The sequence below is a fragment of the Porites lutea genome, chromosome 7 (genome assembly GCF_958299795.1).
Source record: "Porites lutea chromosome 7, jaPorLute2.1, whole genome shotgun sequence".
In the NCBI taxonomy this organism is placed as follows: domain Eukaryota; kingdom Metazoa; phylum Cnidaria; class Anthozoa; order Scleractinia; family Poritidae; genus Porites; species Porites lutea.
In genome coordinates, this window is record NC_133207.1 from 30,103,513 (window position 1) to 30,175,057 (window position 71,545).

The window sequence follows — 71,545 nt, forward strand, 5'->3', positions numbered from 1 at the left end:
AGTTTTGAAACAGTATTCAACTGAGAAACAAAACAGTTGTTTATTAAGTGGTTGCTTACAGGAGGTGTTTGCTTAGGAGAAGTGTTCACTATGAAAGAGTTGACTATACTGATCACTATCGATTCTATAAACATGGTACTTTATTGTAGACCAGTTCTAATCGTTTGATTTCTACAACCTATTCCAGGCTAAACTACTTCACCTTCCCCACATGCCTTTATAGCCCCTGTATGTATATGGCTACATCCTCAGAGGCTTTACTTCTTTGAGTTTATCTCGAATAAATTGTGACCGATATGAAGACTGGTTACATCTTTCAGATCCATTTGCACCCTGATCTACATCAGTGCTAGTAATGAGCATTAAGTAGAATTTTAGCCTGTGCAGCACCCTTTCAGCACCCGCACGGCAAGCTACCAAGTTTGTTATGATTTTTGGTCTCGTTTTTGAGATCACTTACTTATTTCGCTGCCTAGCATCGGTACTTGACTGGCCTGCTGGCATGTTTAATTATATACCAGTAACACTAAAGCATACATCTGCATTATGCAAGAGACCCAGGGGCATAGTTAAGATGCAGTGGGCACACTGTGTCACTTCGTGGGGTTTTACCAGATTATCATTTTAAATAATAATGTATGTTGTTCGTGTTTTATTAAAAGTGACATTTTTCAGATGTGCAGTGAGTGTTGGGGGAGGGGGAGAGGGAAAAATCTGCAGAATAGCTGCATAGTTGAGTCACGAGGCAAGAACAACTGAATAATGTTGCCAGGGGAAGAACTCCCTTATTGTGCTGTGCCATGAGGCCTAAATGGGTATGGAGTTTTTGTGCTACTGAACAGAGATTTTTAAGGTCTAGAGTCTTAAGAGTATCTTTTTGGACCACAAGCCTTTAAACAAAGTGTAAATGTTGGTGATGAATGGTCTTTATTTGTAGCACCAGAAATATCTTTCCAGCAAATCTAATTCCATGATCTTAGTTTGAAACATTACTCAATTCTGTAGGCAAGATGAAACTAATCAGGGTCATACAATGAGGTCTTTTGCCTGGGTGGCAGGGTAGCAAAAAACAGAAGCAGGGTTTGAAGGCCTCACGGGAACATTTCTACCCCAATTTGCCTAAAGTGCCTCCTGGGGTAATGTCAATTGAAAGCAAAATTTTGCCCTGCTGACAAAAATGCTTTAATACAAAAATTTCCTAGCTGAACTTTTTGCCAGAAAGAGTTGTTCAAAAACAGCAGGTTTTAAGATTTTAACATGGACTTTGGTTTATCAATTTTCTAGCATATTAATTTTGCAGAAAAAGGAAAGGAATGCCTCTCACAAAGTGGGGTCCATGGGTACCTCAGGACCTTCCCTAGCTACAGAGGCAGTGTAAAATGCAGAATGCGGACTATTGTTTTTAGTGTTCGAAAACAATGGGACTGTTGTTGTCACATACTCATTTGCATGGTGCAAAGTTAACAATAGTCCGCAGTCTACATTTTTCGCTGACCGCCCTAGTTACCTCCCTGCCCAGCACAGAAAGTTTAAACCCTCCCCATACCCCTGTGGATTTTCCAAATATTTTTGCCAAACATAAATGAATAAAGGGCCTTCTTATTTGTGCTATGATCCAAACCAATCAATGACCGCATAATAAGTATCATTGATGAAAAATTTACCGCCACTTTTATGGGTCTTTTATGATAAAGTAAGTTACCATATCAACACTTGCTAGAGTGATTTTACTTAATCCACAGAACAGATACTAACAACTACGTCAACAAAAGAAGACAATGGAATTAGTGTATAAATTGTGTGTAATAGCCTCTACTAAAAAACGCCCAGTTAATTTAACTCAAAAATGTAAATGTATACTGTTTCAGTGCTTAAAAAGACAACACTGAATAAACAGAACAATATTTTAATACAGTAATTAAATTCTGGAAATAATTGCATTATATGAAAGGCAACATAATATTTCAAAAACCAACTTTAAATCAAGTTTGAGTATCTTTAATCTCAAAAAGTCAAGGTTAGGTTGTTTACAAGATTTGCATACACATGAAAGTTGGATATCATTAATAGTGATCATGATTTACAGACAGGACCTTAAGTAACAAAATGAATGCACTGTAAAACAGTAAAATATATTATAGTAAATAAATATTTTTTGTTAAAAAATAGATGGATGTTAATGCGGGCAACAAGTTTGGTAAAACTGTTTGTGCAACATAATACAAAAAAATTGTGTCGCTTAACAACTTTATAAAGAGCAACTCTCCAACAATTATTAATTAATGACAACAGCGACGGCTTCGAGAACGTCACCTAAAGAGTGAATTTGCTCTGTCTAAAACTTTTTTGCACCTAATATTTCATTTTGTTTAATTTGTTAAATGTTGGCAAATTTTTGTGAGTTGAATTCTAAAGGAATGAATCAAAGTTCAGGAAAAGGAAAACAAAGTTGTTGTTTTGTGTTCCCATCCTCCACAAAATGTGAAATTAGACACTTATGTGTTGAAGTCGTGCAATGACTGCTAAGAAATGTACAAAAAAGCATGATGCACATACAAAGTTGTTGTTTTGCCAATCTGACCCTATTGCCTTTTTGCCGTCGCTGTCATCGTTGCTTAACCACTCTAATGTTGCTGCTTAAGATGGTGGTAAAATAAGCAGTTGCATTGATGTACTGCCTTATTTTGACCACGCTTTAGGGTTGATCCTAGCCAAAAGATGCTATGATCTTTGTAACTTCTAAACTATAGATGACAAAATAAACAAAAATACAAACAATGATTTGTTAATTGGAAAATCAAAATACCTCTAATGTTTAAAACTTTTTTATATAACATTATAATAATTTTCTTGGTTTTCAATTTTTAAATGAGAATAAAGAACTTCTTTAGTTATTTCTCCAACCATAAATTATAAATTTTGTACTAAATATGTGACATTAATAAACACAATTCTACAATATCTAATGGTTGTATACATCTACGTGGTCAAAGATCTACAATGCAATATTGTCCACACAAACATGTATAAATATACAAATTTCTTAATAACAATAATAATAAATTACTTATTAACCATAATTAAATTACCTTGACCCAAGCTTTACACAATATCTTAACTAAAAAACCCGATCAGATGGCAATGATTTATATATATTTATATCTGCCTTTTATTTTATAAAAAGCAACATGTATACATTACATGTACATACACAATAGGACAGCAAAAATATTATCATTCACAAGATCTGAGGATGTTGATCGGCCGTAAGGAATTATATGTAGCATCATCACTGTAAGTGAAAAGTACATTGGTCCTCACAGCCTAATTTATAATCAACTTTCATCCCAGTATTAATGCTGTCGAATTATTTAGTTCACATTAGTACAAGTTTAATTTCTGTAACTAAAGCAGGCATTTCAAATTAAGCTGCTCAAAATACAACTACCTTTCAGCCAATCAAATAGTATCAAAAGCTAGTATTTTCACACAATATCGTATTTACTTGATTAAACGCGGCCCTTGAATAACCACTGCCCTCAATTAGATGCCTAAGATGGAAGTGAAATTACCAATAAATGCCACACCCAATAAGAAGAATGGGGCATTTATTTGACAAACATATGAGAAAAAACTTGGTGCAACTCACTGATGTACACCATTTCAGATGATTCTATCACAGCGAAAAAGTGAGACTTCATAGACCTTTTAATGCATTAATTTCTGTTTTACCTTATAATTATTTACAAATGATTTACTGTAATTGCTGTCAAAGCAAGAACTCTGATTTTGAAATAAATGCCACCATAGCAGTGTGCAAAGAAAGTCAGTTTTACAGCTTGCCAGAATGGCAAGCTGTATAGTTGCCATGTACTTGCCCAAGAGTCATTTTAATTGGCCTGAAAATAATATTTTGATGAACAGGATTGATAACAGTTCTTCTGTAACTTCAATTCCCCAAAAAACTTCACTTGCCCATCAGGCAAGTTAAGATGATAGCAAAATCCACCAACCCTGGGCTATCGGACACAATTTTCTTTGCACACTTGCCTTGAATACATGTTGCCCTTGAATAAATGCCACATCAGAAACGCCAAAAATTTCATAAAAAGCGTTTAATTGAGTTAATACGGTAAGTCAAGAAGCATCCAAGTGATAAAAACAAAGACACAGAAATGCTTTGGAAAAAACTCCGACCACTAAATAGCTATTTAAATGAATTCAAAACTGATTATGTCATTTGAACATGCTTTTAACAAACTGGCCCATTATGATTGAGATGTGTTACTATGACAATACAATTGACAGAAAATTAAAGACTTCATGTTCCACGAGTGAAATTTACAAAATAAAAAAAATGCTAATTTCTTAAGAGAGTTCTTTTAAATGATGACACCATAAAATTTCATCCAGAGACTTGAAAATTAGATCAGCATTTCATCTGTTTAAAATGCCTCAGAGTAGTTTAACACATTGTCTAAACCCAATATTTTTCAACTTCTGTTAAATTTTGTTTACACTCTGACTTAGGGACTGTTTATATGAGATGAGCCAGCCCAGCTTGCTTGTTTCCTGTTAAAAATGTTGTTGTGTTTATATGAGAAGGTGGGCTGGCCCACTTGCTGTGATCCCGGTCGCCTGAGCCGAGATAATTAAAAGTGGGACAGCCTGCCTCCCCATAAATTAAAAAAGGACAGACTGCAAATTGCTGTTGCTTGAAATATCTATAATATGTAACTGCTCACTAGCAGGACATCTGCAATAAAAGGAATTGCACACAAAAACAACAATTATTTTATGAGGAAACAAGGCATGAGCCGAGCCAGAGGGGTAAAATGGGCCAGGCCAGCTCAGCTAACCAGGCTATCTCACCTCATACAAACAGGCCCATAGAAAAGGTGGGGGGACACCTGGAATGATGTTTTTTAAATGCAGAGAACACCATAGAAGAGCCCCAACCCTGCATTCCTAGCCCAAGAGTAAAATCTCTTCTTCCCTGCCAGCAAAGTCTTGTTTGCTTTCCTGCACTTCCAAAACCATACATCACGGAATTGGAGTCCTTGCTAGCATGGGCGGGGGAGGGGGGGGGGCACTCCCTTATTTAAGTCACAAAGGTATGTGCCACCCCAAAGGGTAGGGGTTTCGCCGCACTTTGATCTGAAAACAGGTATAGACTTAGCTTATTTTGGTCAGGAATTGGATATGGTTTTCAAGCGAACCACCGAGAGTGTATGAACGTATGAATCATTTCAGTTCCAAATGACTAAGAACGAAAGAAAAACATGCAAATTCAAAAGGGATTTTAAGAAATCTTTTTGGTTGCTTTTCTAATCTACATAATCATGATGAAACTATTTCTTAGAGGCCAGGTCTGAAATCGAGGATGGATTTTAGAGGCCAGGTCTGAAAACAGGTGTGAATAAAGACATTCTTGGTCTGATATAGGGTCAGAATTTGGAGAACTGGGAAGTACCAACACACCCCCACCAAGAATTCCCAAGAGTATGCCCCCCCCCCCCCCCCCACCTTGGCACCTTAGCATCAGGGAACCTCTCCATTTGGAAATCACAAGAGTTTGATACAAATGAACTGCCGAAGACAGGGGCAGCCTGGGTTAAGTCAACTAGTTCATGCTGAACAAAACAGTTTAGTTACAATCCAGCGCGTTTTTCCCCTTCAAAAATAAGACGGCATTTAAAAGTCTCTCGGTACTTCACAATCAACGATTCAAACAAGTAACAACCGTGTTTAGACTGACCTGAAAAAACTACAGTGTAACTACGTTCCAATGCGCTTGTTCATTTCACTGAATTCCAAAAGGGCTTTCGTTAGGGCAATCAGTATTCAAAAGCGACAAAAATGTCGGAAGAGTTACTTTAAAAACGGACCATACGCAACTATCAAAACATTTTAATGAAGGAAAACTGCAACGGAAAATCTTCTAAAACCACAAAGTGAAGGAGCTGAAATTCAAATTTACACATATTCCTGTCTTGGCACTTAAGTGGCTACGCGTCGCAAAAAACGGACTTTGAAAGATGTTATTTTTTAGATGTTGGCACAAATTTGGCGCGTCAGTTTTACTCAACACTTATTTATTTTTATTCGGGATGAGTTGATTTTAAAAACTACTCGTGTTAATATTGACTCGCTATGGTGTGTTATTTCCTTATCTCAAAGTGTAAAAAACACAAATGATTTGCCTTTTAGAGAGATAATACCCTCGAGAACATCTACGCGTGATTATCATGCGTGATTGACACGACGATATTGCAATTTTCCACGAATAATTACTACAGCTTACAGCTACATGCGGACGAAGCAAATATGACAAGTTTGCAAGACGACTTTTCTACACAACATGCAATATAGATCGATCTTTTGCCTAATAAGTTAGTACATAAAATATCTCTTGATCTTTTTATAGGGATCAGCGCAATTTACATGAGCTGCTATGTACAAAGATGTATAAATATAAGCTTATGTTATTACCACCTCAGGAGGTATAAATTTAAATAAACTCCGTGGTGATACACAAATGTATAGTACAAACATTAGCCATTTCCAAAAGGGCATGTATAAATTTAAAACTCACGTTTCAAGGGCGCAAATATAGCTATGAAATACATTGTCGAGTTCACCAAATATTGACTCTCGGTCGGACGAAATTTCCTCCGCTGGCTCAAAGACATCGTCTTCAACCTCCTCCGTATACACATCTGAAAGCGTACATCCACTGCAGAGGTTTTCCCCTGGTGTCAAAGCCGTGCTATTATCAACGCGTTTTGTCCGAGCTTCTTCCGTGACATTGTTATCAAAACTTAACCGTATCACCTTGGGATTTGATGGGGATGCTTCCTCTCTGGTTGTACATTCGCTTGGCTGTAGTGTCGCGAGCCCACCGCAAACAAATGGGTTTTCCTCTGCGTAAATCTGCTTGTGAAGCATTTTCAACGTATTGTTTATCAAAACTGTTCGTCTCAGACAGGCTTCCGGGTCTTCTAATCGCCGTAACTTTTCAAACGTTACCTGTAATATAAAGCGACGTTGATCCACCGGCGAAACTGGAGCGGTTTCGCTTCCTACTACAACATTACTACTGGATTCCTTCCTTTTGATTCCTCTGTCTTTCACGCGATATATATCTATGAAACAGGAGATGAATAAGTAAATAGGTCAGGGCACAAATATTAAGTGCTTTTTAAATAACCCGAGACCCTTTCGAGACTAAACTTTGCAAAATTAAACAAGCGAAGACAAAGGGATCCTGCTTAACTCAAACAATCAGTCAGGCTTGATAGATGCATACGAATTAAGGATGAATATATGCACTCAGCCTTTGGCTGTACTTTTCATGCATAATAAGGTGTTGTTTTGAGATTAAAAAGAAAAGGGGAATTCAATTAGATGTATAAAAATGTACTCACCTTCCTCCCCTAGGTTATTACAAAGAAAATTAAGTTCTTCAGAAGGTGATTCCCATTCGTCCGCAAGCAACGTCTCGTCCTCATCCAAACACTGATCTTCCATCGTAAACGACCACAAACTTGTCATGGGAATTACAAGGGTCATTCCACATCGCCTGAGTAGGACCTATAAATGGTGTGAAAACGTTTTATAAGTATCAAGTAAATGAAGGCATGACTCCGTGAAACCCTACAATAAACCCGAGCGCGACTTTTCTGAAAAAGTTAAAAAATTTGGAACTCGCACTGTCTGATTGTCAAACGACGGCAAAAGGCGAAGGAAAAATATTGACACCGATCTCTCAATTTAGTTTATCGGTGCCACATCACAAACATACCTACACTAACAAATACGAGAGTAAATAGGCTAAGAGATTCCGTAGTTGAATGAACAAACTTCCCCTGTTACTATTTAAAATGATGAAGCTACATCCTTTCCACTTTGTTGTCCTCAAAACACTAATCAAAACCATCAAAATCATTAAAAATGAAAGTTGCTGTAGCGTGCCATTATTCCGGTTCATTAAGACACTCTACGCTTCGCAAATTAACCGACATCATGAGCTGGAAAAAATATCAAAGCTATGAGACCTTGAATGAAGATAAAAAGGAACTAATCTGGTTGTTTTAGCCCAGCCGCGGCAGATGTCTCACAAGGAATTCTGTGCTCCGTTTCACACCGCATCACACCACCACTCCTGTCACAAATCGTCATTTGATTGGCTTTCCATGCATTGAGCGGGCTTCTCTATTGTTCTCTGTGTCAAGAGATCGTCAACACACCTGTCGCTGTTTGTCAAAACGAGCCAATCGGAAGTGTCGGATTCCGGATACACAGTGCCTCGAATACAAATAGTCGCTTTGCGATTTTCTACCCGTTTTACGATCGCAGTTCCTTAATATTTTATACACGATTGTACGCGTGCATTATTTATTCAAGTGAAACCTAGTTGAGCATTGATCTTTTCTATACCAGTTTATTTCTTTAATAACGTGTCACATAATTAACTCATTAAAAACTTTTAGCTGCTGAAATTTGGAATTGCCAGGTATATTGTTCTGATTATTTTATTCAAATTTTGGACAGACCTCCGAGTCTTGGAAGCAGAGTGCATTTTTTTTTTCATTTTTATTTCAGTTTTGAAGGAAGCGGCCTGCATTGTTTTGTCAGAATTTTATGAGACTGAGTTTTTCTTTAATCGAAATCGCATGCAATTATATATTATAAATATTGTAAAATAATGGCACACGCTAGGTTTCTTCCGTCACTGACATTTAATAAAAGAAATTTACACTGCAAATGGTGATTTGCGCCCAAAGATTTGTTCTACAAAACTGTTTAAAATATTTACAGAGTACGCTAAAAATTGATCCTTCAAAACGTTTTGCTGCGAACAATACCGGAAATTTTGAGGTGAACCGTCAGTCTAATATAATATTTTGCCTAAGCAATAAAATGAAATACACACTCAGTGCTTGGACTGAGTGAAATGTACCGAATTATATTAAGGCAAATATTAAAAAGACAGCAAATACAAACAATTAAACGTCGACGACGTGCATAAGTGAGTCCTTTCTACTACTTGACGGTTTTTTCAGCTTTGCTCGTAACTCAGGTCTTGTCAAAGATTGGTTTTCGTTATTTTAAATTTATCGTAATCACATATGTCGGAAAAACAATCGCTAAGCGTTAGGGGTGATTACTAAGATGGCTTTTAAACGATCACTAGCTGCAGTCCTCGCTTCGAAAGAGTTCCAGTTTATTTAATGATTTTTAAAATCTTTAAATAAACTCGAAAGTTTCGAATAATTAATTCTGTTAGAACTTGGCTACAACCAATTTGTGTCGAAAGCCGCATTTTCTTTCGGTCGAGATATTGCTCGTCCTCTCAGATTTTGCACATGGCGAAAGCGAAACATCAATTGTAAAATAATTACATGTGAAGGCTACGCGAGAACTTCGTTGAATGCGCGGCAAATCACTTGATCTCGCTAGGATCAGGTTTTGTTAGAAGAGAAGTCATAATAATTTAAATTTATACAAAAACCATCTTTGTTATCTCCCACTTGTTGTAAAGAGAATATCAGTACGTAGTTTTTATGTCCTATCAATCAAAAAAGTGTTGTTACTTTTTTTTTACTAACCCACCTTATCGTTTATAGGTTTCCTTGTTTTGGTGCAAATATTTATCAGATTTTAGACGGAAAACAGTAGTTTTTTCTCAAATCCGTGTGACCGCCTTGTGCAATATTGAAGTCTGGTGTATTTCATTAGCAATTACAGGTGAAAACAATGCAAACCAATAGAATCCCACATGGCGAATAACTTTCACATATGAATACATTGGCAAACAAAAAGGAGATCTCCTTTGTTAAAAATTCATTGTTTGCTAATCTAAGATGTAGCTGTCAGTAACAAAACCATTCGCTATAAATCAACAATATAATATGGCATTAAAATTTAGCACGGAAGATGGAAAGACAGTATTTCGCAAGCGCGCCAAGAATCAACTGAAGAAGTTTCCTATTTTTTGCATTGTTAAATCATGATTTCGATTCCCTGGAATGACGGCATCAATCTCAAGCTGATCGCATAAAATCGTTAATCTACGTTAAAAGGAGAAAATCCCACAGCAGGATTATCTGTTCTTCTGCAGTTTGCAAGGTCTTCAAGCGTAAAAGTCGTAAAATATATTAACTAAAGCTCGAATGATTATAGACAATAGAACAAAACACGAGTCTGTTTAATTAAAAAACCTTATTCTGGATATCATACTAAGTTTATTTAATTGTTCTGCGCAGAACTAAAAAAGTGACAACTCGCGTGTTTGGGTCTTTTATATCCAACAGCGAATTTGCAGTATGAAAGAACTCAGTATATTATCTATTTTAAAAATTGTTGGTGGCAAACGATGCATAGTGAGTCTAATTGTTTTTCGGTAACTGAGAGGAAACTTAAGTATTTTTAAAAAAACCCATTAGTTTCTATGGTAACGTAAGGCACGAGTAATTTCTGGAGTAATCGATATCATTTTACTCAGAAACTAATTACTTATCGTCCATTTATGAGAATTTTCTCTCTTGCCAGCAATTAAAGGTCATGGTCAGTTTTCCCGGGATTAACAGTGGAGACGTTGAAAAATTACCGGCACATGTAAAATGGATTTACAACCTGTAAACTACAATTTACATGTTTTGTAAATCTATATGACAGTTTAAAAAATTAAATTTACATCAATTTTCAATTTTCCCTCACCACTTAAATTTACTGCAAAAAACATTTACAGTCAGCGTCCTTCGGCAGTAATAGACTGAAGACCATGTAAAAATGTGTAAAATGTTTTACACGAATTTACTGTATCTTCTTCGTAAAGAGCCTGTAAATCTTTCCCTTCGGAACGTGTAAATAACGCGTAAATAAGAGTTTTAGCGAAGCTGCAATATCGAGCAAATATTTGTCATCGTAGACATCATGTAAATCAAGACACTGATTCGGCTCTGTAAAAACTTTGTAAATCGAAAAAGGGAGACTGATTTGACACTGTAAAAACATTGTAATTAAAAAAGGAGACTGGTTTGATAACCTGCTCTTTTCGCGAAGAAAATTTTACGTTCCAAATTTTAGTAAAAGAATAATCATCATGCATCATCGGTTAAAAACCCATGGCTCCGGTTTATTTGTCAAACTTGCAACTGCATGCAAGACGGTAAAGTGCACGCGACCGAATAATCTAACGAGGGCCTGTGATGACACTGGATGAATTTCTCCTCCATGTCCTAGTTTTAGCAAAGCCACCATATTCAACTCTGTTAGGAACATCACTATCCGTCATTTTCTCTTTAGCCTTTCAAAAATTCGTCCGCTGCCAAGTGAAAGGAGCCTAAGTGGGTCCTGAACAGTGATATTTAAAATTTCTGCTATTATAAAAAGTTAGGTACATATTTTATAGTTTTCTACAGATCTTTAAGTGGAGGCCAAGGGGCGCGCTCTCAACTCCCTTCTCATCTCTCCACACATTGCTCTCTCAGGAATCCGCTCACAACTGACTTTGTAGGGGTAACACAATTACTGGTATACCAGTAGTTTCCATTGTGGACCACAACTGGTCGCAGGTTAGCCAGTTCCAGGCTCCGAGATAGTGGTGGAAAGTCGTTCAGAAAAAAGAAATGCGTAAAACGTGCGGGGGCTGTCCAATTTTTCCCGCCGCCACCGCCTCCTTTCTCAAGTCGTGCACGTCTTATTTTCGCTTTGCTCGTTTTAATACGTTCCCACTATACTATCTGAGAGCCTGGCACAGGCTAGTCGCAGGCAAACCAGTTGATCTCCGGACTACCGAGAACAAAACTCGCGGTCTTAAGATTACAATTCCAGCACTCTAACCGCTCGGTCACGAAATCAAGACCAGTAAAATTCTACATAACTTTGGCTCCCCTATACAAACTTCAAACTGAGTGCTTGTGTCTGCACAATACAAACGTGAACATCTGATTCATCTCAGAGGGGCGTGACTAACAACCGGAGCGGGTTTTTCGACCGGATTCAGTTAAGTGTACATGTTTCGTGTTGGTAGCTCCCAGAATTAAATGAGTCACCACCGCGGTCTAAGGGTGCTTTCACACTTAGTGCCCGGGCACGGTACAAAATGGTGCTTTGTCCACACTCTGGGTACCCAAGTTGTCTTTCGTCCACTTTGCTCCGTGAGCAGACGCCATTTTTGCAAAAGGAGCGAAGAAGTTGACTGTGGTAAAACTCCTCGGAACCGACGGAAAGCACGTTCACACAGGGATCAGGTGCCCACTTTAGTGCCCTTGTACCCTGGCACCGGAACCGTGCCTGAATTCTAGCTCGGGTCCTTTAAAAAAGGTGGGTTCACATTAGCGACCAGGGAGTATCATACTCGGGCACCAGTCCCCAGGGACCAAGCGTGAACGCAACCTAGGATGATTTTTCAGGCTGAGAGGTGTCGTCTAAACAGAAGCAAGATTTGAAAAGTTGGCTACCGGTCTGAGTTTTTACTATTCTCACGTAATCAATCCAGGGTTGCTTGCCTTTTGACAAGGAAAATCCGGTTGAGTTGGCCAGTGGCATGGGATAATGAAAAGCAAGTTAGCAGCTAAAAGCCGGAAAAGGAAAAGGGCGGAAAAGGGGTTTACTGCTCAGAGATACTCTGTCATTTCAATGGATGAACAAAAGTAGTCGCCAGTTAACAAGTTTCCTGTTTCTAAAACAAACTTTATTTTCTATTCTTTATTCAATCTGTCCTCAAAAAACATTTCAGTTGGTGGGTGAATACCACCACCAAGTTAACATTTTATTTCACAGCAATACTCTATACTAATGTTTTACTCTAATAGAACCTTCCAGGTTTTTTTTAAACTTTTGACTGAGACCAGTTAGTGAAAATCTGTCAACACGACTCAAACTTAGTAAGTTGCCTAATTTTAAGGCGCTCTTTACAGCAGTGCAGATGGATATTTGATTACTGTTATTTAACAAAACTTGAAAAACAAAAAACTGCCGTGTAAGGGTCTATTTTCCTGAGGTATACTTAAGACTTGCCGAGTACTTGCAAACTTCTCTTACGGGAAAAAGAGGAAACACTTACTGATCAGGGATCAAACAGAAAATAACTCCGCCCAGATAAAAGTATTTTTTCAGTTCTGTTACACAGTTAATACATCTCTGAAGTTCAACGGCACTAAAATATTAATAATAAACACAACTGGGGTATTAGATTTCATCAATATCGATATGTTCTTTGCAGTAACTTAAGATTTATGCCACAAATGATGCAAACAAAATTAGCGTCGGGCAGTGATTATTTAAAAATGGTATAGATTATTATCTGATATGATAAGAACTATTTCACACGAACTAGAGCCTTCTTTTAATTTCCACAGCAGAAAGGAATAATTTCTTAACATAATTCTCTTACATTTATAGCCTTCTCAAGTAGATTTAGTCTGAGCTAAGGTGAATATTTAGAAGGCTTAAGCAACCGCAACGGCGACTACAGCAGTACAAAGAGCATTAAATTTTATCCCGATAATTCCAGCTAGCTCAAACCATCGAAGTAAAGAAAGAGAGAGGAAACGTTGGTGTTCCGTGTTCACGTTCTCCATAAAAACGTTGCATTAGGACGTTTCACGCCGTAGTCATGCAGTGACGGCAAAAAAATGTACAAAAATTAACGTGAGGCAAGTGCAGAGTTGCCATTAAACCTATCGCTTCTTGGGCAGGCTTCTTGCAGTCACCGTGTAGGTTGCCTTGACTTTCAAATTCACCTTTTCGCAATCGATTTCGCCCACTTTTATATACTCTATTGTCTATTTTAAGAAAGTGTGACAAGAAAAGGCGAAAAGAAGCGCTAAAAACACTCTTCACTCTTATGGTACATATATCTCATATCTACCGCTATACTAACTATAGCGATATTGTTTAGATTTGAAATCAATATTTTCTCGAAAATAAAATCAACTTTTTCGGCAAACTATTGCTTAATTTCCTAACTACACTCTTCATTTCAGTGAACTCTATTAACTGAAGTTTGACAATTTTTTACAACGAGCTTGGCTCCAACATCATATACTCTCACTAACGAGTAGTGGGTGGCCCTCAATACTCTCACACGACTTGTTGAGGCCAAATAACCCACGTCAAATTTACATTTTTACATTCGGTTATTCAAATGAATCAGTACAGATAAATACTACAACTATTGAGAAACCAATCCCCATATAACAGAGCTAATGACGGGGAAAAAAAGAGGCCGTAGGTCCGACTAGAAACAACAAATGTTTACCAAGACTGCTCCCCATAGTGTAACACAAGGGCCTGGAGTAAAAAGTACAGTAAAACGCCCCTAAAACGGTCACCGAGGGGGCCATAGAAAGCGCCCGTGTCAACGGGGCATCCGTATTAAACAGGTTTAATTTAGAGAAAATGTAAGGGCTTTCTTTCCTCAGGGACAACCCAAACTGTCCGTAATAGAATTAGATGTCCCTAAAGAGGGGTTTTACTGTAGCAGTCATCTGGTCTCACGATGTTCAACATCTCAGTATAATCCAAGGAATTTAAATAATTTACAACTTTTTTCCAGCAGATATGTAAATGACAGCAAAACCAAAAGGGGTGCAAAGTTTCTTACTTGGCGATTCCTTAGCTGATGAAGTAAAAAGAGAGCAATTTCAAAGCCGAAAGGAGACAGTTTCTGAAAAGAAACACAAGTTTTTCGTCGCAGCATGGTAGACTTCAGGTGGAAGTTGTCTTCCTACGACGTTGAAATTGCCTTCCTTCTTCCTCTCAAAAATTACCCCTAGGCTCGATACCCGTCGCACCTTCGGGTCCGATCTTATTCTTCCCCGAGAAGAGACGAGTGCGGGCTCATTCTCTGATCAACGGCTGCTAATAAGGTCTACAATATCCCCATTATCACATCACAGACACTAAGGGTCGGTTATTTACACGAATTCTAACTTACACCGCGGTTTAGCAAGTCTTTGGACCTTCAGATCTCTTCCTTAGTGGTTCAATTTAAGAAGACAAATGTTTGTCTCGTGTAAGTCATATGCGTTCATGAAACTCTTCACAATAAATGGTGTTAAGCAAAAACGTTTGGCAAACTGAAAATCTCTTAGAACGGGCTTTTTTTAAGCACTGGCTGAATTCCGTTTATGTAACTGACCCTAAAAGTTTATAAACATTAAAGCATAAAATCAGCGTAGCTTTTAAAAGAAATCTACAATGTGTCAACAATAAAAACAACTAACAAAACATTACTTCTTTTTGTACTAAAAATAAAGTATTCAGTGACGTCAAAGAAGACCAACTGTGGAGCCTGGCACTATGGGCCACTCGGCACTCTCTAGGTCCCAGACCTTTACCTCCATCCCTTGTTTGCTAGCCGGCCCGGTTTCATTGACGTTACAAGTTATACCCTTTTGTCGGATGATAGCGTTGATGTAGCTCGCCATGAGAAGAGTGATTTCAAGAATCTGCAATGATAAGAACGTCTGCATCAAAAGAAGGCTTCAACATGTTAACGACATATTGCCATAGCTGCCGGAAGTACATCTTACAGTCCGTTTTCAGTGAGTGGAAAGGAGCAAGCTGTAACGTTGAGACGGAAGACAGCAAAATAGAAGAAGACGAACCGGGAGAGAAGCCTCTCCCTTTACGAGCAATCTTTTATTGTTCTTCACGCCTTCAAGGGGTATCACACGACACAAGAAGAGAGGGCGCCAATCAGACTTCTCCGGTAGACGCCTTCGTTTTTCTCAAAATACGGATTCGCTTGATTCGCCACAAACATTGAAGAACAGTACGAGACTGACGTGCCTTATGAGTTGATCTTTGAGCGACGACTCACAGACGGTGGGTAGCCTGCGTACAGACGTCTCCTATCAAAGGAAACACTGGGGAGACGTCTGCACGCAGGCTAATACACGGGTATAACTGACATTACTAAAAACTCAATCATTGTATAATGCAATTCTAGAGCTCTGATTGGCTTAGCCATCATGGTATATTTAACAATTATTCCACGAGGGCGCGTTGGATATGAGATGATACATAGCCAACGAGGCGCGTAGCGCCGAGTTGGCTATAATCATCTCATATCCAGCAAGCGCATGTGGAATAACTGTTTTATTAAAAACGCCCACAATATCTCGTTGAATCTCCCCGACTAAAACAAACCGGAAAAGACACGGGACTTCCGCTATTCACATGTCACACGTCTATCAAAACTGTCAACGCGCGAACGGACTCGCCTGTAATGCATAAATGAAAAATCAAAACATTGTTGCGATGAACATTAGTTTTTTAAAAAGTCATCGAGATTCTAGGATTTTACAAAGCAGAACAGCTAAAAAAACCTGGCAGATAATGTGAAGGAAAAGAATTTTTAAGTGACAGCGGTCGAAATTACTGTGAATTTGGATTTTCGGTGTAGTTATAAAAGTAAGAACAACGGGGAAAAACTATTACCTCGGTCGCTTGTTATGAAGTTGTTTGAAGCCACAAGTTGGTTTTGCTGAACGAGAAAAGAAGCTATACTGCCGCCTCGATTGCTCTAGTGAATGGCTGCATAGCCTGTATTTGTAGCTGGTTACTTGTGATTTATATTCTTGATGTCGGATAAACAAGCCGCGGTTATCTATCGGCGAGTGACTCGATCGACGAATGGCTTCGCGATCATGACGAAACAGCACTTGTCTTCTTTCGTAGCTGGTCAAGGTACTTTAGTTCCATGTGTTTTCATGTGTTTTTCGACAAACTTTCAAACAAGCTCTTGTGGCTTTTTTTGTTTGTTTTTGTCTTTTTTCTTTCGATGAAATTGCATTTCTAGTATTCTAAGAAATGAATTAAAACAATTTGCTTCGGGCGCCGTACTATCCTTCGCGAAAAAAAGTCTCAGCTAGCTTCCAATTTTAAACTGACGCGTACACCGACCATATATGGAGAGCATGGTATAATAGCTCATATACCATAACGGCTAAGCCACTCAAAATGCTAGAATTGCATTATCCAATGATTCAGTTTTTAATAAAAGCCATTATACCATGCCCTCCAACTGTGGTAACCGTACGCGTCTGCCCAAAATTAAAAACAAGCTGAAAACCGATTGTTTTTACAAATAAAGTCGGAAATAATTCTCGATATTTTGTGGCGTTTTAATAACACAATTATTCCACTCGTGCTTGTTGGATACGAGATGATTAAAGCCAACTCATATCCAACGCGCACTCGTGGAATAGTTTTAAATATCAAATTAAGTCTGACACAACCTTGCAAAGGACACTCATACGGTCCCAAGAGTGTTTATTTTAGACAGAGTTGAGCTGGCTGTATTTAATGAGCTGCAAACCGTTACCTTTTCTCTTGACATCACAAACAATAGTCTCTGTGTTCCTTGCTCTACTGTAGCGCCGCCACGCATGATGGACTGGTTCACCACTAACATGAAGTCATCTTTCCATCCTCCAAACGTCACTACTGATTTATACCGGTACCGACACATTAAGCGCTGAAAAAAAATCAACACACAAACTGAAGGCCAGTACAGTAAAATCCCGCATATGAGAACCTAGAGTTTTCGAGGTGAGGCTGAACAGGTTCTTATATTTCAGGGTAGTTTTTCACAGTTCAGGCATACAGTTTCTAAGAAGAAATCTCACGAATACAAGTGAATCTCTCCCTTCTACCCGGTTCAAAGTTGTCTTATAATTTTTGACAACGATCCGGGAATCCTTCGAGTCTTTTCGTAATTGATTGTAGCTAAGCAGGATGAAGAAAGCAAATCTATTTTTCTTTTCCTGAGTGGGTGATCGTGGTGTTCTACCACAAGATCGCCAGACGAAACACTCGTTCACTCAAAGTTCTTGTGTCCTCACACCTACCACTGTCATTTCATTATGAAGAGCGACATTTACCACCAGAAAATTAAAGCTAGTTGTATTTAAGTGAATGAACAGGACTATTTTCAGACCGTTCTTGGTAAATAACGAACTAACAACAGACTTACCAAGCTTTGCCCTTCCAGTATACTAATGCTATCCTCCTCCACTGCTAGCCAAACCGGCTGGCTACTCTCTGTTTGAGGTCCTCGCTTTTTAGCAGCTGAAACTGTATGCTTTTGCTGTAAACGAAGAGACAGTCTGTCAGTGCCGTTCATAAAAGGCGTATAACCCAATTCCCCACTCCAAAACTATAAGGGCCATGGGTACAAGCTTTCGGTGCAACGATTTCTGGGATCGCTGGGTGGACAAGCGTTAATTATGATTGGTCGATGGTATCTAAGACAACCACTAACCAATCATATGTAACGCTTATCCGCTCAAACTATCCCAGAAATGGTTACGCCGAAAGCTTGTACCCATTCTCCTTATAGTTTCTGGAGTAGGGAATGACCCAATTATTACTTGATGAAAGGCAAAGGTTAAAATTAAGTAACATAGTTGTAGTTCAATTTCTGACTGAGCGAAAAAAGGTCAAGAAAAGGTGTTTCATTTTAAAGCCAACCACAATGGCTATGCTGAGCACACTGAATTTCACAGGTTCAACGCTTTTGCGCCCGCTAGTTTTTTGGTAGCACATCCATTTGAATCGCTACGACTGCTAAAAAAAGTACAGGGATCTGTTTTATGGGTGCGATCAAATGAAAACCTTCCTTCACTTTACAACCATAAGAAGGTGGTTTTTTCTCTTATACCTGTGCCTGGAATAACTTGCAGCCAAAAAACGGCCATCTGCGTGCATTCTCCAGATACCTATCAACACACTCCCTTTGGTTCCAGCCATGCAGTGTCGACCACTTCTCGGCCATACGCAAAGTTAGCGATCTGACAAAGAAAGAAAATAAATCTTTTGTCAAAAATGCGTCACCGGGCGATAAATCCCACAGGACAGCGGAAAGGTTCGTACAAAAAGGAAAGGCAACACAAACAAGGGGAAAGGTTCAAAAAAGAGACCGGGTGAAACGGCCAGAGAGCAGAGAAAAGGAAAAATAATAGGAAACAAGCCCACAGAACCTAACTGACCAGAAACTGAAGGATAGTCCGCAAAAAAGAGGAAAATCCGGAACAAAAACAAAAAAGCCTTTAGCAACAGTGAAACACTGGTAAACAATAAAGTCCGGCTGATCTCGGTATCGAAACACGAACTATGAATCAATCACTAACGTTGAATAATTTCTTACCGCTTGCCAGTTTCTTCTTTCAACGTCTTCGCACAAAACTGAGAGATAACCATTTCAATTCTCGTGCTTGGTAGCGAATTTGTATGAGCTCTGTAGTCACCGTAAGTGATCTAAAATGAAACGTTATATCATGATCAGACATAAACTGAAGAAAACAGTCGATATACAGGTGCCTCTCTTAAAGCTCCTACAAAGCCTCCAAAGCAGCGTGAGTGCTGTAATTCGTTCGGGTTTTTTATGAACAGAATACCGTATTGAAAATCTAACGCCCACCTACGCGATCGCCCTTTATGTTCACCCTCAATCCTAAGCTTCTTTTAACAAAAAGAGAGAAAATACTAACCATTATGCACAAAGACGGTAAAAAGAAAAGTTAATTACCTGAGCCATCAGAGCAGCAAACTCCAGCGCCATCTCTTTGCTTACTTGAAATCGGCCTTTTACAACATTAGCATTTGTCTGCAAGAATTAAAACCATAAATAATTATCGCTGAAAAGAAATAGAACATTGTAGTTTCTAAAGCGACTGCTTATATACTTAAAAAGTTAACAAATACACCGAAAGCTTTCACCATTTGCAGTACAATACTTATGTAAGTTTTCAGTGGTCGCCTAGTTAGGCAAGGGTGCCAACAAAATAAAATTCGAGTTGGAACTGGCCAGTCCCTCACGCAGAACGCAGACATTATCCGCCATCATGTTATATGATCGATTTAACTATTTGCAAAAGGTTAAGGTTTAGGTTTCCTCTATAAGACAAGCTATCACCAGAACCCCAGGCTCAGCCAGCTGTAGTTTGTCACCGGGAGAGAGTGTCATGGGGCTCAATGAACAAAAATGTGATTTTTTGAATTAGTTGTTGCTAAAATGTACCTGCCAATTGATAGAGGTTTTGACCGGAAGTTCAGTTTATACTTTCGCAATAAAGTCACTGGGCGCCTCGTCGTGCAAAAGATAGGGCGGAGTCGTTTAAGCTTCATGTTATACTCCAGCTTTACTATTTTTATTATTAGCTGATTCTGTGATAAAAATTCCTTGTCCCCCGAGCTGGAGTCACTCTTAGACCTCATGAGATAAGCATATTACATGAGCACAGAAAAATAGAATTCCTCACCTGAAGAACTAGGAAAAATCTCTCCTTCTCAGTCTCTGTGCTGCTGAGGCTCTTAAAGTGTAATCTTAGGAGAAAGATAAAGTACAAAACATCAATTACAGACCCGTTTGGGTGATTGCCTGAAAACGCCGTTTGCTTTGTGACCTAATAGGGACGCAAGGTGGCGTTTTTAATATTGGATTTGTCGAACTTAAACCGTAAAGGAGGAGGTGTCTATATGGCATATGCTAGACCACTGAAAGTCTGCATTTTTATGAGCCAGTCAGGTCTATGATTAAATGTCACTGACACAGACTATCCTTTTGATAGTCATCAAAACCCATGAACGTCACCGAAAAGCCCACCTTATAGCTCTTTCTGAAAAATACCACGATAACAATCTTTAATGCGCGGGTTTAGCCTCGTCTAGGTTAGTAGATGCAGTTATTTTAGTGCCCTTCGCTGAAATAGCATACAAATTGTACAAAATCTGATACTTTGCAGGTGCAGCTCGAGCCAAGACCCTCCTGAATATGTCCAACGACGTCTCTAACCCGGCACATTAGAGAGTACTATGGTATTTTTTGGAAAAGCCTACTCTGTCAAACAAAAATTCTCTTCGAGCGAACTTCCATTATTAATCACCTGTTTTTGTACGACAGTTTGATGACCCGACTCGTATCCAGTCTCCCCTGGCTCTGACGCATGGCTTGTTCCCATTTTGATATCACATCACACAGCTGTGTAACGAAAAAATAAAGGAAAACGTATTCTGTAACTCACAGAGCGAAAAGAAACGCAATCACCAATTACGCGAACTTCAATCAATCTTGTTTACTGAGAGACTTCAAAGCCGAGCGATAAAAATATTCCCTTCACTTCCTGGGTAAACGACAAAACGTTTTATCGCCACATAAGTAAGTTTATAGATCATCATTTCGCGATTAAGTGAGCTATAAAGGGTGTCAATCTGTGCATAGAAATATTACATATATCACGCACGAATTTGATGCTGCTCAAATTTGGAGACAGACAAAGGACCTGTCTCGTCTGCTGGTAACTGATACCACTATATCTCGAATTTATGAAGGCATGCTCAGGAACGTTTCTTGCAATACCAACCTTTACACTGGCTTGTAAGCAATGTTCCACTGCGTTGACGGGGTTATCTGTGAAAAGCGCGAACCCACTCTCTGGAGGAGTACGAATACCCATCATCTGAACGAAAGTAATAAAACTTCTATAAATTTATTGGTAACAACTGGTGAGGGATTTATCAAGAAAATCCTAGAATTCACAAAAGGGTAAGACTACAAGACAAAGCCAAAAGACAGAGCTTGTGAGTCAAACCGAACGCACGACCATAGGGAAACAGTTAAGTCGTAAAAGGCACCGTAAGAAGCATAAAGAAACTTGTAGCAAACTAAATTAGAGCTGTGCTCTAGCAGCGCCCAGTGGCCCCTGGCACCTTACTTTGCGTTTGGCTCTTGGGTGACTAGGAAACTAAGGCTTAGTTTTTTCATACCCAATTTTCATGCTGAGCACCCTCGCTCTCTCAGGTTTAGAGAACTGGAGTCAATTTAATAAAACCTTTAGAAGTATGGCCAATGTTAGAGAGTCTCAAAACAATAGCTACACTTGTAAATTACACTTGTAAGAGTTATATTTAATTGACCCCTAGGCTCCCTTCGTATTTTATTAGAGCACAGCCTTGTAAATTATGACACACTCCTCCACACTGTGAAGATCAACGACAAGAAAGGTGCCTTGCCAAACCAGGTCGCAAGTATCCAGCTTAACATTGACAACCACTTCTCGAACAGCCCTTTGTTACGGCTTTAGAAATAGTTGGTTAAGTTGAAAAAAAAAACGCTCTTACATGTTTAAACGTAAATACTTTGGAGTAAGGGTGAATTTAATGTCTATTTACACCATAGATTTCCATTTCCATTGACAGAAAGCAAGAACATGCCACTACAACTTACTCTGTTGATTGTCTCGGAGAATTCTTGAACTGTGGTCGAGCCATCAAAACCAAATACCTGGAATTATAATAACAAACCGAAACATTAGCTTTTCTAATACACCATCCTCAAGTGGTTTTAAACTCCTACGACTTAAGATCTGAACGATTTCGTAAAACCCCTGATCATGTTGTGTTCTTAAGTAAGAAAGCTTAGTACAGGGTTCATACAGATTTTTGGATCCAAAATTCAAGACTTTTTGCAGACTTTTTCCCAAAACAATACTTTCTTTTTCCAGACTCAAGATTATCAAATAGGTGATCAATAGAGAACTTAAAAACAAAACACAGGAACAAAGCTTTTTTCATGATGCGCTGCAAACGTACAGTCGAAATTGAATAGGAGCTGACCAAAACGAAAAAAATTACTTATAAAGCACATGTTGTAGCTTTGCAAACAGAAAAACTCAAGACTTTTCACCACTTTTCCAGACACCATCTCCATTTTCCAGTCTTTTTCAAGAATTAAAGACTGTACGAACCCTGTCAGTACACACCATCCACGTACTCAGGTGTTTTTTAGTGGATACTTCAGGCGCCATTAGGCGAAGGGTAAACCGTTGATGAAATAAGGCCACGCTCAGTTCACACGGCACCGGACGAATTTTGGACCGGCTGAAAAAGGTGACCGGAAACTTCATTCACGCGGAACCGTTCAATATTTTCGCACTGTTCACACGGAACTGATGAAGCAGGTTAAATTTTCACTTTGTCACTGATTTCACCATCTACCTATGTGCAGAGAGCTACTTTAGCAAATCCAAAATGGCGTCTCCTCGCTGAGTTACCACGCAACCGTGCAACCACACCTTTGTCGTGGGAAAATGTAGCCGGTTATGGTGCTAACACTTTCGACCGTACCGGCTAAAAATAATATATCTATGTTGGCGCTCAATTTTTAACGACTAGGTATCTAAATTTTGGACGACTGTTGGCATATAGCGAATCGACCACAAAACCGTGCGAAAACCACTCTTTTTGTGGGCAAACCCGCTTGTTTACACTTGGCCCTTTAGTGCACTAGTGAAACAATACTTTAATAATAACAGACCAAGTCGCCCAACGTTTGACTTACTTGAGTAGTGCCGTCAATAAAGTGAACTGGAATGCTCATAGAACAAGAGTGATCATATGGCCTGTGGAGAAGAACAGACAACACCTGCAGAAAAAAGACCATAAAATGAATAAGAAACAAATGCACTGAATCATTTATGTACACTAAAACTAAAAGGAAGGGAACAAAGGAAAAAGCAGTCTTACTGAGCAATCCATGCTGCATAAAAAATATTGTAGGACGTTAAAGCCACAAAGAAGCGACTTGAAAACATGAGCATTTCTCTTTTTCTATTCAAGTTTTGTGAGGACAGTGGTCCATCCTCTATCATCTTCAGAGAAGAGCTCGCTAAAAATAGTGTAACGATCGAGAGGGCACCATCCAATAAATACGAACGCTATCAGGCTACATCTTGGCTTGCCAGATTTCGTGCGCACATGCAAGTTTAAACGGCGCCTCGATGAACGGAGAGGCCTAACGCTCAGCGAAAGGAAATCTACTAAAGCAATTGTTCAATTCATACTATCGTCTTTTGTTTCACTACATTTAACCATTATTGGTGCGGACTAGGCAAGTCTTAGTAGAGTTTTTATTACTACAAATTACCTCCATTCTTGATGGTCTTGCCTCTCTTTTCCCGTTAACCAACGTTCTTTCCAAGCTTCTAAGGCAATAGGTGGCATATTTTCCAAGCTTTGTTCTACAGAGGAAAACAAATGATTTGCAAACCGCATGTTTCATATGAGATTTCGAGCCAATACCCTTGAAGAATCCCTTTCCTAAAGAAGATCTTTAGAAAAAAACGTAAAATATCACGCACTTAGCTGCTAATTAACCCGAGATCAGGCCCAATTTTAGCGGTTCTCATACATTCTCTCTAACGGCTTCCGCTAAAAATTGGGCCTTGCCCGCCGGAATGTTATTTACAAAGCGAAACGAAAATAGAGCCTGATCTCAGGTTAACTACTAATATCCTATACAAACATTCTCATTGAGACCATATGTTTCACACGAAGATTGTAAGTAATTCTATTATGTAGGAGCCGGAGGCAGCGTGGCCGATTTGCAATCCGGAGGCCCCGAGGTCAAGTCCCGCCCAAACAGCTAACTGGATTTGTTGTCGGTAGTGCCCAGCTCAAAAACTCGGCTACCCTTGTAAGTACTAGCCAACTAGTTCAGTTGTCTTCGGCCAGTTGTGATTCTTAACCCGGCCTGCTATGTTTAATTTGAATTATTTGCCTCCTACTCTCTGAAAAGCCCTTTAAGGGAAGAGGAATATTAAGTATTACTGGTAATTTTATTCAGTGATAGTGCTCTAAACTCAGCTGGGTCTCATTTTACACCATTTATTTCCAACAACAGTAGAGACTTTTAGATTGGAGGACAAGGACGAGATTCGACTTACAGTTTATTCGCGTATTCTCAAAAATAGGCACCCCGAAAAGCATCATTTTACTTTTTTTTTTTTTACCAAAAATGTTTACTCAGTTACTTTTATTGAAGGACGTTAAGCACTTCTAACATTTGATAACTTGTTTCCGCCACTACGATTTTTCGCTTAAAACCCGTAGTACAATGACGACGGCTACCACGTTTTCCCGCCAAAATGACGCTGATTCACGCCCTTAGTATTGAGAAAATCTCGTCCTAGTAGTCGTCTAAAGGTCTCTAGTAACAGGAAATCATGAACAGCTACCTTAATGTCGAACTTCTGTTTAAATGCCCCTTGAGAAAAAGCAAAAATTTCTGTTTAGGGGCAAACAACGCAGTGCAGAGTGCAAGAAGCTGCCAGGCCTGGACATAGACATGCTCCTGAACTGGGCGCAGATCGATGGTAGCCTGTGATGCAATGTCAAACGAGTCTTCCCTCAACCACGATGACTTGCCACAATGCTCCAAGAAATGCTGCAGATAGGCAGAACAGGGATGTTAACAGATGTTGTTTTCGTTTAAGGTGTAGAAAATAACAGCGTAATTCCCCCGCGGTCTAATGTCCGAGGAGTTTTCTTTTTTCTTTTTCTCCAGCGCGTCCAAATTGTAATTTATGAGCCATAATAAAATATGAAATTCATATATTCATCATTTCATCTTCATCTCTCCCGGGTATATTACGAACCAATTTCATGACCAGCTCCCGGTTGGAAGCTCTTACTAGTTAGAGCGCTACACTGGTATTGCAGAGGTCAGGGTTCGAATGGCGGCAAGCCTCAATTTTTTCAAGCTTTGTTTTCGCATCTACATATTAAAGTTGCGCCTTAAGCTGCGCTAAGCTTCTTTGCATTTATTTTAGTGATAAATCAGGCACAAAACAATTAACTCAAGGTTTTCATAGACCAGCACCTGTATTCAATACAAGCAAGTGTTTGTTTGCAGTAGCGATTGCCCTTTTAGATTTATACGTGTTTGTGGTGATCAAGATTTTCTTTCTGTGACTCTTACAACGCCTCTGAGGAAAGAAACTGGCTCCTGAACGAGTAGCGGTAAGGGTTTGATTGAAAAAGTTTGGATTCACATGGATTAGGGAGGGGTTGAGTGGAAATGGTTCCCGAAGGAAGCAACAGTTACTTCGGGGCCGAGTTCTTCTACGCCAGATTATCTCTAATCCTCGGTTAATTGCAAAGAATCCATGTGAGTTGTCACGTTAAATGACCCGAGATTACCCATAATAGGCCTTTGAACAGTTACAAATAAAAAGAAGGGATGGGGAAGCCAAAACACTTACGCCCAAATCCTCTGGTCCCCTATGCACATGTTTTGAGGTTTGTTTAATCAGTTGGCAGTAAAACTCATTCTGAAGTTCAGGATGATCAAGGCATTTCTGCAAGGCATTCTGGGCTAGTGACACGTGGTAATCGATGGCTGCTTCTTCTGTCTGCACAGTTGTAAACAGGTGCACGGACTAGGGAAAATAGAATACACCGTCAATACAAATTAAAATATATATAAAAAAGGAGGAGAGATGGGGCTTCCGCCCTCGTTCCTGGCGGCTTCGCCGCTCGCCCCTCAGGCGTACTCTCGGTCTACTGTGACTCAGAAGGAAAATAAAAGACTGCTCGCAGTCTAAGAAACACACAAAAAATAACAAATTTTATTTTGTAAAATGCCGAATAACAAATTGAAGCAACTAGAGTAATGGTGTGCTTTCCAACCTTGAAAAGTTTGAGGGCTTCATCCTCAAGTTCCTTAGATGGAAGAGTAGTGAGCGGTTCGGTGATTAATTCTTTTACGTGATTCAAAACATAGCTATTCCACGTTTCACTCTCTGGAAAATAAAATAAAATACAGATGCTAAAAAAGATTATACCTGTTTAGTGAAAGTAAATTAGGAATTGTTTCACTTTCAGTACCACACATTTTATGAATTAGCCTGCGAACCGCAGACGTATTTCCGGTCGTCGCTTCTCTCCCTCCGAATTTTTCGAATGGAGAGAAGCGACGACTGGAAATATGTCTGCGGTTCGCTGGCTATTTATGAATTGGACTCTGAGGAAAAATCGTTTTAAGACTAAGCTCTGACAAAACTGTCTAGGGTGTTGAGCATACTAGTTTTTAGCAGGTAACTGGTCAAGTTGCCCGAAAGTCATCTCGCCCGAAGTTAGCTAGCAATAAAAACTTCCAATCAAGAAATGATACGTTTTATGGAAAAGTTATTTGAGAAAAGTAAATATGTATTACCAGGATCACAGTCTTGAGAGATGAGTTCAAAGATGTGCTTCTCAAACTCTGTACCCATGTCATCAATCCCGCTGCCTGATGCGACTTTAAGATGGAACAACCAAGAGTCCTGCCAGGATTTAAACATATCAAGCCAGTATTAAAAAAAACAACGTTTAAAGGGTGCATAACAAACCCGTTAAATTTGGCCAACTCTTACATCTTAACATTGTTTTTTTGTTTAAAGCGGCAAGAACGAGGATTACAGCGCACACAAGAATACCATACTTGAAACTAATAATAACCAAAGGTTAAGGAGTGCGGGCGAGTTTCAGGTTCTCAAATGAAGGTCAAAACGCTTTTTTGCAACGTAGCGTCCAACACAGACGTTTTTAGGGGGCGCGACTGCCCTTAAAAGGCGTCTGCTTGGGCGAATAGCTCCAACGCTGGTACACTGCGTAAGTTTCACGTGATACTGTAGAAGATCAAACACGCGTGATCAGATTGCGTTCGCAATTCATTCATTCTTAGTGCAAGTCCAAACGAGTGCTTGCTAGATACGCACCAAGCATGCGTTATAGTAACCTGGAGATTAGGATTGCGGGCGACAATTAACACACTAGAAACTGAATTGGACGCCCAGTTCGTTTAGTTAACTGCAATCTCTCAGTACCTTCAGATGGCACTATTTATTTTAGTATGTAGTTCCAGCTTGTGAGTGTGTGTGGTGCGACAATTCAGATGAATCCTCTTCTGCAATACTTGAACATGGTGCTATTTGTTTATCAGCATTAAAAAAATAGGATGTTTAATTCTGTAGTGCCACTTCTGAAACACTTCTGAGAGCAAAATGTCTGACAAATTCAACGACTACTCACATGCCTCAACTTCTAATAACCCTTAAGATAACTGTGATACCCACGAGTTAGTGGAAACAATGGTTAGGCAGAATTTTGGAGAACAGATAAAGTGTATTATGGGCAATGTGAAAATAGTGAATGGATATTTTGTGTAGATTACCTTCTCCTCTTTTGAGTCGATCAACAAGTAGGTGCTAGCAGGTTGTTTGAGTGACTTCATCACCAGTGTATAGTGCCGGTAAGGTATTGGTTCAGAATCCAAACCATCTTCAGAATCTGGTGACTCCATCTCCTCTACTATCACGTCTATCATGAGTGTCATGCTAAAGGGCATCTGTGTTTAACAACAACCAGTTAACACAAATAGTTAAACAGGGGCACCCAACGAGAAGATAAATCAAAACCACTTAAACATAGCATTGTTAAACGTATTTAAATATTTAAACGGTAGATATAGGCATATTTTTATTCCCTAGAAATTTTGCATCTGTTCGGATTTCCTAGCTGAAAGTCTAGTGATCCGAAAATCATAGGGATCAAAACTTACCTTTCCGAAAATTTCAGCCAAAAAAAGGCTCCCGAAAATTCTAGGTGACCTTTTAAGGGTAAAAATCCGTTAAAAATGGGCAATTATACCATTTTTAAGATGTTCGAAAATCCTATGAGAGGCAGGCAAGCAAGAAATTTTACAACAAATGTTCCGAAAATTCTAGATCGCAAGTCGTCTTCAGAACAGATATTTTCCGAAAATTGTCGTTAAGTGCCCCTGTTTAAACGCCTCACTCTACAGCTGAAACAATATTCTGTCATGTGTTTTATACATGAGCCTCCGGCTTGGATACTCGGAGCAACCCCACCTTATGTCATGACATGAATAAATTGACTGATTGATTGATTTTACACCCACTACAATAATATTTTGAGAATATTGTCAGTTCAACATTTGGAACTTGATAACAATGCTATCTGGGTTAATTTACCCTGGGTATCAGAGATTTTTTCCCTGTTTGGGGGCCAGGGAGTTGACCAACAGAGCTGCCAAAGTGAGTCGCGAAGTAGCGAGAAAACTCGTCGACCAGCACTTTGCTCTTTACTCTTCTTGCAGCTGGTGAGTGAGAAGGCCTTTGCCATTTAGGGCCGAGTGAGTGATTTTACAATAATTTATTTTTTCATTTACCAAATGAATAATACACACATGTAAGTGTTCAAATTATTAGATGGAGTTGTTATGAAATGAAACAGAATTCTTTTCTACTTACCACATCATCTTCACTCTTGTAGTAACAAAGGTACTGTCCACGTAAAACAGTCCAACATTTCTTGGAGGTACCATGTTTAACCTTTCGGTGAACAAAACAAAATCAGTAATAGGAATGCAGCTAAATAACACCCAAGTTAATGCTTTGTGTTTAGACCATCTACTGGTGAACATTGCCTCTGTCCTCTCTAAGCAACATTTGCCCTAGGATACTATGTCAAGAACAGAGAAATTGTTTTAAATTAATATATATATTATTTTGCCACAGTATTTTTCCCCACGTAAAGTTGGGATTTAATAAGCTTCTGGTTTAGAATAATAACCTACGTAAACTTGAGGTTGACGGTGCGCTCGTTCTACCCCCCTCTCTCCATCAATGCTCCGCTTTAAGGGTATTTAAAGCTAGTCAAAGCTACACAGAAAAGAATGAAGTTGAAACAAGGATGTGATGTCACCAGGGATCGAACTTGGAACCTCACGCACTGAAGGACCGGTTTTGAATGATAAAAAATCTTACTTCGCTCAAAGGCTGGGCGGGTATAAAACAAAATAAATAGCACTGAGATTAATTCTTTTGCTTTATTCCCCTTAGGCTCAGAGTCGAGCATGAATATCTTTGAAACTGGTCCATTCAGCCAGCAAGTAGACCAGAGTATGCAAAACTAAACTAAAATTTATTTGATTGATCAGTCTCACCTTTGTTAGCCAGCCTTTCATAATTTCTTTTTCACTAGCTTGCAAGAGTGGAGTGCTTGAAAACTTTCTCATCACATTATGCAAAACTAAAAATATATAAAACCTTAGGAATAAGTCAATGAAAGAATGAATAATAATAAAAAGCATGGAGCACAGTAATGATGTTGTTTGAAAGCCAGTCACTGCCTATCCTGGTTTGAATGCTAATCTGGGTTTCTGTTTCTTTGAAATCATTTATTTTTCTCTGTTGACTTCAACATAGTCATTTCAGCACACCCAGGAGTCAAATTGGGGTGGGCAAAAAGAATTTGCTTCATAAGCATTCAGATTTTAATCTAAATATCATAATTGTGATGTAACCCTGCTTATGAATAAATAACCTTAAACTGGATGAATTTAATATCAATAATTATACTATATGTTATTTAAGTTTCATAATAATATTATTTTTGTTACCTCTGAGCCACTCATCAACCACTTCCTTGGTCTCCCCAGTTAAGTAAAATGTTCTCTTTGGCGTTGCAACCTTTAAGTTAAGGATTGTATGCAAATTAGCTATAACACAAAGGTAATTATAGAAAGTGATCCTAAGCTAGGAGTCTTGTGGTAGCCAACGTAACTGAATGATAAATGTTGAGAAGTTCATTTACTTATTTCTACTTACGGTTGCAAAAAGAGGGCCTGAAAAATAGAGTACTGTAAACTTCAACTTATAAGCACCCCTGCACTTATAATTCCCCCCAGTTATACCATTTGCCAGTAAACAAAAAAAATACAGCCGGTTGTAAGGCCAACCCCCACCCTCCAGATATAAGCTCCCCTGTAGCACGTACTGAAATGAATTCCATTTTTTTACAATGTTTTAAAGCATGAAAAAGCGAGTAAATTCAAAAAGTCTTTTGATCAGCACTGCTACATAGCTTGTTTTGAAATGCCTTTTTGAGTCAAGTTACAAGCCTCCCCTGGATAGAAATGCCCTCTTTTGATGTGTCCTCACTAAAAACCCTTACAAAGGTGTGTAAGCCTAGGGCTCTGCCAGAAATTAATGTTTCTTACTTCAAATGTGAGTGCGCCTTCTGTTCTGGCAATTCTGCAAGTCCCATCCAATGGAATCTGTCCCAGAGGCTTTCTGTTTACATCATGCTACAACAGGAAAAGTTGATCATGTCATGGGAGTAGAATTTAAAAGAATTCATTTTAAGTGCCTTGTGGGAAATGACTGTCTTACTTTTTAACGTCATTAAATGCTATGTTGAGCACCTGCTTAAGATGGATGCCAGGCTATTATGTGGAAGGAATTTCCCTTGTGCTGTGCAGAAAGTCAGGGCTGTGCAAATGCATCTACTTCACTTGGTCAAACAACATGAGTTAAGTAGCTGTTTTCTCATTCAGTTGAAAGGAAGCGATATGGTACAGACTTTTTAGGGTTTATGTATATGTAACAGGTCCAAATATATTTGGGTTAAAATTTTTTATCCACATGTTTCGCCTTAAAGTAAACTCACCAATTGAGCATTACTTTGAATAGATCAAGTTAGTAGAATCTTAAAACTTATAGCTCTAAGGTTAAAAGACAGACTTAAAATAAAGTAATATTGGATAGCTTTTTTACCTCTGTCTTATAGTAGTAAAGTTTACCATCACGAAGAACAAACCATCTTCTTTTCCAGTTTTTTACCCGGCCTCCTAGCTTGGTTAGATAGCCTTCCTTTTTCTGGTCTCCCTACAAAAAGACATGAAACTTTCTTTCCCTAACGGTACTCTCCGATAGACTGACATTTCCAAAATTACTTCACTCATCACAAAATGAACAAAAAAAGGCCATTGAATGGCAGGCATTATTTGCAGTGTCAGTATGTTCAGCTGTAAATTTACAGATTCCATCAAAAGTGGTAACAACAGGACAGAATTAGCCAAGGAGGCCCACTCCACTGTTAGCCACTGATGATTTTTTTTACCATATTTTGACCACTTCTGCAATCTAAATCTTAACAGAAGCACAGCAAACAATGGAATCCACCTGTTCCCTATATAATCAGGAATAAACATAAGCCTCACAGTGCTCACTTAACAAGGATTTTTTTCCAGATTTCAGCAATTTCAAATTTGGAGAGATCCATGTGGGACTTGAGGAGATTCGTGAGTCGCAAGGCTGGTATTTCTTTAGGCGCTGGCTGGTAAAGGGGTTGGGTTGATGTGTCGATTGACTATGGTGACTTCAATCTTACAAATAAATCATTACCTTTTTCAGACTAACAGTGGTGTATGTAGCACAGGTCTTTAACACTTGCGTAGTTTCCTCAAGGACCTGATCTGTTTTTTCTTTAAGTTGTAAACGTTCTTCAGCTGGGGAGAGTTCATCAGGTGGAGTACAGTAATCCCCGGCAGTGCTCTCAGTGTCAGATGAATCAGTTGATTCTCCTGAAAATGGTGTCTTGCGCAGCTGAGAAGCTCTCTGTTGAATAATCAATATTATCATCAAAAACTGTAATAATTATTTAAAGGGACCAAGAAACAAAAATTGGATTTGTCTTCGATCATTCAAAATTGGAAATGGAGATCCAAACATTAACAGTGACTATTAAAAAAACTGATGTTAGCAGGTGCTAGAATACACTTACTGGTATACTCTTAAAACCTTTTTTTACTTTTGATATTTAAAATAACCTTTAATTTATTTTATGTTGTTTACTTTTTTGTTTAACCTTTAATATATGTATATTTTCAAGGGCTCACCTCTAAAACTATCTTAGCGGTTTTTTTTTACTACAGCATCTACAGGCAATTTTTTAATTTTTAAATTAAACATTTTTTAATGTTTAACTTTTTAGTTTTTTTTCTTTTCAAATATGTGGTAACCAGGAGGCAATAAAGCAAGTAATCTTGAGCAAGCATCATAGATCCATCCATCTTTCCAGTTTTGACAGGTATAACAACAAATGACAAAAGCAAAAAGCCTTCATTCCAATCTTCAAGTCAAGAGGTGACAGTTTAATTATTAATAACTACCTAAGTCAGTCTGGGGCCATCAGTGGTGCACAAGTGCCTGTCCTGTGCATCTCACAACACAGGTACAGCAGGTAAAGCTTAGACCTTTTAGTTTTGGATTTCATTCAATAGTGCACTTACCACAAAGATTGCACTACACCTCCTTGCCTTTAGATGAAATAAGTAATGAAAACAGGGTATGATTAACAATGTTAGAAAGCAGTACAAAATCAATATGGTTCATACAGAAAAATGTCACTCAATATTAAACCAACCTTTCCAGGATGTTTTAAGGCCAATGGAGTAATTTTAATGCACTTGATCTTATGGCTTATATCATCAAAAATGACTTGATTTTCAACAATTTAGTATGTATACAAATGTGCTTCTCAAAATTATATCTAAGTGGCATGGAAAGAGTTTTCTCTTTGACCTCAGGAATACAACGGCTAATTTTCAAGCTGGTGTTTAAAATGCCAAGGCCGGTCAGACAAAGTTTCAATGAACTTCTTAACAATATTGAATGATGCTTAAGCAAAAACTATTAGGGCCTTGAGGAGAAGCTTACATTTAAGTAGTCAAACTTTTTAATAAAAAACTGAAAATCATGTCCAGGTGACATTTAAAATGAGTAAACTAATAATCAGTTATTTGTACTGACCTCGCTGTTATTATCCCATTTAAATAATATCAAAGCTCTTTCAAATTCTCTTATCAAAGGCCTGACAAAGCTATTTTATTTTGATTATCAAAGATGTTAATTTTTCTCATAAACATCAAACTATTTCTATTATTGATTTTAATATAATTATTATAATAACAATTAACACTTATAACTTTGAGAACTGATGATTTTTGATAAATGTTATATTTAACAATTTTAATACAAAGCAATCTAAAATGAATAAAAGGTGGGTAATATTTATAACAAGTAATAAAAAAAGTTGTATGTTATGTGTTTGTGGAAATGGGATGAGAGTGCTGAACTACATGCCAAAAATGCGAGAAACAAAACAAACACATACCCCTTTCAATGTGGTGTAAACAGGACAGGTTTGTTCCTGTGAGTATGTTGAAAATAAAAACTACAAATTAAAACCAACAACTGAAACAACTACAAATTAAAAATAACTGGTCAGATTAAACAAGCAAGGAAAAAATAATACTGACTATAAACAGTAAAGATATATTGTAAAAAAAAAATGTCATTAATATGGTTAAACAACTTTCAATAAAAAATACTAGTAAATTAAAAAAACAAAATATTGAATTCAACCAAAGATAAAACACAAAGTGACTACTGGATAACAATACTACATTGAAAAAATAATATTAAAACAAAAACAAACAACTGTTTGACAAAACTATTATCTTAATAAAATTAATTATTAACGACTAATAATAAAATGGTGCATTGAACAGATGACAATGCAATAACCAAGAGGATGCTTGAACGTATAAGATTTTGTGATACTGGCAGGGGCAACTAGGAAAGTTTAGTTTTTGCTTAAAACTAATGCAAGGCACCCTGGATTTTATGGGTTTCAGAGCAATGGGAGTGCTCCCTTGACACTCTTCTTAAACCACAGCCTTGTTCCATATCTTTTAATATTACATTTATTGTTGAGAATTATCTGGATTTTTCACTGAATTAAATCAGTTACAGATCATGGATCATAAATAACAGGCCCAAAATGATGTCTTTAGTTATTACCCGTCTATAATGCTACGGCAGCCTTAAAATAGAATTCCCTGACTGGCTGTGTTAAGAACTAAGATTGAGCCTGACTTGAGGCAAAATGCACTGACTTTTCCCTGACAACGCCAACCCTGTTAGCATGTAACAACACCTTTAGTTTTCTCACCGTCAACATGTTGAGCTCTTTATGGGCTCTGTCCAGTGTACCAAATGGAGGGGTATCTGAACCTGCAAATAATAACAGGATATACTTTTAACATTCAAAAGTTAGTTCCACCTGTGTGTATACTTAAAGCAAAATTCCCTCTGTAAACCTGAACTGTGTAATACAGTATTATGAAAAACTACCATGGTCTAATATCAGAAGCCTTTAAATAACTTTTGCGTATTTTTTCTCTAAAATATACAACTCCAACCATGGTTGCCTCTATACATCCCATCAATCTTCAATACATGTGAAAACAGCAGGTATTGTAAATATCACACCTCCAAAAGAGACAATGCATACACGTACATGTATGCTTGCAGGGGGTTTCAATAATATTGAAGTAGCCAGCAGGTTTGAATAGAGTAACTGACTGTGTTGACAAGGGGCCAACAGTCCCCTTCTTCTAAGAGGGTCTGGGGGCTTGTTCCCCCAGAAAATTTTGGAATTTCAAAGCCCTAAAATGCAATTTCCAGTATTCCGGGGACTAAATTGAGAACAGAAGAGAAGCACATAAACAAATTCTGCCTAAACTTACAAAGAAATGTGTAAAAAATTGACTGAAATACAGCGTTTGTGTGACCAGAAGCACGTCAGGTGTAACTAAAGCATAACATATCAGTGGACCTTGAAAGCACATCATAATTAACTTACATTTTAATTCAGATTTAATGATATATTTTTTGTTTACGAAATTTTCAAAAGTAATTGCTTCTTTTTTGAGGAAAAAAATAGCCGACACGTTTCGTCGGTCGTTGGTGCTAATTATTATTGAAACCCCTGATGCTTGCTAGGGTTAACACAGGAAGTTATAGTGACCATCCCCAAAGGGACCTTGGGGAAAGACCCGAACCTCAAGGTACATATAAGCCCAGAGGAAAACTCTCCTCCAGCAAATTTGGAGCAGTATTATTAGAACCTCTCAGGTGAAAGTTTTTCTCCAAATTGGCAAACATATCACCAACCCATTCAGTCAGCAGTTCTAAAACCAAGGTCAGGGCTCCAAAAAGTCACCACTCTGGTAGTTCAGGACAATTAATAGATTTTCTTTCTGGGAAAGGGTCCTGGCAAGTCATTCTTTGACAAAATCATTAACTAAGTCGAACTGAACAAGAAGTGGCCCTGAGCAGGAAAAAATTTGAGAGCTGCTTGCCCAAAGGACAAGCTGGAATTAAAGTTTTTTCGAGCCCACCTGAAGGTGTCAAAAATGTATATAAAAATTTGGGTCACAAACAGCTGGACACTTGGATGCCCATGTTGCTAAAACCTTGAAGCATACCTGAATTATCATTCCACATCCAGGACTGAACAGCAATCTGTGTCAAAGATGTCACATTCTCAGTATTCTCTTTACTTGTGTGTGGTTCTGATCTACTTTGAATCTCTGTGTTCGTTAAGTAGCTAGTGAAATTAGATTCTCTTCTTACAAGTTCCTGTTGGTTTGTCTTAGGAATTGGTGGAACTGGAGGTGGTAGAACAGTTTCTGGCTCAAACCTTGGAGGTAATGCCGGCGGGGGTGAAGGCTGTGGTAATCCACTATCTATTGATGATAAGTTGTCAGTCAGAACGTCCACAAATGTTCTTGTTGACTCTAACTCTTCAATAGTTTGTTCAATAGTTTGATAAATAGGATTAGGAGTCACTGATTGATCTCTAAATGAACCTATAGATGATCGATCAGATAGATCCTCTTGCTCAGTTCCTGCTACGCTGGGAGTTGTGCTTTGATGATCTAATCGAAGAGCTACCAATTCCCCAAGCTGAGCTGGAAAACCATCGGAATTATCAATGTGATTTACAGGTTCTAAGTAAGTTTCAAAGACATTGTCAGCTTCAGAATCCAGTGTTGACTGACTATCATAATGTTTCTTCAGTGGAACATTCTCTGGTGACAATAACTGCATGTAAGGACTGTGTGAATCTTGTATCTGAAGGAAAAACTTGGACTGAGAGCCACCAGGTCCCTTTAGCCCTCTCTTGAGTGACATGTAATATGAGATTTGCGCTGATCTGGGATCTTCGGCATTCCCAACAAATCGAGGAATTTTAGATGGCGATTTGCCACTTGATGTCCTTTTTATTCTTATTTCAACAGGTTGATCAGCTAAACCTGATTTAGAATCATCATGTTCATCTACTGAAGTTGTTGCCCCCCAATCAGGAGAGATAGCTGTTGGTGAGAGTGCAAGAGTGCTTGTAGAATCAACTGAGGCCTGACTTGTCAGTCTTTCAGTTTGAAATGACTGAAATCCAGACTCAAGCTGTTCTGGATCAGGTTCCAAGACAGAATAGTCCCCATCCTGACACTGGGCATTAGCAAGTTCCCTGGATAATCTGATAACTTGATCTGTTAAAAAAAAACAAAAACAAATACATATTAACTAACAAAATGGTAAAAGTGTTAATAATACATTGATTTCCTTCAAAACACACTGTACAGCTGTAGTGCAATGTCCTGCACCTGTTTATGTGGGCTCACTGAGCTGCTGGCTCATACATGTACTGCTATCAAAAATAATATTAATATAACATTTTATAATAACGATAAATTATTAAATTTTCAATTTCTATTATCTACTATTTTACAGTCAACTTTTGCCTTGCAGACATATCACTGTTTTTAAAACAGACACCCCACAAATACTGACATCAGCAAAATTCCAGGAAAAAATATAACAAGCTCAGAAATTTGACTGAAATAAGTTCCCACTCCGCTATTAAGGGGTCTAAAATGGATTTGACTGTAGTTAGTTTACCTTGTTTCTACATGTTGATGCTTAAACATCACTAATAACATTGAATAAAAAAGGATGAAATGAATTCTGGTTCCTTCCTCTGGCAAAATAAATGCCACTGCATAAATGGCCTATTGCAATTTTGCAGTGGCATGCATGTTTAGTGAAGGAGCAGAAGAAAGAAATGCAGTGCCCACCTTGAGAAAAATTAAGTTTGGTTTCAATTTCTCGCACCATGTTCACAGCCTGTGTATGTAATCTCCTAAGCTGCTCATTCTCCCTGCTAACTTCTTTAATTATGTCTCGGTATTGCAGAAACTTTCTTTCATCCTCCTGTAACCTTGCCTCATACTGTCACATAAAAATATAATCAATTGGAATAATTCTTATAAAGAGATTTTTCCAATTATAACTGATAATCGGTCAGTTAGTTGGGTCAGACCCACTATTTTTTATGATCAATGTCAACATCTCACAGGATTCCCATAGTATGGCTGATGCAACCTACCTCAGAAATCTTCTTATGCATCCAGGTTTTGATGTGGGCTGCCTTATCTTCAACTTCCTTTTCACGAAGTATCCGCCTTTGTTTCTACATAGAAGATAAAAAAAACCAAGATTACTTAGCCTGCGTAGCAAGCGTTTCCGGTGGTTTTGGAGCAAAGAACAAGGAACGTGAGTCAAAGACCGCACAAAAAATGTGGCAAGTAAGAGAGTGAGGAGGGGGTGGGGAAAAAAGGAAGGAAACGCTTGCAGATAAACCTTAGGATTTTTAAAACCGAGCACTTGGCCTGTCATGCCTGAGTGCACGCAACCACATTTGATGCCGTCATCAGCTGTCATAAATTGACCAATAAAATGTTTGGCCTTCCATAGAGCAGAAGTGAACTTTAGAGGACATGTGTGGAACCAAAACAAAGTTTCTCAACTTGTCAAAATTTTTTAGCAAACCACGCACAGACGGCAGGAATGGACAAATCACAGAAAATCTGAACGATCAATGCAGGTTTTGTCATTGCAGCTTCAAAGTTAAATTTGTTAATTTACGCCAAAGAAGCTATATTTCTACCCAAAATCTTTTTAATCGGTCTAAAAACCTGCAAGGGTGAAATTCTAGCTCAAAATCTCCTAGCCTGCGTAGCAAGCGTTTCCTCGAGAGATTCGTCTAGAAAGCCGGGACAAGAGCAAAAAACAACATGAATGACGGGGGAGGGGGAGGGGAACGAAGGAACCGCTTGCCCGCAAACCCCACGATTTTGAAAAACTGCGTTCGCCCACGAACGCAGCTTCTGATTGGCGCGGTGCAGGTAGTGTTGATTACTTAGCATTCGAAACATCAATCAAACCAGGTATGCTTTGTTTTCGTGCGTCACAGATCTCGTCTCATCTGATTTGAGGTCGCAGATTACAAATGCTTTGGACTGATATTTATTGGAATCGTGTTTGTGCGAAGTTTTATGAGAACAGAGTCTTCAAAGTATAATTGGAGATCGAGCAGTGGAGACTAGGGAAGGCCAATTTATTGAGAATGACGGCGTGCAGATCTGACTGGCAAAAATGGACTGTTTGTTAGAGATAACATCAACATAAATCAGAACATCGGTACTCGACACTAGCTAAAGCCGCCACGGACAAGCAATTTGTCAGCTTTTTGAAATGAAAAGATTCTTTTTGTTTATTGGAAATTTAGCGGCATCTATTGTAGACAACGTTTCGACACAGGCTGAAGAGCAGCCGCTCTGCAAAACTTATACCCGGCGGAGTGAATTGTTCCGGACAAATCATTTTTGACGTGTCGACAAGGTTTCAGACGAGATAAAGTCACAATAAAAAACAAGAAATTCTGCAGCAATCGCTCATAGTTTTAACTTTCTTTTATCGTAAATCTTTTTTATTACAGTTCTTGCAATCGCCTGCAACGTGTTCTATTAGAGAACAAAGTAATTTTACAAATCTGGTAATCCAGGGGTAATCTGTTCGTTATGTTTCTATTTTGAAGAGCTGTCAATTCACAAATGAACCGAACCGTGAAATATCAAGGGGCGTTTTCCAGAATCGTGGGGTTTGCGGGCAAGCGTTTCCTCTTCTCCCCTCCCCATCCCCCTTCAACCTTTTTTTGCTTCCGCTCTAACTTTCGCGCAATAACTCGATTGGAAACGCTTGCTACGCAGGCTAAAAATCTCCAGAAAGTTGGATTTGGGGAGGTAAAATGTGACATGAAGTATTCAAGTCTAGAATTTTGGATCTGTGAGGGGGGAGGGGGGCAAAGTCAAAGCTCAGCTAGACAGAACAGCTACTGTCTTGCCATGGCACAGAACAACTTGAGTTGCTCTTATAAAACCAGTTAAGCACAAAGTCAACCCGGCAACTGATGAGGTTCGCGTGGAGAACCGAAACCATGGTCTTGCCTGTTCACAAAGTGACAATAACAGAACAGTCTTACGACTGTTAAGCTAATTCAAAACTTAATATCTTACAAAAAACAAACAAGCTGGGCCTGGCATGACAAAAAATTGCAGGAAACCATCACATTTACAGACAAAAGAAAATCAATTTTTAGTTATTCAGATCCAGGACGCACTTTGGAGAAAATTAAACAACACTAAACCCTTTTTTAGTCACAAGAAGAGCTTTGCGTTTGATGTTGAGAATGATTTCAAGACAAAATAATATACAGTGCTAGTTGCAAAATAGTCTATTTTCAGATGTGCATTTGCCACTTTAGAAACATGAAGGGAATTGGAGCCGAAAAAGTGTTGTGAGCAATGGTTTTTGAGGCTGTTACTGGGGACGTGCAGTTCAGCTATTAGCCAATTTTCTTCCCTGTCCAGAGTGACTGTCCCAGAAGTCTTGTGAAAGTTATCTTGGCCAAGTTTCCTTCTTGTTTCTAAAGTGGCTAATTGGCACTCAGCCTCCATCTCAGAATAGGAACCTTGTATTACCTCATCCTCCAGCTCAGCCCTTAATTGTACAACTGTTTCATCTTTCACAGTCACCATGCTCTCCAAATGCTTCACCTAGTAAAACCATCAATAAAATATAATGCAGAGGAAACAAAAAATTGTTTTCATTTGACGAGATATTATACCTGTAGGTTACAAGGCTATTCTCTAAGAAAAATTGAAGGGAGCCTAATGCCATGAACCTGTGAAATACAGGATACCCAGCATGTGATGTATATGAAAAAACAAAACAGATTTTCAAGCCACCCAGGAGGAAAAGTTAGCATGCCAAACATCACCGGGGACTTTTAGAGCACAGTCTTAAGTTAGAGAATGCGTATGCCAGGATGTACAGTTTTGTTACAAGAACAAGTCCAAAGGCTCATCAAAAGGAAAGGTTACCACAAAACAAGACTTAGCGATAACAGCTGTATCCAACTGGTTAAACTAAAGAAAAATTCAAGTTTGGTATGAAGTCCTGGTCCATACTACAGCAATGGATGGATTGAAGCAAATGCAAATAAATAGCAACACAGAATATATTGAGCCATGAAACTTCTAAAACGTTATGTGATCAGTATGAGTATAATTATTAAAGCATGGTTAAACAGCTAACCTGTTGGGCTTTTTCTGCTGCTTTTGCATCAGCATTTCTTGATTTTTCTTCCAAATTACTTAACTAATACAACAAAATAGAAATGATCGAGTGAATAAGATATATATATATATATATTACATGTACAAACTACAATGAATCTTAAGAATGACTCTGCCCCAATATCCCTCTTGATATTATATTCTAAGCAATATAAAAAAGCATTCAAGCCCAAAAAAGGCCAAACTTCATTTAAACTTGGCTTGTAACATTAATACATGTACTTTAAAATTGTCATTGCTGTAGTTAATTTTATTTTTAGTAAAAGTACATTCAGAAACGAATGAATGAATGAATGAATAATACTTCATTTCAATAAAGTGCATAATAATATTACAATTGTGGTCAGTGTAAAGTGCAAACTGTGGACTATTGTTTTCACCATGCAAATGAGTGCGTGACAATAATAGTCCCATTGTTTTCTAACCCTAAAAACAATAGTCTGCAGTCTGTCTGCAAGCCAGAAAAGCAACGTGCTTTAGAGTTTTTTCCTGAAATTAGCTGCGTGGGATGACCAAGATAGGGAGGGGTCAATATCCAGTCCCAAGAAACTGCTTGTAAGGGAATGTTAATAGAATAAACTGCATGTGTAGACTACCAGGAAAGACGAAAATGGTCAAAACTCTGTATTTGCAGGATAAGCTCCCTGAACTTGTTAAAAGCATTTACAAAAATTTGGGAAAAAAAACTATTATCTCTGTCAGAGCCCAAATACCATACCACTCAAGTGCTGAACCAAATTATTTATTATTGAATGGTTTTTCTTTCCTTCCCTTGTTTTATAAAGTTTGACTGTGGAGCAACTGCTTCATTGCTTAGGTTGAATGAAGACAAAAAAGATAATGGCCACAAAAATTCTGCCTGTCGTAACTGAAAAGAAGAGTTTATCTTTCACCCAATCGCCCCTGAGGCACCCGCCCATGCGGATCCACATCCTTTCTACCCCTTGTAACATCATCAGTTTTAACGGTCAAGGACAACTTTGTCCTCTTACTTGTGCAGAGTGAAGGGATCTTTCAAAGCAAACCAGAATGAGCACAATTCAGTCAAGGACACCAGAAAAAAAGGCAAAAAACCATGTAACATTGACCTGAAATTTCCATGAAAATCTTGTTCCACTGCCCAGCTACCTTTCCTTTCACCCAATCCTAAGATCCTAAAAGCTTTCTTGAAAACTTTTTCCACCAAAATGAAGCCTACTAAATGCCCAGCAAGATAAAAAGAAATGACACAAGAAAAGCAAAAAAAGAGGGTAGAAGAGAAAGCAAAATGTAAAAGTCAAGACTGCTGTGTCAGAGCCCAAATACCATACCACTCAAGTGCTGAACCAAATTATTTATTATTGAATGGTTTTTCTTTCCTTCCCTTGTTTTATAAAGTTTGACTGTGGAGTAAGCGCTTCTTTACTTAGGTTGAATAAAGACAAAAAAGATAATGACCACAAAAATTCAGACTATGAAAAGAAGAGTTTATATTTAACCCATTCGCCCCTGAGGCACCTGTAACCACCCATGCCGATCCACATCCTGTCTACCCCTGTGACATCATCAGTTTTAACGGTCAAGGTCAACTTTGTCCGCTAACTTGTGCAAAGTGAAGGGATCTTTCAAAGCAAACCAGAATGAGCACAATTCAGTCAAGGACACCGGAAAAAAGGCAAAAAACCATGTAACATTGACCTGAAAATTTCTATGAAAATCTTGTTCCACTGCCCAGCTACCTTTCCTTTCACCTAATCCTAAGATCCTAAAAGCTTTCTTAAAAACCTTTCCCACCAAAATAAAGCCTACTAAAATGCCCAGCACGAGAAAAAAAATGACGCAAGAAAAGTAAAAAAGAGGGGAGGAGAGAAAGCAAAAAGTAAAAGTCAACACTGCTGTGTCACTTTCGAAATTTTGCTTTCGGCATATGCCCAAACTTCTTACGCTTATATTTTGTTTCTGAATCACAAGGCCGTGAAATGTACAACCTCACTAAGCGGGTTTGTGGTAAGTCTTAGCTCTTAATAGCACGACAGTGACCAGAAAACCACTCAACTAGCTTCAAAACACGTTTTTCGGCAAAATCTCTAGGAGCAAATGGGTTAATAAAAAATTATAAAAGCATAACAGCCAGTGCAAGAGAAGATCATAAATTGATATGAGTCATCTACATTGTACTCCAGTAGCATGCACGTTCTACATGTATGTCTATTAGTCTCCTAATTCCTTTGTTGCACACACAAAGGGACATTGGTAAAACAGAGTCACTTATAACATTATTTCAGAGTATATCATCGAACTTCCTTTTAGTGACCACCCAAATGCAAAGTGGTTGCTAATTGGACTTGGTCATTTAGAAGAGAATCTAACCACAGGAGATCTCTTCTGAGAAGAGGACTGGGCATAACTACTTTTAAAAAGATTTCCACTCAGAAAAAAAATGATATCCTTTTTATGCATTTTGCACAAATTTTTGAGTATCCACTTGAAAGGTTTCATAATTTGATTTTCTACTCTCACAGGAAAAGATAACGGATTCCCATTTTTGGATATTTTTGGGTATTTAAAGAATACCCACAAAAATCCCAAATTTGGAAGAGTGAGACAAGTCCCAATCAGGGAACTTGGTTGGGAATTCCCTGGTTGGGACTTGTCTCACTATGCCAAATTTGGGATTTTTATGGGTATTCTTTAAATACCCAAAAATATCCAAAAATGGGAATCCGTTATTTTTTCCTGTGTCTAAGATTACAAGACTATGCACCCAAAACATCTTGGACTGTGAATGGTTCTGTATCATAATAATATTATTATGAAAACTTTGAGATCCTCAATATTTAAAAAAATGTAACATAGAAGTAAAAAGCTTTGAATAGTCGGGAAAAGTGAAGTGTGGTCTTTATTGTAACAGGGCTTGAAAAAGCTTAAGGTGACTCGACCCAGTTTTTTTGGGGGGGTACCATCCTACTTTGAAGCTCTCTGGTATCCCCACCTTTACTTTTATCGTAAGTCTAACGCATAGAATGGATAACATATAGATCAATCTACAATATAACATAAAATTTTTGGCGATCGGAGTAAATGTCACGTGGTTATAATGCCACGCCCCTTTGAGGTCTGAGTCGAAAATCTGCTGTTGCCGGCATTTTTTTGTGAAAATTTCTCGGCTACACATAGTGCGCATTAGTGCCTTGCGCTGAACAGAGTTTCACCAAAATCGCAAAGACCCAATTCGAGAAATTCAGCGGTTTCCAAATTTGGGTCATAATTTATGCGAAAATGATAAGCAAACTTTACACGGATTAAATCTAATAAACTATGAGATTCATCTCTTTATTTTGGGCATCGTTATAACAAATGGGTCCTTGCAAGTCAGCAAAACGCTTTAGGGCCTTGTAAATGCGCGCGATTTCGAGCAAAGCAAACATATAGAAATTATAGTTTTCGCTATTTGTTGACGTTTGTCAGCGTTTAAGAGTCCTTCTCACCAAAAAAGCATTTTCTTAAAAATTCGTAGTTTTTTTTCCTTCAAATTTTTTCAGGGCCACAATTGATTAACTAACTACCCGGACTCTGAATTTCATGGTCATTGAAAAACTGTGACATTATCTTCTATAAGCCCAAACTTGAGTAAACATTGAAGATTTTTAGTGTTTTGGCTGAGTTTGTGCTTATGGAATTGTCTATTGTTTCTAGTCTGTCATTATACAGCATTCTTGTTCAGCATGCGTGCAATGACCATGCTTGGCTGACTTCCGAATTCGAGATATTCCCGTCACGAGTTGGTTTAATTATTGGCTTGCATTAAACCTATGAAAAAATGATATTTTTTTAATAGTAAGTAGATTTAGTGTGTAGCACTTCTTGATTTTTTTGCAAAGGCACAAGAAGCACGAGAATTGATTAAAAATTGTGAGTTAAACCTCTATGTATCACGCGATGGCCTGTCTCACTGTACCAAAATTATTATATCTCGGTGAGCATTCGGAAGTCAGCCAAGCGCGGTCATTGCACGCGTGCTGAACAAGAATGCTGTATCATGACAGACTAGAAACAATAGACAATTCCCAAAGTACAAACTCAGCCAAAACGCTAAAAATCTTCAATGCTTACTCAAGTTTGGGCTTATAGAAGATAATGTCACAGTTTTTCAATGACCATGAAATTCAGAGTCCGGGTAGTTAGTTAATCAATTGTGGCCCTGAAAAAATTTGAAGGAAAAAAAACTACGAATTTTTAAGAAAATGCTTTTTTGGTGAGAAGGACTCTTAAACGCTGACAAACGTCAACAAATAGCGAAAACTATAATTTCTATATGTTTGCTTTGCTCGAAATCGCGCGCATTTACAAGGCCGTAAAGCGGTTTGCTGGCTTGCAAGGACCCATTTGTTATAACGATGCCCAAAATAAAGAGATGAATCTCATAGTTTGTTAGATATAATCCGTGTAAAGTTTGCTTATCATTTTCGCATAAATTATGACCCAAATTTGGAAACCGCTGAATTTCTCGAATTGGGTCTTTGCGATTTTGGTGAAACTCTGTTCAGCGCAAGGCACTAATGCGCACTATGTGTAGCCGAGAAATTTTCACGAAAAAATGCCGGCAACAGCAGATTTTCGACTCAGACCTCAAAGGGGCGTGGCATTATAACCACGTGACATTTACTCCGATTGCCAAAAATTTTATGTTATATTGTAGATTGATCTATATGTTATCCATTCTATGTGTTAGACTTACGATAAAAGTAAAGGTGGGGATACCAGAGAGCTTCAAAGTAGGATGGTACCACCCAAAAAAAACTGGGTCGAGTCACCTTAACTCATAGGTTGACCTTGGGACTAGCAGCAGTCTCACATTTTGCTTTTCCAGAGCCATTGCTTGCTTGCTTTAGCTAATTTTCAGTTACCAGATGTCTTCCATGATCCCTTTCCTATTGGACCACAGGTAAACCACCCTGTTCATGGGGCTGTTGTCATTATTGAAACCTGAGCATCGCTTTTTTGTACTTGATAAAATAAATTAAGATGACCATTACCGCCACTACAATTTATTCCAAAATACAGATTTGAACCGAAATGTTCAAACAAATTTCAAGCAAAATGTTAACTTAGTCACCCGTCATGTTTTTTCATCATCCTGAGCTGTTAAAAGCATTTTTTTGGGAGATGATTATTTGACCAGAAGTTTAGAACTAAAGAATGTTAATCTGTACAGGGCTTCTGATATTCCGCGCGGTCGCGGACCTGCCAAATTCAGGTATTTCCACGAAATCCCAGGAAATTCCCCCCAAAAATGCGAAATACAGTCAAACCTCTTTAATACGGACACCAAAGGGACAGAACCAATAGTCCGCTTTACAGAGGTGTCGGCATTATAGAGGTAGGGAATGTATGATTTTTGGCACTTCTGGGACCAAACGAACTGTCCGTAATAGAGAGGTGTCCGTATTATAGAGGTGTCCGTAAGGAGAGGTTAGACTGTACTGCGAAATCTGCCAGAAATATTTCCAAATACATGTTGGCAAAACATATTTAATACTTATCCTGGCTATTAGACCTGTTTTATTCACCCTAAACGTCCAAATTTATCTTGAAACTTTGTCACTGCAACAAGTAAACAACGTCCCAAAACTACCAGACGTTTTTAGATGAACGTTGCGAAAAACTGGGCACTAACCATAAAGTTAACAGCTTTAGCATTCGCTCATTTCTCGTGCGAACTGTTGTTGAAAGAGCAAATGATTATCCCTGTTAAAAAAATGTTAAAAACAACACTGGTCATATCGACGCAAAATTGATTGATTTAAGGGAAATCTGCTAAAAAAAATCCAGCAAAATTGGCTGTTTTCTACTGATTGTTTCTTAGTGAAGTTTCCCCCCAAATTTCCCATGAAATTGGCCGATTTTTCTAAGAATTTGCCCCTGAAAATCCTTCAAAAAATATGACTTTTTTCCTGCTAAAATCCCGCAAAATCAGCCTATTTTTTTGCAACTTTTGACTTCTCCCCGGCAAAAATCACGTGAAATCGGCCAATTTTTCCACGAATTTTGACTTTTTTCCCGCGAAAATCCTGTGAAATCAGCTGATTTTTAGCGAATTTGCTCCTGAAAATCCCGCAAAATTTAGCTTTTTTCCGCGACCTATCAGAAGCCCTGTCTGTATTTCTTCTGTTGAGTACAAAAGACCAATGCCCAGATTCAACACCAACAATAGCCACATGAACAGAGGGTGGTCTGCCTATAATTAGACAAGTGAGGTTAAAAAATTACTTGCACAAAAAGAAACTCTACATGTCCTGGATGCCAGACATGACTTTCTCCAACCTCTGTCTAACAGACCAATTTTTTACAGGTAAATAATCATAAATTCCCACTTAAACAAGAGAATACCTATAAAGTGTGTGATGAGGGAGAGCAAAGTCCCATGAGCCACATAAAAAATCATCAGATTTAAACTGGCTTTATAAAATATTTAACTTATTGATACACAATGCCTACAACAGGAGACTAGCAAGACAATTATTTCACTTGGCTATGCCTTTAAGGAAAACACTGTATACTACAAAATACAAAGCCAATTTTAGCAACATGGCAAGCGAATATTCACAAACCGGAAAAAATTGCACAGTTTTGTGTCCAACAAACTTGGTGTTTGTTTCACTTTCCCTTCTGAAAAGTAAAGATTAGAAGTGTACCTAAACCAATTATTTTACAACAGTGTTTACCTTAGCCATAATCAAAATACGTCACTACTCGGTAAAGGGTTTTACTTAATGACACTACAGAAATGTCGACATCTAAACACTCCACAAAACAGTAGCGTGTGGCCGGACATCAGCAGACAGTCTAACATTTCTTGTGGCTCGTGATTTCATTTCAAAGGAAGAAACAAAGTGAGCAAATTTACTGCATTCTATTTCATAGTTTATTATCAAAACAAATTTTTATTAAACTATAGCTCGCTGATTGCTCGATTTTGTCAATAATCAATGAATCCGAAAAATGGGAGAAAGTTTAACCAAAAATTTATTAAAATTTGTCTGAAAAGTATTTATCAAAAATGCCAAGAATATTTTATAATAAAGAGTAACTTGCATTTCTACAGTTTACACTTTTACAGGAGCTGTTTCATATGATCATAAATTTACTGTAAAGATTAATTTACAATTTCTACATTTGTTGATAAAGTTAAAACTGAAACAATAATTGAATGGCTGAAAGCAGATCAGTCAACAAGGCTGCTGAACAGCTGATCAGAATTTTTAATTCAACGATGTTAAAAATATTTTTCCAACCGTTCTTACATGTTTAAATAAAAGAATTAAGCTAAGGCCTGATTTTTCCTAGAGTCAGCAGCTGATTATGGCGATGACACCCTCGTTTCCTTCGAAAGTGGAATTTTATCTCATATTTCACTTCACGAGAATGGCGGTTATGTTTTGACGCCGAGAAACGCATGGGTGTTAACTTCTTTTAACCTCATGATTCTTTCACTTCAAAGGAAAACGTCGGAGACATTGCTCAAAACTTTTCACAGATGAAACATTTTGAAATATTTTCAGTGTATTGTTGTTTTGCTGCATGAAAATCATTTGAAAACAAACATCACCTCCACGCGGCGACGAGTGAGCTGAGGAGATTCCAATACCGATAAAAGCGAGGCTTAAACGAATCCGAAACCGCGAAGAATACGACCAAAACAAAAAAGGAAAACTTTTCAAAAGGCTGTGAATACACCTTCACACAAGAACAAAAGAAGCAAATAATTCGTAAAATGAGAATATCAGGTGAACACGACATAAAATGAACAGAAATTACATGCATACCTTTTGACTAATGACTTCGCGCACTTTGGTGGCCTGCTCTCGAAACTTTTCGAGTTGGCTTTCCAAATATTTACACTTTTGTTTGTAGTAAACTTCATTCTCGTCGCTTTCTTCTGTAGAAAATTCCTCCGGTCCGTTGCTCGTTGTAGAATCTTCCATTCTTCACAATCAGGGGCAGTTTACAAATTGCTCTTCCTGTCACCAGGCGATCGCGCCATTTCTGTTAACAGACAGATAAATTTCACTGAGCTTTCCTGAAAGCACACCGGCTTCTAAACCCTCTTGCGGCATGGAAACTTCGCTCAGACAAAATGCTTAGCATATTTTTTTGCTGACGTTCAAACGGAACTTAGTTGAGTTAGACCGTTCGACTAACAAATTCGAAAAGAGATTTATTGACTTTTCGACCCCAACTCATGTGATGTCATCGTCGTTCAGCGTGACAAAATATATGCCTAATCCACAGAGTGCCTAATCCTTTAACTTACCTCGATACCAGCCCAGCTATTCTTTGCAAACAAAAGTGAAAAGGCGTGTCCAAATTTACAACACGAGAGACTCTTCAAAAATACAAATAACACAATATAAACGAGCGACAAGTTATCTTCCCAAGTCACGAAGTCTGACGAAAATCACACGACTATTTACTTCGGTCGGGTTGACTTCGTTTGACGACTACTTCCGGAGGACCGGAGTTACGGATAAGGACTTTTTTCGGCGTGGGTGGCTTTGTTTAAGAGGGGAGGGCTGGTTTAATTAGAAAAACTATCTTTGTACGTGACCAATGATTCAGAATTTACTAACAAGCGAGACAGCTGGGTATATCAGTTTTCAAAAGACATTTCCGACAATTCATAGGGTATCGGTCCAACGGAATGCAAACTTTGGTGGCAACCGAATCAAAAATACCCTGCTAGCAGTGCTTTCTCCAAGCCGGACGCTACGCTTCGTAGCGTAGGGTAGTAGAAACCACTGCTTTCAGGGTAAATCAAAAATGGCAAATTGAATGAAAATCGAAATGGAAACTCGTTAAAAATTTCTCTGCTACTTTCATCGATTTTCTTTTAAGCGAACTAAACACTCAGACCCTATAGACTGCGCTATCGGCACTCATTCCCCACAAGCAAAATCTGGCTCCACAAGACGGCAGTACAAACCGTGATACTGGTCATTCCGTCATTTTCAGTCGACAGAACGAGCCTTTTTGGCTGTCATCCATAGTTTTTACAGAATAATCTAGAAAAATTCGATGAATTTGCATTGTTCAAAAATTATCTGAATTGATATATTTTTTTTCTAAATTTATGCCTTCAATGTTTCGAAACTGCTACAGAAAACGGAGGGAGGTCTATTATACTGTCTAAGTCTCTTAAATTTACTTGTTGTAAATAGAACCGTTTACTTCAAAGCGTTTGGATCCCCCCTTTCAGGTTTAGTTGTGATAAATGGTCTTTCAAAAATGTCGGCCCGCAAAATTTAAAATATCTTGCTGTCGCGTTCAAAGAGTGTTCCACAACGTTTTCTTATATTTCTTTCTTAAATCACAAAGCTGACAAAAGCCTTTTGAAAATTTTTAGATAAAATTAAAGACTCCAGCTCACGCAGAAAGTCTTCCTTGTCGTTGGCAAGTTTGGCTCTAGCGCTCTCACCACACCTACATATTTTTTCTCTTACTCAATTCAAAAAGCGGGTAGCTTCGAGTGATTCGGCTGCCGTAAAGAAAAAGCGTTGTTTTAACGATCCCTGAACGTTCCACTAAAGAAATCCAGTATACTTACCACAAAAGAACCATTTAGTGAGCTAAAAACTGGCAAAATCGTCAAGCTCGTGAAGCCTTTCTTTGTGCCGCGCTAAATGTAACACATGTTAATTTTGGCAAAGTGACGCGGGTTTCTCATGTAAAATGCCTGCTAAAAGCCTCTATGACAACTGAGTATGATTGACAACATTGTCACGGTAAAGACAGCGCTGATACCTTTTAAAAACTTTTTGCTTTAAATTTTTTCAAAAGTTTTTCCACTGATTTCAGGTTAAAAGAAGACTATTCCAGACTGAAGCCTATAGGCTCCTGACTATTCTACATCTATTATAGTTGACTGAACTATTTTCCTAAGAACAGCCGGCAACTCCAGTCAGTCGCGCGCTAGTTTCAAACCCGGCTGTACCCACTAGCTTCCACAAGTTCAATTCCTCAGCCATGCTTGTACTTAACAAAGTGATCGGGGGACGGCCATTTTACTGGATTCTTGACCCTAACAGAGTGTTTTTATTGCAATATTTGTTTCTATCCTTTTTTGTTGGCCAAGGGGTAAAATACCAGGTTATCACTTGAGTAATTATTTTACACTAAGACAGTTATTAAATTAATGAATATTTCTGAAAATATCTTTAATTGACACACTTGCATGAAACTCCTGTTATAATATTACGTCGATCAGGGTTGCACCGGCAGGAAAAAGGCTTAGGGGGCTCAGGAAAACCACTTTGTATATTAGCCAGCTACCTTACATGTTTTTTCACTATTCTGGCAGAGGTTTCATTCTGGCAGGGTTTTTAGCATATGCCGAACGAAGTCGTTCACGCAGCCGATATATATTCGCGTAAGGAAGACAAAAACTACGCGAATACAAGCGGAGCGTACGAATTAGGCGCGGGCGTCGTACTTCACAAATCGAATCAAATCGAGCCAAATCGAATTCGAGTTTAGGAGCACCTCCTCAAATTAATTTGGGACGGCCGATTTGATTCAGACGTCGAAAAGGAAACGGCTCATGTGAAGTTAAGTTATTCTTGCGTGACTAAATTTTCTTGAGTGCCTATGTACAGACGACTTACAAAACCTTCTTGCGAAAAGGCTAAGTTCGCCTCTAATGATCCCCTTACAGAAAATATGATTCGATCTCCTTGCACGGAAATATAAAAAAACCAAAGTTAATACGCTGAGAAACCTCGCGAATTTCACCTCTTAGGGACCGGTCATTATTTATCACCTGGGGGGGGTAGGAGGATTTTGGGGGGGATCACTTGATTTTTAGGAGAACAGAGGGGGGGATCAGTCGTAACTGAGAGCCCAAAAGGGGGGGGTCACTGAAAATTTTGGAAGGATTCAGAGGGGGGACCACTCAAATCTGCTTGAACAATGCCAGTTTGAAAGCATACAACATAAATGTACCCATTCTGCTGGGAGATGATAGCATTTGCAATCTCAATTTGTTCTAACACAACTTTATTTAAAAAACGGAAGTCTGTCACACTGGCGAATGTGTGCATTTCAATTTATATCGAGAAAGCTTTGTTTTAACGCTTTTATATTTTTCCTTTTATAACATGCTCATGACTTAGCTAAAACTCATCTTTAAACATGACAGGTGAATTCTAAATTGTGAACTATATAAACTTCTGATAACTGAAACATTGTAAAAAGCGTGTTTGTTTAAACATAAACCATTTATCGCCTCTCCAGGAATGGGCGTCCTGTGTCAGCTCTATACTAAATTCGATTCAACTGCTTCATCTGCCTCATCTTGAGCCTCATCATCCCATTCAACAACTTCATTTGCCTCTTGAGCCTCGTCATCCGATTCAACAGCAACATTTAGTCCCCTTCGGCAGGTTGACCCTGGACTTTGTGCCCTTAAAATGGCCGCTACTTGCTCTAGATTTTTTGCTAGGGTCGTGCTAAAAATACCCTTTTCTAGTAGCCATAGCAAAGGGTCTAGATGCAAACGCCTTGTTAGTTTCTTAGCAAAGTCAGCATTGATGCTATCTACAGGAGTAACTCTATCATTCTCTTCGATTGAACCGAAAATTTGCCCCGCGACCTCGATTGAGGTCAAGTTTCCTAAGAGATGACGTGCCCTCTGCTTGAGTCGCTTGTCCTTGGTTTTTCGGACCTTCCTCTTATTTTCCTTCTTTCTTCTTGACATTGTTGATTTTCTCGCGCACAAAGGAAACTTCTTTGACAGGTTAATATGCACTGTTGTCAACTTGTTGGATGCGGACTGAAGTTCCTCGTGCAGTGTAGTGATTCGCCTATGTGCTTCTTCTAAATAGGGCAACTCATCGCCTGCAAATGACTTTAGAGTGTGGTCCTCTGAAAATTGTCGCTAAATATGACCTGCTGATAGGGACTTGGCGGACTGCTATTTGGCACTCTAAAAAAAGTAACTTTGCAGTTTCAAGCACTGATTGCAGTTTCAAGCACTTTGCAGTTTTAAGCAAGATTGCTTGTATGTCAACTGAATTCAGATGTCTGGATCCAGACTTGAAAAAGACACGGATCAAGAGATACTTTTAAAAAAAGACTGCGCGATAACGGCTTTATTATGCTGTAAGTACATCATAGTTAGAAATACTACCTGTATATGAACGTTTAAAACACTAAATATACACGTCGAAAGGTGAATATGGGTACAAAGACATGGGGGGGGGGGGGATCACGAAAGTTATATATAGTTATGAGGGGGGATCACTTCAATAAAATAACATTTAAAGGGGGGATCGGCTAAATTTCATCGTGTTTAGCCCAAAATTCTCCGACCCCCCCCCCCCCCCCCAGGCGATAAATAATGACCGGTCCCTTAGGTTCTTTGTCAATTATTTGCCTTATACATTGGATTCACAGATTTACAGTGAAGCTACTCTCTTTTTATTAATTTTTTTTTTTTAATTATTTACATCTTTCTGACTTGTTTTCCACAAATCCTCATTGAGTTCCATTAGGAGCCATATGGTGCAGATGTTAAAATGCGACTAGTACTGCTGTACCGGAGCCACCTACTCGGCAAAGTTTACCAATCAGATCACAGGAAATTATCAATACATTCCGAGAAAGTTTTTTCGAGCCAATCAGCGGCTCGTATTGAAGAAAACAATAACGTACTCGAAAGCACAAAATTTGAATATTGATAGAACCTCTCTCCTCCGCAGTAACTCCTGCTGGGTATCCCAGTAAAAATAGAAATAATCGAAAACAAGAGCAATGCATTATGGCTCTTGTCGAAAAATAGAAAGCGCGCGGCTTCTCTTTCCCCTTCCCATCGTCCCCCCGCGCTTTCTTTTCCCTCTCTCCAGCCCTCCCTACGATACAAAGAAGCCTCTGCGGAGAAGGGAGTGATAGAACTGGTGGTTCCTAAAGGAAGCCTTTTAAGTGCTGCGAGCAGACGCTTCATTAACAAGTATCACATTTGTCGATCACGAAAAATGCCTGAAAATTGGAAAAAACATCCATTTGGCACAATGTATATCTAGCCCAATTCTTGAAAACGAACCTGTAGAAATTTGCAGTCATTTGAGTGGAAAAGGGCCAAAAGGCAGGTTTTTGCGTCGTCCTGTAGGGCCGAAAATCACACGAACGAAGGAAATGCGTGAGGGCGTTTGTGTCCTTGCATATGGTCGTTAAACACATAAATTCTTGTACATCCTTCAAGGCAAGCAATTAGCATCAATATAGGAGGTAAGTAACGGTAGGCGAAGTAATTGTGAACTGACGTGCAAACAACCATCTGGTTAGCCATCCACTCAGTCCTGTTATCATTCCCCACTAGGTTCCCCACTATAAATCCGGTGTCACAGCGTTTTGGGCATCCCCGCATTTTGGGCATCCCCATTCCCATATCCCTAGCGTTTTAGGCATCCCCGGTGGGGGATGCCCAAAACGCTGATCGCTTCGACTTTGCCTAAATTATTTCAGACTGGGGAGAAGTCGGGATTGTCAATCACGAATTTACGGCTGAATAGTGTAGATGCATGTTAGAATTATATCGTCTGACACCGTTTCGCCGGGTTTATTGCGCAGGAAAAAAAAACCCATAGGCTGTAAACGTTGGCTCAAAACATGACGAAACTGAAATTTACAACCGCATAACATCTCTTCGCTGTACAACGCTTCATTGTTTGCAAAGCTTCAATTTTATTTAATAGAACTGTTCACAAGCGAGCAATGCCGCAATCGGCGGCAGCTGCGATCGTCTGATTCCAAACATCCAAAAACGAAAATACTTAAACAAACCAATTAAAAGACAAACATGAATAAAACTGCGTTTTGCGGTGTTGAATTCATAGTATGCATGACATTTGGACCTGTACAACTTAACCCCGCAGCGCCACTTGACACACGAAAGGCTGTGACACAATTTATACAGAGGCCTCTTGATCTTGCACCTACGGGACAGAAGAAATCTGTTGCCGTTCGGAGATGTAGTAGGGGCTTCTATTAAATCAATTCCGACCAACTACCACACCTTGGGAACAACCTTCACAGGGTGCAAGAGTATTATCGCGGCCGGCGTGTCCAGAGAAAGGAGCAGAGTGGCACTCTTCGAATACCCTCGCTTTCCCTTCCTCGGTGATAACAAGTCGTCGATAAGCGCTGTGCCATCCTTCTCCTTGGCCACGTAGAACAAGGACTCTAATTTTGAGTCATACTAGAACTTTTTGGCAAATTTTCGCAGGCTTGGTTTTTTTGCTTTGTAAAGCCTTCCGGATAAGCCTTCTTGTTAAGATACTGGAAATTCTATATCTAGCAGAAGCCATCTCTTAAACGTTTTCGTTTTTTCCGCGAAATCCAGCATTTTTTGGGAGGGGATGATCAAAACACTAGGGATTTGGGCATCCCGGGAGGGTACCGGGGGATGCCCAAAACGCTGCAATAATATGAGAAGGGGATGCCCAAAACGCTAGGGATTTGGGAATGGGGATGCCCAAAACGCGGGGATGCCCAAAACGCTGTGACACCGTGCGACGTAGTCGGAAGAGAGAGGCCCTGGGAACGAAGAAAAACAGGTGACCGAAACAACACCGCGGCAAAACGTCTACGCATGCGCCAGGTTGAACATTTCCGGTCTCTTTTTCAGTCACACTTTTCAGTCAGATCAAAGTCTCACGCGCGCTCTCGGCTTCATTCTGTGTGCAGCTTGTAGTTCAGTCGTTCTGCTTCATGCTGCTCGTGTTTTTGACTATTTTGTAGTTATAAAATTGCTTTTATGGATAACCAGGCACAGATCACTGAAACAATTAGTCGATTAGATTCAGAAAAGGTAAGATGATAAATTATTTTTGGGTAGAGCGTCAGGTAAACTGATTTTCATTCACGAAAACAAAGTTTTGGACTGTTATTTTTTACTTAACCCGGCTGAAACTAAGACATAAAAAGTTATCATTGCAAGCTTGTGTATTGTAGTTCTAATTTTCAGTTCTTCAATTTCTCAGTCTTCATGTCTTAAAGCCGATTCGAGCTTTATTTGGAAAACGACAACACACATTCGCTTTGTAGTTTTATTTACCAGTGAGTTTTACCGTGTTTTGAAACGAAACTCTTCTGAGTTGATTGCCATGAAACATAAGCCTAATTATACGGTTGAGGTCGGCAGCAAGTTGACAACTCTATTTATTTTTTTCATTCTCAGAATCAGAGAGCGAAAGCTGGTTCGATGGCTTTTAGAAGTCGAACTTTTAATGCCATGTATTTAGCAGCTGGAAGTTTCGTGTTTGCATGAGATGCAGCCGAGCCGCACAGTCTGAAATTATAGAAGTCTTCAACCAAAGAACAACCATGTAAAAGAATTAAATAGGCATTTTCTTGAATGAATGTCACTTATAGGCATGTTTAGTTTCCCAGCACTGAAAGCTCCGGGTCTTCGTGACTGTAGTCATCAAAGGCGAGGTTGTTATTAAATCCCGCACCGCCCTCCCGCACATCTTTGTTTTGAGTTCTTGTTTTCTCTGATAATAAAAAAATTGTTGAACGGACTAAAATTTTATTTCCTGGTTCTAGTGTTAATGATAATGATGACGTCTTTATTTTGGTTTCTTTCATAAGTATTGCCATTCTTTCTTAGTTATCGCCTTCTCCCAAATTAACTTATCCCAAACCAGTAGCATGCAAGAAAGCCAGTAAAAACAAATTCGTCTTGTCGAGCGCTCGCGACCTACAAACTTCAAACACCATTTTCACCGTTGGTGCAAACAGATATCCATGTGGTGCAAAAGTTTGACACTAGAAAAATATATAAGCTTTCGAATGAAGTGATTTTTTTCGCCCCCTTTTTTGTCTGTTTCTCCCTTTTTGCTTTTAAACTTGGTGCGACGGCAATGCTATGCTTACGCAATTGGTTTATATACTAGACCGGAAATAAAAAGCTTACCGGATGTTGAATTTTTTGCTCTTGCGCAGTGCGTTTTGCCGCGGTGTCGACCGAAACCGACAACAGACCTTTACAACAGACCACAGACACAAGAGAAGTCAGAGAATGGCACTCAGCATGTTCCTGGAACATGTTGAACGGAATTTCTGTAATCTTTCCCATCACTTTAACGCTGAAACCATGGATCACATGTACAGAGCAACACAGCAGATTGTTGAACAGGTCGTGGATGACATAGGGAGAATAAAACCTCACCTGAATGTTAAGGAAGTAATAAGCATCGGCAGTTTTGCAGAGGGAACTAAGATTTGTTCTCCAAATGAGTTTGACTTCTTAGCATGTTTTGATTTTCTCTCCAAGAAGGAAAATGTGCGAATTGAGGGCACTGAAGGTTGCCAACCAGGTTACATGGTGGCTTTTCTCAACTCCGGCTTTGATGATGCCATGGCGAACATAACTAGGCTACTCTATGAGGATATTTGCTGCATACACCATGAAGGATTGCGTGCAGAGTTTGTGGATATTCTGAAAGAGGTTGTTAAAGCCATGACAAAGAAGAAGATTGTGACTCCACTTGGTGTCATGGTCATTAAAGGTTCAGACTATTTAGCTTTGAAACTAGAGTGGCACAAGTTTGAGGAGAACTATAACGGTCCTGAAGTATATAGTGGACTTTGTGAAAGAGAATTTACATTAACAACTTCCTACTCACTAGATATTGGTGTTGATATTATGCCAGCAGTGTCTGTTGAGGACTTTTCTCCTCTAAGTGATATCCATGGTTTTCCTAGGCATATATTTGGAATGACAGGAAACCTAAAGTTTCATCTTGTGTGCAAAGTGTCAGGGCAGTCCCCTAATGCACCTTATCTCCACATTTCCCATGCTACCACTGAGGTTTTTCTCGTGCACCATCTACATCCAGTCCATAAAAAATGCTACAGGGTACTAAAGTATCTTCTGACTCACGACACATATTTTAACAGGCCAATAAAAGACATAAGCCTGTCTTCTTATGTGTTTAAAACTGCTGTCCTTTTCCATGAATATGAGAAGCTGTGCTCAGGTACTCCAGATATTGTAACCTGCTCCATTGAAATTATACGATATGTCAGAGTCAAATTAAGGCAGGGTGTGTTTCCACCATTCCTTATGAGAACAACAAATGCTTGGGGGCAGTGTTACAAAATTCCTGTATCAGATGCATGGAGGCCAACAGATCTAAACAGAGAAATCTGTTCGTTTGACTGGTGTTTTGTTTTGTGGTTTCAGCTTTGGAGGCAATTTCTTGGCAAGGCATTGACAATATTTCGAGAAATAGAAATGAAATTGAAAACAGAAGAACCAGAAACCAGTGATAGCAGCACCTTATTGGATGATGCTTCACTAAACACCATGTCTCAAACACGTAATTTAGTGTATTATATTCCAAATAAGTATGATTCATTTCTAGCTGAGTTTGCAGTTTTAAGAGAGGATGCATTTGTCATTACAACTAAATACTCTAAAGATGCAAAAGATACAGCGACAAGTAGTTTGGTTAGCCGATGTCCATCAGAAAAAGTCTGGGAATTAGTTCTACCTAAATTTCCCGAATATCTCAGTCGAATTGAAAGTGTGTGCGGCAGGGAAATGAGCATCCCAAAGGAAGAATTTGAGGAAGTGGTAGAAGTGGGCTGATATTTTCTTGAAAATTTACCCTGCCTTTTCTCATCAAGTGAATACTTCCATGGTTAGTGCCATAGCTCCTCTGTTAATGTAAATTTATTATGCGATTCCTTCCTTAGAATGACCAACGTCAGTTGATTTTACAACAATGGTATCAAACAGATAGCTAATCATTGCTGAACAAGTTTAACTCATTTTCTTTATATAACAGGTCACTATAGTGACATTTTACCCGTTCAAGAGCACCCTTGATTCTAGCTTTTAGCACTCCCACCTCAAAATGATTCATGATTCTTTGGATAAAATGCAACTTTTTGCCAAGTTTAAACATAACTTGGTAACTGGTTCAGAGGTAACTTAGTATTTAAGGTGGTTCTGAACCTTCTCCTGCAGGGTCCTTTTAACTTTGTTGATTACAATTATTTGCTAAAGTATAACAGAGGCCATCAAACTAGTTTTTAGTTATTTTAACAGTTGGATTGCAAAATTAAGATACATGAACTACATCGTTGCTGTGGTAACCTTCCGGCTCTCACATCAAGAAAATGACTGTAGTTCATTTACCAACATTTTAGCATTGATGCCATTGTCATAGCACCAGCTGAGAAAGAGTGGTATTATTAATTCACCAAAGCAGAGGCACTGAAAAATGGCAAAAATTCTATCTTCTCAAATCCCCCATAATACACTTTGTTTGCCCCCAAATTTTGCATAAACTTTTGTTCTCAAATAATCCAGGCAGGCCTGCATATTCCAAGAGCATTTGAAAACTATAACTTATGCAAAATTTGGGAAGAGGGGAGGGCAAACAGAGCGTATTATGGGGAATTAGAAAATAGCCAGTTAAATATATGGGGTGGAGTGGCACTTACAGTTGTTATTTGGCTTCTTATGACCCCTGCTTATTACCAATGGTTTTCTTTCTGTTATGGTTAACACCGGTTAATAGACATCTTTAAAAAAGACATTTGCATTTCAAAAGTTCAAAATTGATTTCCATTTTTGCAAAACACATCTTTAATGGTACATAGATCTCTTAGGATCTTTCTAGATGAGAAGACTAGGTTGACATATGCTCCATCAGCCATGAGAGTCAGACCAAGACAACTGAATTCTAAAAAAGCGTTTTCGACAGTTTGTGGCAAAAATAGAATAAACCTTGGCTGGGATAGTTTTAAGGTTATTTTCTTCACGAGTAACGGTTATAATGTCCCATTGTTTGCCCCTATCGACTTAAATTTTTAGCTTTTATTCCCGGGGGGGTACTCCCTTATATAAGCTATATAAGAATGTGCCGCCCCAAAGGGTAGGGTTTCTGCGCTGTTTTGGTCTGAAAACGGGTATAGACTTTGCCCATTTTGGTCTGGAATCAGGTATGGTTTTCAAGAGAATTACAGGGGGTGTGTAAACCCTGGGTGAGGGGGTACTCCCTATGATGGCCTATACAGGGAACGCTTTGCCCCGAAAGGGTTACCTTTTTCTGGCACCAGGTATATGAAAGGGTAGGGATTTTAATTTTCTCACGGAAGTATATGAAAGGGTAGGGAAATCTGTCATTTGGGTCTGTGAAAGGACCCAAAAGGCTAACAGATCAATTTTATGGCTTCATAAAATCGAAAAAACGTTCTATATTTGTGATTGAAAAATGACAGTGCATTTACAGCAGTTAAAAGGGATGCAAAGTTCCAAACAAGGTATGTGAAAGGGGTACCATTTGTCAATAGGAGGTGTAAAAAAAGGGGTACTTTTTTCGTGAAAAATGGTATATAAAAGGAAGAGAGAATAATTTATAAAAGGGTAAGGGGTTGTAGCTCGGGGCGGAGCCTCCGCGTACAAAAATTTGTTTGAGTACCCCCCTCCCCTCCCTGGCTATAAACGTATTTAGCGTTTCAGTTTTAATTGGAATAAAGAGATATATGCGACTTCAAAATGGATTTTAAGAAATTTTTTTTGTTGGCGTTCTAATGTAAGTAACGATGACACAATTTCTGAGAGGCCAGGTCTGAAAACGGTGTGAAGAATGACATTTTTTTGGTCTGAAATAGGATCAGGATTTGGAGAACCGGGCGGCACACCCCCACCAAGAAATTTCAGTGGTACCCCCCCCCCCCTATTTAATTTAGTAGATGTTATGGATGGAGTCTTCACTTCAAAAGAACCTTTTTCAAATAATGAATATCTGATTCTGGGTGCAAATTTGAGTCGATGTAGATTTTCTTAAATTATAATAGGCGATCTATGTCGAAGTCGTGCAGTAACGGCAAAGACATGTATAACTAAAAACAGTAAAAAGTTTAACCAAATGTCATGTGGAGAGTCTTTGTGTTAACTAATTGAACCTATGATGACTTTCCTGTTGCCAACTCCTTGAGTATTTTTGTATTTTCTTAAAAATATTCTAGAAATATTCTAGAAGCTTCTACTTCCTCATAAACCATTCATTCAACGGCCACCATTCCAGAACAGCCGCTTAGTTCTCTCTCCAAGTTAACAGATGTGGAGATGTGACGGTAGCATTTTTTTCTCTTACGCTTTTCTTCACAGGAAAGATAGCAATGTTGCTTCAGGTGGACGTTGATACAGGGAATGGTGGTCTCAAGTTGAATCCTGATTTCTGCGTTGATTTTGGAGAGGAACCCGATGGACCCGCCCTTGTTCATGAAGTGCGATATCCGGGAGGAGACTGTTCCTCTGACATATGGCTGTAAAGTCTCATTTCTTGATCCCTCCACAGTATGGAATTCCATCATTATATAAACGAATTATATAGCCAAAATTCAATTGTACGGTTTGACGTAGACTAAGAACTATGTAACGGCTAACGTAACCTTTCAGTGATTTCATTAAGTTTTTGCACTGTGTTCTAATACGCCGGTTTTAATAGATCCTTTCCGAGCTCGTACTGCACGTGTTGCGACAATGTGTAATTAGAATTTTATACTCTAGATTGCTGGGTAACATTTTACCCTCAATTGTACTTTAAGTGTGTACTCGTTTTTTATCACTTTTTTATCAGTTAAAGAAAAAAGTTCAGAAATTCCAGTTCTTTTTGTTTAAAAAAGTACTAGCGTTAAGGAGTAGGTTCTCTTTTTAAACAATTCAGCCCATTCCCTGGCAGGATTCTACAAAACAATTAGCCCGCCAGCAGAGTCTTTCTTATTTGCTTGATTTTGACGATCAAGAAGAAGACTAAAGGATGTTCTACTAGTAGGTTGTTAACTGAAAATAAGGCACTCGTAATAAATATTAACAGAAATCGGCCTGGCTCGGTTGTTTATTCAGTTAGCTGATTGCATAGTCACCGCGTCTTCAATTTTTAGGAAAGTACAACGCAGTTTGCATAGTTCAAATTTTTCGTAGAGCCTGTATTCTGAATTAACCCAAACGTTCATTTCACGGTTATTTTTGTCTACCTTTATTCCTTCCTGATTCTCATATCACGGTTTGTCCGTCCCACGTCTATCAACACTATTAGGGCAGCTGTTACCACTTCACCTCTCTCGCCCGGAGTTGCAACTTTTCATAGCATCTGAACTAAAAATGTTTGTAATTCCAGCGCGAAAGGAGCAAACAGATCGGTCTTTCCGGTTCAGGTTTAGCCTGCGTTGCTGGCAGTTTTGTTTTTCGAGTGGGTAAATGAGCGGGTGAAGCCAGGAAGAGAATGCGGCGGTAACTTCTTTTGCCGCTCGTTTGCCCGCGCTTTGCTCGCGGCTTCACCGCTCATGTACGCGAGAGAAGAGACCACCAGCTACACCAACTACACGTCAATTTATATCAGTTTTATTACTTCATCTGACTCTTGCTGGTAACTAAGAAGCAGTCTATTTCGAATCAATCTCTCTGACCTTTCTTTTCCGCGCCTTTCCTTAGTCTTATTTGTCCCTGGGTCTTCAGTGCTGGGTTCCTTTTACCGAGGGTATTCAGCCACATGTAGGGCCCCTGGCTCAACTTCGTCGTTTATGACTCCACAAAATCTCTGGATTTTTCTAACCTAAGACGCCTGATTTTGCCGAAAGAAATTGTTCAAGAGGAAAAACTTTTTTTTTTTGCTTTTATAAAGAGATATGTTATCTTTTACTTCATAAATAAGACTGATAAGGAATACGACATGACTGAATCCCAACCGGAATAAAGAATCAAGAGGTACGCACATTTTTCTGCTTTCTCCTCCCCCTGGGGGGGAGGGGGTAGGGGCTAATTCGAAGTTGGGCGCTTTTTTGAAAAGGGGGCGTAATTCCTCCTATCTCTGAGGCTTGCACTGACGACGTGGAGGCTGCGTATCCAAAATTTGAATATCTAGGCTACCCGAGAGTTTTTACGCCACCATTGCAATAGGGCAGTTTTGCCAGTTATTCTCGCGTTTCCCAGATAAAAGTGAACGAAGGCAACCAGAACAGAGGTGACAAATTCAAAAGTAGCAGAAGATATTTGGTTTAGTTATCTTTATCTGAAACTCAGGTTCATATTTGTTTGCACGAACTATATTCAAAGCACTCCCATTACATCAGATCATGTAGTATCCATTACATAAACTAATAGATTATTAGACAAAGTATTACTTACGCTAACACACTCATTACAATTTTAATTTTATTACAATTTAAGACAGGAATTGTTAAATATACAGTATTGGATAGATAATATTAAATACAGGTTGTCAACTTAACCGAGCTATATCTAGTTTGCAATAAATTTAAAATGTTAATTTTTGAAGAAATTCAGATAAACAATTCAGACAGCGTTTATCAAAAACCTCCCCCTTACCTCCCCCCTTAAGAACGTGCATTGTTTGGGATGATTTCCAAGCAAATAAGGAAATAAGAAGACTGAGAGAAGCAATGATACTTTAATAACGAGAAAAGGCAAGATGCTGATTGCCAGCTGCCTAATCTGGAGTTAAACCGTTGGGAGTTAATATTAAAATATTGTAACTGCATGTCATAAGAATTCTATACGCTTGCATTGCTTTCGAGGCGAACTGGATCTGGTTTCGGAGCGAACATGAAGGCCGAAGAAGACGCCAGTGAGCGGACGCGAAATTCGATAGTAACGAGATCTAGAGGAGCTATTGAATTAAAACCGCATAAACCCATTGTGGTTCGAAAGCAAACCAGAACAATCGAGTGAACCATCTATTTCTCAGCTCTTTCAGTTTCTTTTTTTTTTCTTAGACTCCTGCGGGCACAAAATGGATAGCGCTCGAAGAAGCAACCTTTTAATTCTCATTACTGTGGTAAAATTATTTTACAAGCTTAATTTCAGATTACAACAATTTTTATTTTATTTTCCCATCAGTTTATCACTACAGTTTCTTTAAAAGTCAATCCCTTGATTAACTAAATAGTTGCAGATAGGTATAAATTTATAGAATCAATAGCTTACAACCCACTATTACGACACATTCTTTATGTGGCTTATCCATTATCAACTCCTTTACATTACATATTGGGCTTATTATGTATAACGTTATATTACTAACCAAATACCATTCACGTTAAACGCAAAGCAAATCTCTACCCTCTACCCTCAAGGCAACCAAGACCACAGTTGAGGATCGAGAATGAAAAGTTACAAGATCAGGTAACACTACGTGAAGTTAACGAAGTTGATGCATGTTCGCCAAGTGTACGGAATCGCGCGATCGAAAGCGTATTAGTCATGGAAATAAAGGTTACTAAAGCACTCTATACATAACAAAGCATAAAATAATTGATAACGGCGACGGAAGGTTAACAAGAGCGCAAAAACATTCATGTAAATACATAGTGTTAAAAAGAAGATACACCTTTAAACAAGTCGGTATAAATTTGGTTTACAACATCATGGTGACAGCTAGAGGCCCTTTTTAGATTTACAGGGGGTCAGTTTTGCGCGAAGCTCGCAAAGACATTTAAGTGTTTGCTATAGCGCGCATTCGAAGTAATCAGTAGTAAATTTATAATGAAGATTAACGCAAGCCGAAGTAGTCAACAATAGTGGTCGAAAGTTACCAAAGTACCCCAAAGGATTGCGAAGGTGCTCATTAACATTATGGTGTTCACAAAAAGGCGATAGCGCGCGTTCGAAGTGATCAGTAGTAAGTTTATAAATAAGATTAACGCAAGCCGAAGTAGTCAATGATAGTGGTCGAAAGTTACCGAAAGTACCCCGAAGGATTGCGAGGGTGTTCATTAACATTATAGTGTTCACAAGTTGGCGATAGCGCGCGTTCGAAGTATGAAGTAGTCAGTAGCAAGCCGAAGTAGTCAGTGATAGTGGTCGGAAGTTACCGGAAGTACCCCGAAGGATTGCGAGGGTGTTCATTCACAAGCCGTCGATAGCGCGCGTTCCAAGTAATGGTATAAGTCTCTATGAAGATTGACGCAAGTCGAAGTAGTCAATGATAGTGGTCGAAAGTTACCGAAAGTACCCCGAAAGATTGCAAGAGTATTCATTTTGACAAAGGCATATAGCCATTTACGATAGCGCCGGTTCGTAGAAATGGTAAGTAAACATGAAGATTTAACGCAGGCCGAAGAAGTCAACGATAGTGGTCAAAAGTTGCCGAAAGTATCCCCGAAAGATGGGGACAGTGTTCATTTCACTGAACGCAATTTTGTAAAAGCATTTTTACGCGAAATTCGATAGTAACGATATCTAGAGGAGCTATTGAATTAAAACCGCATAAACCCATTGTGGTTCGAAAGCAAACCAGAACAATCGAGTGAACCATCTATTTCTCAGCTCTCTCAGTTTCTTTCTTTTTTTTCTTAGACACCTGCGGGCACAAAATGGATAGCGCTCGAAGAAGCAACCTTTTAATTCTCATTACTGCGGTAAAATTATTTTACAAGCTTAAATTCAGATTAAAACAATTTTTATTTAATTTTCCCACCGGTTTATCACTACAGTTTCTTTAAAAGTCAATCCCTTTATTAACTCAACAGTTGCAGATAGGTATAAATTTATAGAATCAATAGCTTACAACCCACTATTCCGCATTCTTTATGTGGCTTATCCATTACAACTCCTTTACATTACATATTGGGCTTATTATGTATAACGTTATATACATTAACCAAATCTCATTCACTTTAAACGCAAAGCAAATCTCTACCCTCTACCCTCAAGGCAAACGAGACCACAGTTGAGGATCGAGAATGAAAAGTTACAAGATCGGGTAACACTACGTGAAGTTAACGAAGTTGATGCACGTTCGCCAAGTGTACGGAATCGCGCGATCGAAAGCGTATTAGTTATGGAAATAAAGGTTACTAAAGCACTCTATACACAACAAAGCATAAAATAATTGATAACGGCGACGGAAGGTTAACAAGAGCGCAAAAACATTCATGTAAATACATAGTGTTAAAAAGAAGATACACCTTTAAACAAGTCGGTATAAATTTGGTTTAAAACATTATGGTGACAGCTAGAGGCCCTTTTTAGATGTACAGGAGGTCGGTTTTGCGCGAAGCTCACAAAGACATTTAAGTGTTTGCTATAGCGCGCGTTCGAAGTAATCAGTAGTAAGTTTATAATGAATATTAACGCAAGCCGAAGTAGTCAACAATAGTGGTCGAAAGTTACCGAAAGTACCCCGAAGGATTGCGAGGGTGCTCATTAACAAGTTGGCGATAGCGCGCGTTCGAAGTAATGGTATAAGTCTCTATGAAGACTGACGCAAGCCGAAGTAGTCAATGATAGTGGTCGAAAGTTACCGAAAGTACCCCCAAGGATTTCGACGGTGTCCATTAACATTATAGTGTTCACAAGTTGGCGATAGCGCGCGTTCCAAGTAATGGTATAAGTCTCTATGAAGATTGATGCAAGTCGAAGTAGTCAACGATAGTGGTCGAAAGTTACTGAAAGTACCCCGAAGGGTGTTCATTAACATTTTAGTGTTCACAAGTTGGCGATAGCGCGCGTTCGAAGTAATGGTACTCATAAGGTTCTATGAAGACTGACGCAAGTCGAAGTAGTCAATGATAGTGGTCGAAAGTTACCGAAAGTACCCCGAAGGATGGCAAGAGTATTCATTTTGACAAAGGCATATAGCCATTTACGATAGCGCCGGTTCGTAGAAATGGTAAGCAAACATGAAGATTTAACGCAGGCCGAAGAAGTCAACGATAGTGGTCAAAAGTTGCCGAAAGTATCCCCGAAAGATGGGGACAGTGTTCATTTCAATGAACGCAATTTTGTAAAGGCATTACTGTAAGCGTTTACCATAGCGCGTGTTCGAAGTTATGGTAGGTCTAGTATATGAAGATTAACGCAAGCCGAAGTAGTCAACGAGTACCCCCGAAAAATGGCGAGAGTGTTCATTACAGTCATTTAAGTGTTTAGGAACACGAAGATTAACATTAAAGATATTTTGAATAGACCTATCCTTAGTAATTTCATAACACAAAAAAAAGCCATTGTTGCCCAGTAGCAGTTGTTTCCGTAAGAAGGAAAGTCCTCCTTCGAAAATGTTGACTGCTACTGTAGCAGAATTCTACAAAGTTTTATTTAGCTTTTATATTACTGGAAAAAAAAAATGTTAGATTAATTTTCTAAAGTATCTCATCTTGATCGCTACATCTTCACTTTAGCTGTATCGTAACACGCAGGCATTTCTTCAGATGTCCAAATTGAGAAACACGTCCTAAAACAGAAGAAAGTGCAATGTTTATAAGTAGACTGTAGAAATGGAGAAATTTGAGTACTGGTTATTTTGTGCTCTTGTTTCTCGCGTTGGTTAGTTATTTAAGTGATTTACAGTATAACAGCCCGTTATTTTTTGGACCGCCCCTGTTCGAACCCTGTTGTAAAAACTGGGGTTATTCAATTCTTCTCAAGAGATAACGTACCTTTCATTATTGGTGTTGTTTCATTAGGTAGTACAGGTTCCACCAGATGACGATTTTCCAATCTTTGTAAACTATAAAAGTGCAATTTAAAAAAGGAACCTGAACTCAGTAAATATAACGACCAAAGTAAGTATCTGTTAGCAAAATATATATAAAGAATTTCAATGATAAAAAATTCAGGTACTTCTGCCAAACCCAACACCATTTTCGGGTTTAACCGTACTTTTTGCAATAAGCACATATAAGAAACTTATTTTTCTGGCTCCCGTTTGCTATAGGGATAAGTGAGATCATTTCAGTCGTTCACTTCTTTGTTCTCTATTCTCTCACTAGCAAACAACGCCGGGTACTACACATACGATGTTGTGCTCTTATTCTAGAGTATATCAATCCGAACTTCTCGAGCTCCTCGTGGTGCTCGACATCTACGCCTAAGGAGAAAACCGGGGATTAATGCAAAGAAACATATCCATTATACCTGAAGCGTAGAAAACGCCTCCCCACGTGATGAACAAAAATAACCGGGTAGATTCAATCTAGAAAATAAAAAAGCTAAAGAAAAAGAAACAAGCGCTTAGAGGATGTTACCAACAGACGTAAATTGAACTAATACAACCTATTTTGATTTGCACCGATAAGGGATATAGATAAGAAATGAAGTTTAACGCCCACTAAAAATATCTGACCATCAGCAGATATTCTTAGTGGGCCGAGACATAAAAAATCATATCAATAAAGACAAGTCGACTCTCACTGTACCCTCAAATAGCATTTTCCCTGTTACAACAACTGCGCAAAATCGTAAAGTTACACTATAAATACAATAAATTCATTTCCGACGTCTCCACTTAGATATATTTAAAGCGTCCAGCAAAAGCCTTGTTATAACCTGCAAAGATATAACAGTGGAGAGTCAAACACTTAAATAATTTCAAGGTTCAAATCTATGTTTACTAAGTGAAATATACAATCATTGAATCATTACAGTTATTATCTTTTTATGGTATCTAATCATCTAATGGTATATCAGTAATAATAATAATAACAATAACAATTATAATAATAGTAATAATTCTATTAAAAGTTTATTTAACAGATCCATGAAGTGTCTCTTCCATGTTAAATGAAATTATACGCAATTAAAAATAAATTAAATTAAAGTGAAAACAGTTCTCTCCTCAAATAAAATGATAGTAACTCAAATCCCATTAGCCCTAGTTAAGAGCAGATATCAGGCAAAGACATTACGGAGTTCTCATATCTTCTCAAGTGGAAACTTTCTAAGGGTATATCTCATTGGTCCTAATTAACAGCAGATTTCAGGCAAATGAAATTGGGTGTTCTTCTTTTCAGACTAGGGCGCTCCAGTCTCCCTTGCTTGCTGCGTTGGAATCCCAGTTTATCTAATTTTAATAGTAAGTAATAACTACGATAGACTGAAGTATCAGTCCAGGGAACTCCTGACTCCATTGCTTGTTGGGTTGGAGTCCCAGTTTATCTAATTTTCATAGTAAGTAATAACTATGATAGACTGAAGTATCAGTCCAGGAAGCCACTGAATCCCTTGCTTGCTGAGTTGGAATACCACTTTATCTAGTTTTAATAGTAAGTTTCATCTATTAATGACTAAAGTATCAGTCCAGGGAGCTCCTGTCTCCCTTGCTTGCTGGGTTGGAATCCCAGTTTATCTAGTTTTAATAGTAAGTTTCATCTATTATTGATTGAAGTATCAGTCCAGGGAGCTCTTGTCTCCCTTGCTTGCTGGGTTGGAATCCCAGTTTATCTAGTTTTAATAGTAAGTTTCATCTATTATTGATTGAAGTATCAGTCCAGGGAGCTCTTGTCTCCCTTGCTTGCTGGGTTGGAATCCCAGTTTATCTAGTTTTAATAAAAAGTTTCATCTATTATTGACTAAAGTATCAGTCCAGGGAGTTTCTGTCTCCCTTGCTTACTGGGTTGAAATCCCAGTTTATCTAGTTTTAATAGTAAGTTTCATCTATTATTGACTGAAGTATCAGTCCAGGGAGCTCCTGTCTCCCTTGCTTGCTGGGTTGGAATCCCAGTTTATCTAGTTTTAATAGTAAGTTTCATCTATTATTGATTGAAGTATCAGTCCAGGGAGCTCTTGTCTCCCTTGCTTGCTGGGTTGGAATCCCAGTTTATCTAGTTTTAATAAAAAGTTTCATCTATTATTGACTAAAGTATCAGTCCAGGGAGTTTCTGTCTCCCTTGCTTACTGGGTTGAAATCCCAGTTTATCTAGTTTTAATAGTAAGTTTCATCTATTATTGACTGAAGTATCAGTCCAGGGAGCTCCTGTCTCCCTTGCTTGCTGGGTTGGAATCCCAGTTTATCTAGTTTTAATACTAAGTTTCATCTATTCTTGACTGAAGTATCAGTCCAGGGCCCTTGCTTGCAGGTTGGAATCCCATTTTATCTAGTTTTAATGGTTAGTTTTATCTATTATTAACTAAAGTATCAGTCCAGGGAGCTTCTGTCTCCCTTGCTTGCTGGGTTGGAATCCCAGTGTATCTAGTTTTAATAGTAAGTTTCATCTATTAATGACTGAAGTATCAGTCCAGGAAGTTCCTGTCTCCCTTGCTTGCTGGGTTGGAATCCCAGTTTATCTAGTTCTAATAGTAAGTTTCATCTATTATTGACTGACGTATCAGTCCAGGGAGCTGCTGTCTCCCTTGTTTGCTGGGTTGGAATCCCAGTTTATCTAGTTTTAATAGTAAGTTTCATCTATTAATGACTGAAGTATCAGTCCAGGAAGCTCCTGTCTCCCTTGCTTGCTGGGTTGGAATCCCAGTTTATCTAGTTTGAATAGTAAGTTTCATCTGTTATTGACTGAAGTATCAGTCCAGGGAGCTGCTGTCTCCCTTGCTTGCTGGGTTGGAATCCCAGTTTATCTAGTTTTAATACTAAGTTTCATCTATTCTTGACTGAAGTATCAGTCCGGGAGCTCCTGTCTCCCTTGGTTGCTGGGCTGGAATCCTAGTTACCCTAACTGCATATTACTTTGAAAATCAGTGATAATCTTCTTAGAGCAACAACTCTTTCCAAGAAAATCTGAAATTATACCTAAAATAACTGAGATTTTTTTTATTTAAACAAAAACCAAAAAAAAATTTAAAGGCTCGAAAAAACCCGTTTCGTTACAGAAGCTGAGATATGGCATGACCTAAAGAAAAGGGTGTATGGCCTGTGCAGTATCCGAGACGCATGTGAGTGCAACGGCCATATAAATTGGGGGACCTCCGCTTGCGTCCAAACCGGGACACCTGGGCATGAGCGCTTACAACAGACTTGTTTCGTGACAGAAGCTGAGATATGGCATGACCCGATGAGCGGTACACCGCTACGGCCCGTGCAGTATCACTCGTAAAGCTCTGCACCACTGCAGAATGAGTCAATAAGCACTTGAGTGCAACGGCCGTTTTCTTATCAGGCGCCCAATACATCACCTGTCGGTCAGAGGCGACCACCCAGACCTCGGTGTAACTGATGGCTCAGTACCACTCTCACCGCATAAGTAGACAAGCACCCTGTGGAACGCACGAAACCCTCCACCTGGCTTGAGGCCACTGTATTGGCAACAATAAGCCAACTTTGTTTTTGGAATCCCCTTTTTCTACTTATGGCTGCTATTAAATTTATTGAAAGAATTGCTGCTGCTCAAACAGTATAATACTATCAATAATAATTAAAGCTAAGATGTAATGCACCTCATTTAGTTCTAGAATTAGGGTATTAAAGGTTCAACTACATGCATAATAGACTCTAGTATCACTCCAGGTATTACTTATCTAGTTTGCTGCATTGGAATCCCAGTAAATGCTTTCTTTTAACAGTAAGTTTCATCTCTCATTGACTGAAGTATCAGTCCAGGGAGCCCCTGTCTCCCTTGCTTGCAGGGTTGGAATCCCAGTATATCTAGTTTTAATAGTACGTTTTATCTATTATTGACTGAAGTATCAGTCCAGGGAGCCCCTGTCTCCCTTGCTTGCTGGGTTGGAATGCCAGTTTATCCAGTTTTAATACTAAGTTTCATCTATTATTGACT

General features: G+C 38.7%; 3 protein-coding genes and 1 long non-coding RNA gene across 8 annotated transcripts in view; 1 reads left to right on the forward strand and 3 right to left on the reverse strand.

Annotated features, from left to right (window-relative positions):
* Positions 1-5,121: 5,121 nt before the first annotated feature.
* Positions 5,122-9,752, reverse strand: LOC140943101 (uncharacterized). 3 transcript variants are annotated; one of them, XM_073392160.1, is made up of 3 exons: positions 9,616-9,752; positions 7,428-7,593; positions 5,122-7,145 (listed from the first exon to the last, which is right to left on the reverse strand). In XM_073392160.1, exons 2-3 carry the CDS (start codon positions 7,570-7,572, stop codon positions 6,592-6,594), a joined length of 699 nt encoding a protein of 232 aa, XP_073248261.1. In that variant the 5' UTR covers positions 7,573-7,593; positions 9,616-9,752; the 3' UTR covers positions 5,122-6,591. The 3 variants fall into 3 exon arrangements, with proteins under 3 accessions (XP_073248261.1, XP_073248260.1, XP_073248259.1); XM_073392159.1 differs by lacking the exon at positions 9,616-9,752 and adding an exon at positions 7,805-8,051 and having other exon boundaries at positions 5,123-7,145; XM_073392158.1 differs by lacking the exon at positions 9,616-9,752 and adding an exon at positions 8,058-8,206 and having other exon boundaries at positions 5,124-7,145.
* A 3,578-nt stretch (positions 9,753-13,330) lies between these two features.
* LOC140943060 (pleckstrin homology domain-containing family H member 1-like) lies at positions 13,331-49,468 on the reverse strand. 3 transcript variants are annotated; one of them, XM_073392104.1, is made up of 33 exons: positions 49,323-49,468; positions 48,835-49,054; positions 40,989-41,051; positions 40,373-40,447; positions 37,939-38,022; positions 37,628-37,781; positions 35,975-37,042; positions 34,657-34,718; positions 33,817-33,852; positions 32,933-32,959; positions 32,046-32,258; positions 31,416-31,526; positions 30,860-30,946; positions 30,260-30,329; positions 29,804-29,889; positions 29,109-29,189; positions 28,010-28,183; positions 27,011-27,119; positions 26,485-26,597; positions 26,058-26,234; positions 25,032-25,240; positions 23,942-24,035; positions 23,357-23,440; positions 22,244-22,300; positions 21,381-21,476; positions 20,904-20,998; positions 20,280-20,343; positions 19,547-19,624; positions 19,166-19,275; positions 18,680-18,809; positions 17,993-18,106; positions 17,342-17,494; positions 13,331-15,461 (listed from the first exon to the last, which is right to left on the reverse strand). In XM_073392104.1, exons 2-33 carry the CDS (start codon positions 48,991-48,993, stop codon positions 15,282-15,284), a joined length of 4,413 nt encoding a protein of 1,470 aa, XP_073248205.1. In that variant the 5' UTR covers positions 48,994-49,054; positions 49,323-49,468; the 3' UTR covers positions 13,331-15,281. The 3 variants fall into 3 exon arrangements, with proteins under 3 accessions (XP_073248205.1, XP_073248206.1, XP_073248207.1); XM_073392105.1 differs by lacking the exons at positions 32,933-32,959; positions 49,323-49,468 and having other exon boundaries at positions 48,835-49,236; XM_073392106.1 differs by lacking the exons at positions 32,933-32,959; positions 33,817-33,852; positions 49,323-49,468 and having other exon boundaries at positions 48,835-49,237.
* Positions 49,469-57,056: 7,588 nt separating this feature from the next.
* On the forward strand, positions 57,057-59,873 carry LOC140943079 (uncharacterized). The gene has a single exon (XM_073392135.1). The coding sequence runs from the start codon at positions 57,084-57,086 to the stop codon at positions 58,656-58,658; it is 1,575 nt and encodes a 524-aa protein (XP_073248236.1). The 5' UTR covers positions 57,057-57,083; the 3' UTR covers positions 58,659-59,873.
* Positions 59,874-67,479: 7,606 nt separating this feature from the next.
* LOC140943136 (uncharacterized) overlaps positions 67,480-71,545 on the reverse strand; it is a 10,990-nt gene continuing 6,924 nt past the window's right edge. The window contains exons 2-3 of the long non-coding RNA XR_012166591.1: positions 67,959-68,016; positions 67,480-67,551 (exon numbers count right to left, since the gene is read on the reverse strand). This is a non-coding gene — a long non-coding RNA (uncharacterized lncRNA). The remainder of the gene's footprint in view (positions 67,552-67,958; positions 68,017-71,545) is intronic.

What these genes read in the sequence shown, in the direction of transcription:
- LOC140943101 (XM_073392160.1), bottom strand. Translation starts at nt 7,572, where the DNA reads ATGACCCTTGTAATTCCCATGACAAGTTTGTGGTCGTTTACGATGGAA. An exon ending in TAATAACCTAGGGGAGGAAG is followed by an intron (nt 7,146 to 7,427) that starts GTGAGTACATTT and finishes CCTGTTTCATAG; the next exon opens with ATATATATCGCGTGAAAGAC.
- LOC140943060 (XM_073392104.1), bottom strand. Translation starts at nt 48,993, where the DNA reads ATGGAAGATTCTACAACGAGCAACGGACCGGAGGAATTTTCTACAGAA. An exon ending in GCTTACAAGCCAGTGTAAAG is followed by an intron (nt 20,999 to 21,380) that starts GTTGGTATTGCA and finishes TTCGTTACACAG; the next exon opens with CTGTGTGATGTGATATCAAA. An exon ending in GATTTTTCCTAGTTCTTCAG is followed by an intron (nt 19,625 to 20,279) that starts GTGAGGAATTCT and finishes TAATTCTTGCAG; the next exon opens with ACAAATGCTAATGTTGTAAA.
- LOC140943079 (XM_073392135.1), top strand. Translation starts at nt 57,084, where the DNA reads ATGGCACTCAGCATGTTCCTGGAACATGTTGAACGGAATTTCTGTAAT.